At 45.6% G+C, this 72,089-nt stretch overlaps 1 protein-coding gene across 1 annotated transcript; it reads right to left on the reverse strand.

Annotated features, from left to right (window-relative positions):
- Positions 1 to 34,719: 34,719 nt before the first annotated feature.
- LOC147965607 (uncharacterized) lies at positions 34,720 to 39,386 on the reverse strand. Its single transcript, XM_087528275.1, has 2 exons — positions 38,831 to 39,386; positions 34,720 to 35,628 (listed from the first exon to the last, which is right to left on the reverse strand). The coding sequence occupies exons 1-2, from the start codon at positions 39,275 to 39,277 to the stop codon at positions 35,014 to 35,016; spliced, it is 1,062 nt and encodes a 353-aa protein (XP_087384401.1). The 5' UTR covers positions 39,278 to 39,386; the 3' UTR covers positions 34,720 to 35,013.
- Positions 39,387 to 72,089: the final 32,703 nt, after the last annotated feature.

Raw genomic sequence — 72,089 nt, forward strand, 5'->3', positions numbered from 1 at the left:
CTATCCATCCATGTCTTTGTTTGCAATTATGGAGCACCCTATCATGACTCAATCTTGCTCTACTTTTACTATAAAATGTTCCTGGTAGATTGTTTACATGTTAAGAAATTTTGCCGAGGTTGTTGTAGTTTATCCATGCATGCTATGAGAGTGTTCTTGCCATGGTTAGCTTATTCATCATGTCTACTTGTTGGGTCTATGCTTAGTTTGTCATGCAATGCCTTGTGGTGAGTGCATAGAGCTCGCAAACATGCCTACGTAAATCTGTTTTGCCATGTTCCAGTTTTCTGCTAAGTGTGAATCTGTTAACGAAACTTGCTATGTTTACATGGTTGCCATTGTATCTTCTGATCCCTTTTGGCTTATGGTCAGTAAGGGACTTTTGTTGTATGCTTTGAGTAGCTTCATGCCATGCCTTGCTTTGCCATAATATGTTCTTGTAGCTTGTTGTTATCTTGTTCTAAACATTGCTTCCTGATGTTAATTCCTGCCATGTTGTTATTTTCACTAAGTCTGTGAACCTGATATCTTTTGCACTTTTGCCATGCTTGTTTGAACCTGCTATTGTGTGATTTAGCCGTAGCTCGGTGTTCATATTTTGTCAAGCATCTTGAGTGGATCACTGCCATGTGCTTTGTTGTTATGTTAGAGTGCAGTAGCTTGTTGTTCTTGATGCATTTAGATGGCCTCGTGCTGTTAATCGCAGCTTTGTGCCATTATTGTTTTGCTTGCCGTTTGCAAACCGTGCATCCGATTCCGGTGATCTTTATATTGATTTCGACCGAAATCAACTCATCTTTCCAGCGGCACTCTTGGTTTTCCAAGTTGAGGCCTGTTTCAATCTTTCCCTCCCAAAGCACGCATATGCATTGCATTTCACATCCCGCATATCATGCCATGTTTTGCATCATGTTGCTTGTGCATTGCACCGTGGTTGATTGTGGTTCCCTTTGTTTGTGATTTTGCTTTGGGTAGAGCCGCGAGACGAGTACGTGATCGAGGAACCCGTTGAGTACGTTTACGAGGATCAAGCTAACGTCAACTCGGAGAACTTTGCAGGCAATATGACCATACCCTCAAAATCACTTCTATCTTTGCTTGCTAGATGCTCACGCTATTGCTATGCCTATGCTACGATACCTACCACATGCTATATCATGCCTCCCATATTGCCATGTCAAACCTCTAACCCACCTTGTCCTAGCAAACCGTTGTTTGGCTATGTTACCGCTTTGCTCAGCCCCTCTTATAGCGTTGCTAGATTGGAGTTTGTTCCTTGTTGGAACATGTTTATTGTTGGGATATCACTATTATACCTTGTCTATTTTAATGCATCTGTATACTTGGTAAAGGGTGGAAGGCTCGGTGTCGGTGTCAAAACCGGCGGATCTCGGGTAGGGGGTCCCAAACTGTGCGTCTAGGCCGGATGGTAACAGGAGGCAAGGGACACGAAGTTTTACCTAGGTTCGGGACCTCTTGATGGAGGTAAAACCCTACATCCTGCTTGATTAATATTAATGATATGGGTGTTACAAGAGTAGATCTACCACGAGATCAGAGAGGCTAAACCCTAGAAGCTAGCCTACGGTATGATTGTATGTTGTGATTGTTGTCCTACGGACTAAAACCCTTCGGTTTATATAGACACCGGAGAGGGTTAGGGTTACACAAGGTCGGTTACAAAGGAGGAGATATCCATATACGTATTGCCTAGCTTGCCTTCTACGCCAAGTAGAGCCCCATCCGGACACGAGACGACGTCTTCAATCTTGTATCTTCATAGTCTATCAGTCCGGCCAATGGAGATAGTCCGGCTGTCCGGAGACCCCCTAATCTAGGACTCCCTTAGTAGCCCCCGAACCAGGCTTCAATGACGATGAGTCCGGCGCGCGGTTGTCTTCGGCATTGCAAGGCGGGTTCCTTCTCCAAATTCCGTGTACCTGTCGAAATAATGTCCGGTTCCTTGTGATGGTTCGTACTTCTTGGCTTCTACGCCCAATAATGGCCACTTTCCACGTGTCGAGCGAATGCGAAGAGCCAGGGTGTTCAGCTGCACAACCTTACGCCTGCCTCCCTGCTGCACATCGCGGGATTCGTAGCCCTTTGCGAGTTATTTTTGGGCTGTGAGGCTCATTTCGCTCTGTGGAAGAAGTTGTTCTGCCTTGTGCCCCATTCTAAGAAGGGATCAATATATCAAGTGGGCGGAGCCGAAGTGTGGCGTATCGCTGGGACCGGATACCTATCCGGGACCCCGAAGAAAACGTCTGAAGACTGGTCTTCAGAATGGTTTTATATAGAAGATGTCCCCCTTCCGGACCCTATTCGGATCGGCCTTCCTGAGTTTGACAACGCCCCTTTGAAGAAGCGCCATAGCTGGCGTCCACGGAGCCCCCTAGAGGAAGACGACTGGGACATTCTTTATCTGATGAGCCGGATAAGCTCTTTAGCTCGATCCGGATTGACCATGATCGAGGTCATGGCTATATGCATTATGCGGGGGGTGCAGCCGCTCCAGTACAGAGGCCACCCCATGTGGGACTTCAACGGGGAGGATGACGCCACCCGCCACGGCCGCAAAGGGCCGGGATCGGCTGCTGATCTAATAAAGATCTTGTCCACTTTGTACAAGGGAGAAGAGGAGGAATTCCTCTGTATCAACCCGCAGGGCGGATTCTCCATGTACAATCCCCCGAGCTGGGTAAGCGGAGATTTTTTCTCGCCCATCCGTTTCGTATTCCCGTAGTTTAAGTATTCATTCTAGCGATTTCATCGTAGGAGCTGTGCCAGGCAGTAAAGGAGATAAACAGCCCTCCTCCATAGCCCGAGGACCCTAGATGGTCCCTTGACCCGGCCTCCCAGGAGGATCCGGACATATCCGTGGAGCTGATCGACGGGTTTTTTTTTACCAAGGGAGTAATGACAATACCTTGGTGGCCATTACGGCCGATTACCCTGGGCTAGTTCCAACCTCACAGGTGTCTGAGACCGAAATCCTAGCACTAAAAAAGGGATCCGTCCTTGTGCTCTCATTTTTTTCATTGCCGTATAACAGCCGTGTCTTGCAGGGGAGGTCCTCGGGGCAGAAGGCCGAGCCTATGGCAACTAGCCAACAAGGGGCCGCTAGGCCGGGCAGGCTGAAAAGATCCACAGTCCGGATTGAGGCACCGGCGCAGCGGTATAGCGCGCCGTCTTTATTGCAAGACATTATTTACAGAGGCATATTAACGCCCATGCCTTCTTTTCAGGAGAAAGAGCGCTCGCCGGACTATGCCCGGAGAGGCTACCAACCGCGCCTCCACAAGCCAGGCTCCAAGGCCGGACTCAGGGGTGGGAACGAGTACAAGGCGTGCACCGGGTGCTCCTCCGACAGAGGATATGGATAGACTGTCCGCCACCCCTTCCAAGGTGGAAAGTGCCATGAACCATAGGTGTCGCCGGACTGTTCTTCGTGACGCTTGTTTCTCCCAAGAGGCTTTAGATGCCTTCAACTCGGGAGATGCACACCTCTGTGCCACTCAAAATGGTCTAGCCAGAGCCACGGAGCAGTATGTAAAAGACATACAGGTGAGAAAATTTGATGATTATATATACCAGTAGCCCCTGGGACTTGAAACAGTTAGGATAATTGATTTAAGGATCATTTGTTATGTAGGTTCTTACAGAAAAGAATACTCAACTGTCCCAGGAGCTGGATGAGTGCAAAGCCCAACTTCAGGCCGTACTGCCCGCCGCAGGGGAGCCCAAGGAGACCCCCACTGGTAACATATCCATCAAATGATAAATATCATATTAGAGTGCGGCTTTATATGCAAATCTGACGATAAAATTGCAGATGACGCTGGAGTGAATCCGGATAAGCAGCAGCTCATACGCCAGCTGAAGGCTGGTGAGAGCGTGCTAACGAGGGTGAGGCAGGATAAGAATGATCTCCAAGATGCCAACACCAAGTTGGGCGTGGAACTAAAAGATGTTCATGCCCAACTGTCGAATTCTGTTAAGGAGAATCGGCGGCTTCGACGTGGCATATTTAGTAAGTGCTTGAACGAACTTTGAAAAAGAGTTCGGCGAGGAAGCTGGCTGACAGAGTTATGTCTGTAGGTATGCTAACAGGACGTCCTGCCGAGGAGATGCCTAGTTCAACGGGTGATCTTCTTCCCGAGCTCGCACAGTTGCACGAACGGGTTCGGCAGGTGATGCAAGGCATTGCCCATGCCTTGTGGCCGTCCGTCTCCATACCCGAAGGCCTTGGAGAGCTTGCAGAAAAGTTGAAGGGAGTATGGCGGCGTTTCCGATTATGGAAGATATCGGCCTGCCGTCAGGGTGCCAGGGAGGCTTGGGCAATTGTGAAGACACGGTACACGAAGGCTGACCCGAACCACATGGCCGAAGTCGGACCTGTGGGGCCTGACGGCAAGGAGATCCCTGTGAATTTAGTGTACTGCCAAGTAGAATTGGCCAAAAAGTATTCCCAACAGGACTGTAGACTAGACAGCCTATTGGAGGGCATTGAAGAGGAATTCAACCAGTCAAATTGACTATGTAATTGTAAAGTGACATATATGATGTCTTCTAGCCGGGTTGTAGATCGTTTGTCGTGGCGGACCTTTTCGCTTCAACCTCAGGACCCGACAGTCCGGAGTGTATCCGAATACCCTCTCGGTTATATAAGAACCGGGGCATGCGTGGAGACCAGGCGTAGGGGTCATTAGTGCTTTATCAGACAAGTGCCCAACTAGTTATGTTATATTACATGGGTAGTAAGAAACATCTTCCTGAGAGAATAGTTTCGTTAAGGGTTCCTTTCCCTGGGTAGGCATGCCCTAAAGTGCATGTCCAGCCTGCGACAAGAAGCGTAGTAAAAACTTCTGGTGGCAGATATGGTTAATAAATAAAAGTCATCTTTTGTTCACCGACCGAATATTCTCTTAAGAACGCTAGCTTTCGGCTTCACCCAGTCTGAGGTACATGTCCGGCTGACCCGGCGGTAACAATCGCAGAGGTGCTCCCCTTATGCCCTAGCCGAATTAACGGGAACGTAGGGCATAAATACAAGAGCCAGGCAACCCAGCTTGGCCAAAACTTAAGTCATATCAATGCATATAATGGTGAAAAAAGGTGCATGCGGAAGTATAACGCATGTGTTGGGCGTGATGCCCAGGTAAATAATTTAAGCTTTTGTGAAAGAAGCCCCCAGGTGTAGAGAGTGCGGCTAGCACCTCTGTAATGTACAAGTGAGGCACAAGGTGACCCGTGAAGGTCTAGAGGAATAAAAGAAAGGAAGGGAAACAAGACAGACGACGCATATGCAGGAAATGGACAAAGGGAGGGGACTAACATAAAGTCCGGTGCTAGGCGTAGAATCTTCGGAGCCTGGCTGCGTTCCATGGGTTCGGCTCAAGTCGACTAGTCGATGCATCCCACAGTCAGTACGCTCCGCCGGTCATAACTTGGTCGATGATGAAGGGACCTTCCCATTTGGGCTCTAACTTGTTCTTTTTCTTATCCGGTAGCCGGAGAACTAGTTCGCCAACGTTATAAGTTTTGGCTCGTACTTCTCTGCTTTGGTATCTGCGAGCCTGTTGCTGGTAAAATGCGGAACGGGCTTTGGCTACGTCGCGCTCTTCCTCCAAGGTGTCCAGACTGTCCTGCCGTTCGAGCTCGGCTTCTCTTTCTTCGTACATGTGCACTCGAGGTGAGTCATGAATTATGTCGCGGGGCAGGACCGCCTCTGCGCCGTACACCATAAAAATGGTGTGTATCCGGTACTACGATTCGGCGTGGTCCGCAGCCCCCAGAGTACAGAGTCGAGCTCCTCTACCCAGTGCGTGTCAGACTCTGTTAAGGAGCGCACTAGTCTGGGTTTAATGCCGCTCATTATAAGACCATTTGCTCGTTCGACTTGACCATTGGTTTGTGGGTGGTAGATTGAAGCATAATCAAGCTTGATGCCCATTTTGCTGCACCAGAGTTTTACCTCGTCGGTCGTGAAGTTCGTGCCGTTATCAGTGATGATGCTGTGGGGGACGCCGTAGCAATGTACAAACCCGGATATGAAATCTATCACCGGCCCAGATTCAACTGTTTTAACCGGTTTGGCCTCTATCCACTTGGTGAATTTATCGACCATGACCAATAAGTATTTTTTCTTGTGGGTTCCACCTTTAAGGGGTCCAACCATGTCAAGCCCCCAGACCGCAAAGGGCCATGTAATGGGGATTGTTCGGAGGGTGGTGGGTGGCATATGGCTTGATTTGCAAAGAGCTGGCAACCGGCGCAATGCTGGACTAAGTCCTGTGCGTCTCCTGGGCCGTTGGCCAATAGAATCATGTACGGAAGGCCTTGCTCACAAGAGCCCGGGCTGCGGCGTGATGACCGCCGAGTCTGGCGTGAATTTCTGCCAAAAGGTTCCGGCCCTCCTCTTCGGAGATGCACCGTTGAAGGACTCCGGTAGCGCTCTTTTTGTACAATTCTCCCTCGTGGACCCTGTAGGCCTTTGATCGCCGCACTATGCAGCATGCCTCATTTTGGTCCTCCGGGAGTTCCTGTCTAGTGAAGTAGGCCAGGAATGGTTCTGTCCACGGGGCAATAATGGCCATTATTTCGTGGGCTGATTGTGTTATTTCGGTGGCGGAGCCTCCGATTGTGTCAGGGAGTTCGGTATCGGGTATCTTGGCCGGGTCCGGACTGTTGTTACCGGTGTCGTCATCCCATGCTACGGATGGCTTGAAAATCCTTTCCAGAAACCAAAGTTGTCGTTTCTTAAAGTTTGGGGTTGCAATGCTTATGTGAAGAAGTTTCATCCTGATAAGCGCAAACCCAAATCGGAAAAGTGTGTCTTCATAGGATACCCAAAAGGTTACTGTTGGGTACACCTTCTATCACAGATCCAAAGGCAAGACATTCGTTGCTAAGAATGGATCCTTTGTAGAGAAGGAGGTTCTCTCAAAAGAAGTGAGTGGGAGGAAAGTAGAACTTGATAAGGTAATTGTACCTTCTCCCTTATTGGAAAATAGTTCATCACAGAAATCTGTTCCTGTGACTACTACACCAATTAGTGAGGAAGCTAATGATGATGATCATGTAACTTCAGATCAAGTTACTACCGAATCTCGTAGGTAAACCAGAGTGAGATCCGCACCAGAGTGGTACAGTAATCCTGTTCTGGAGGTCATACTACTTGACCATGACGAACCTACGAACTATGAAGAAGCGATGGTGAGCCCAGATTCCGCAAAATGGCTTGAGGCCATGAAATCTGAGATAGGATCCATGTAAGAGAACAAAGTATGGACTTTGGTTGACTTGCCCGATGATCGGCAAGCAATTGAGAACAAATGGATCTTCAAGAGGAAGACGGACGCTGATAGTAGTGTTACTATCTACAAAGCTAGAATTGTCGCAAAAGGTTTTCGACAAGTTGAAGGTGTTGACTACGATGAGAGTTTCTCACTCGTATCTATGCTTAAGTTTGTCCGAATCATGTTAGCAATTGCCGCATTTTATGAAATCTGGCAAATGGATAAACAAAACTGCATTCCTTAATCGATTTATTAAAGAAGAGTTGTATATGATACAACCAGAAGATTTTGTCAATCCTAAAGGTGCTAACAAAATATGCAAGCTCCAGCGATCCATCTATGGACTGGTGCAAGCATCTCGGAGTTGGAATATACGCTTTGATAAGTTGATCAAAGCATATAATTTTATACAGACTTGCGATGAAGTCTGTATTTACAAGAAAGTGAGTGGGAGCACTACAACATTTCTGATAAGTATATGTGAATAACATATTGTTGATCGGAAATAATGTAGAATTATTCTGCAAAGCATAAAGGAGTGTTTGAAAGGAATTTTCCAAAGAAAGACCTCGGTGAAGCTGCTGACATATTGAACATCAAGATCTATAGATAGATCAAGACGCTTGATAAGTTTTTTTTCAATGAGTACATACCTTGACAAGATTTTGAAGTAGTTCAAAATAGAATAGTCAAAGAAAGAGTTCTTGTCTGTGTTACAAGGTGTGAAATTGAGTAAGACTCAAAACTCGACCACGACAGAAGATAGAAAGAGAATGAAAGTCATTCCCTATGCCTCAGCCATAGGTTCTATAAAGTATGCCATGCTATGTACCAGATCTATTGTATACCCTACACTGATTTTGGCAAGGTAGTACAATAGTGATCTAGGAGTAGATCACTGGACAGCGGTCAAAATTATCCTTAGTGGAATAAGGATATGTTTCTCGATTATGGAAGTGAAAAAAGGTTCGTCGTAAAGGGTTACGCCGATGCAAGTTTTGACATTAATCTAGATGAATCTAAGTCTCAATCTAGATACATATTGAAAGTGGGAGCAATTAGCTAGAGTAGCTCCGTACAGAGCATTGTTGACATAAATATTTACAAAATACTTACGGATCTGAATATAACAGACCCGGTGACTAAAATTATCTCACAAGCAAAACATGATCACACCTTAGTACTCTTTGGGTGTTAATCACATAGCGATGTGAACTAGATTACTGACTCTAGTAAACCCATTGGGTGTTGGTCACATATCGATGTGGACTATGGGTGTTAAACACATGGTGATGTGAACTATTGCTATTAAATCACATGGCGATGTGAACTAGATTATTGACTCTAGTGCAAGTGGGAGACTGAAGGAAATATGCCCTAGAGGCAATAATAAAGTTATTATTTATTTCCTTATTTCATGATAAATGTTTATTATTCATGCTAGAATTGTATTAACCGGAAACATAATACATGTGTGAATACATAGAAAAAACAGAGTGTCACTAGTATGCCTCTACTTGACTAGCTCGTTAATCAAAGATGGTTATGTTTCCTAACCATGAACAAAGAGTTGTCATTTGATTAACAGGATCACATCATTAGTTGAATGATCTGATTGACATGACCCATTCCATTAGCTTAGCACCCGATCGTTTAGTATGTTGCTATTACTTTCTTCATGACTTATACATGTTCCTATGACTATGAGATTATGCAACTCCCGTTTTCCAGAGGAACACTTTGTGTGCTACCAAACGTCACAACGTAACTGGGTGATTATAAAGGAGCTCTACAGGTGTCTCCAAAGGTACATGTTGGGTTGGCATATTTCGAGATTAGGATTTGTCACTCCGATTGTCGGAGAGGTATCTTTGGGCCCTCTCGGTAATGCACATCACTTAAGCCTTGCAAGCATTGCAACTAATGAGTTAGTTGCGGGATGATGTATTATAGAACGAGTAAAGAGACTTGCCGGTAACGAGATTGAACTAGGTATGGGATACCGACGATCGAATCTCGGGCAAGTAACATACCGATGACAAAGGGAACAACATATGTTGTTATGCGGTCTGACCGATAAAAGATCTTCGTAGAATATCTAGGAGCCAATATGAGCATCCAGGTTCCGCTATTGGTTATTGACCGGAGACGTGTCTCGGTCATGTCTACATTGTTCTCGAACCCGTAGGGTCCGCACGCTAAGGTTACGATGACAGTTATATTATGAGTTTATACATTTTGATGTACCGAAGGTTGTTCGGAGTCCCGGATGTGATCACAGACATGACGAGGAGTCTCGAAATGGTCGAGACATAAAGATTGATATATTGGAAGCCTATGTTTGGATATCGGAAGTGTTCCGGGTGAAATCGGGATTTTACCGGAGTACCGGGAGGTTACCGGAACCCCCCGGGAGCTATATGGGCCTAAGTGGGCCTTAGTGGAAAAGAGAAGGGGCAGCCCAAGATGGGCCGCGCGCCCCTCCCCTCCCTTGGTCCGAATAGGACAAGGAGAGGGGGCCGGCCCCCTCTCTCTTTTCCCCCCTCCGTGAATCCTATTCCAACTAGGATTGGGGGGGGGGGATCCTACTCCCAGAGGGAGTAGGACTCCTCCTGGCGCGCCTCTCCTAGGCCGGCCGCACCCCCCCTTGAGCCTTTATACGGAGGCAGGGGCACCCCAGAGAGAGACAAGTTGATCCACGTGATCTTATTCTTAGCCGTGTGCGGCGTCCCCTGCCACCATAGTCCTCGATAATATTGTAGGGGTGCTTAGGCGAACCCCTGCGACAGTAGTACATCAAGATCGTCACCACACCGTCGTGCTGACGGAACTCTTCCCCGACACTTTGCTGGATCGAAGTCCGGGGATTGTCATCGAGCTGAACGTGTGCTAAAACTCGGAGGTGCCGTAGTTTCGGTGCTTGATCGGTCGGGCCGTGAAGACGTACGACTACATCAACCAAACGCTTCCGTTGTCGATCTACAAAGGGTATGTAGATCATACTCTCCCCTCTCGTTGCTATGCATCACCATGATCTTGCGTGAGCGTAGGAAATTTTTTAAAATTACTACGAAACCCAACAGTTATGTTATATTACATGGGTAGTAAGAAACATCTTCCAGAGAGAATAGTTCCATTAAGGGTTCCTTTCCCTGGGTAGGCATGCCCTAAAGTGCATGTCCGGACCGCGACAAGAAGCGTAGTAAAAACTTCTGGTGGCAGATATGTCCTGCCGTTCGAGCTCGGCTTCTCTTTCTTCGTACATGCACACTCGAGGTGAGTCATGAATTATGTCGCGGGGCAGGACCGCCTCTGTGCCGTACACCATAAAAATGGTGTGTATCCGGTACTATGATTCGGCGTGGTACGCAGCCCCCAGAGTACAGAGTCGAGCTCCTCTACTAGTGCGTGTCAGACTCTGTTAAGGAGCGCACTAGTCTGGGTTTAATGCCGCTCATTATAAGACCATTTGCTCGTTCGACTTGACCATTGGTTTGTGGGTGGTAGACTGAAGCATAATCAAGCTTGATGCCCATTTTGCTGCACTAGAGTTTTACCTCGTCGGTCGTGAAGTTCGTGCCGTTATCAGTGATGATGCTGTGGGGGACGCCGTAGCGATGTACAAACCCGGATATGAAATCTATCACTGGCCCGGATTCAGCTGTTTTAACCGGTTTGGCCTTTATCCACTTGGTGAATTTATCCACCATGACCAATAAGTATTTTTTCTTGTGGGTTCCACCTTTAAGGGGTCCAACCATGTCAAGCCCCCAGACGCAAAGGGCCATGTAATGGGGATTGTTCGGAGGATGGTGGGTGGCAATATGGCTTTGATTTGCAAAGAGCTGGCAACCGGCGCAACGCTGGACTAAGTCCTGTGCGACTACCGGGCCGTTGGCCAATAGAATCCTGTACGGAAGGCCTTTCTCACAAGAGCCCGGGCTGCGGCGTGATGACCGCCGAGTCCGGCGTGAATTTCTGCCAAAAGGTTCCGGCCCTCCTCTTCGGAGATGCACCGTTGAAGGACTCCGGTAGCGCTCTTTTTGTACAATTCTCCCTCGTGGACCCTGTAGGCCTTTGATCGCCGCACTATGCAGCGTGCCTCATTTTGGTCCTTCGGGAGTTCCTGTCTAGTGAAGTAGGCCAGGAATGGTTCTGTCCACGGGGCAATAATGGTCATTATTTCGTGGGCTGATTGTGTTATTTCGGTGGCGGAGCCTCCGATTGTGTCAGGGAGTTCGGTATCGGGTATCTTGGCCGGGTCCGGACTGTTGTTACCGGTGTCCTCTTCCCATGCTACGGATGGCTTGAAAATCCTTTCCTGAAAAATGTTGGGAGAGACCGCGTCGCGTTTGGCGCCAATGCGGGCGAGGATATCCGCCGCCTGATTGTTTTCCCGAGCCACATGGTGAAATTCGAGCCCTTCGAACCGAGCTGATATTTTTAGGATGACATTGCGATAAGCGGCCATTTTGGATCCTTGGCATCAAAGTCTCCATTTATTTGGGATATCGCGAGGTTTGAATCCCCGCGCGCCTCTAGGCGTTGAATCCCCATGGATAGTGCCATCCGGAGACCATGGAGAAGGGCCTCATATTCGGCTGCGTTGTTGGAGTCTGTATGCATTATCTGCAGTACATATTGAATGGTGTCTCCTGTTGGGGACGTCAAAATGACGCCAGCCCCCAGACCAGCCAACATTTTGGAGCCGTCGAAGTGCATGATCCAGTTTGAATATGTGCCGTACTCTTTAGGGAGTTCGGCTTCCGTCCATTTAGCGACGTAGTCAACCAAAACTTGCGATTTAATAGCTCGCCGTGGTTTGTAAGTTATGTCGAACGGGAGGAGCTCAATGGCCCATTTGGCAATCTGGCCCGTCGCGTCGCGGTTGTTTATAATATCGTTAAGTGGTACTTCCGAGGCTACCGTTATCGAACACTCTTGAAAGTATTTTCGCAGCTTCCGTGATGCCATAAATACCACGTACGCTATCTTTTGATAATGCGGGTACCGTGATTTTCATGGGGTAAGGACTATGGACATGTAGTAAACAGGCTTTTGAAGGGGAAATTTGTGTCCGTCCGCTTCTCGCTCGACGACAAGCACTGCGCTTACTACTTGATGAGTTGCCGCAATGTATAATAGCATTGGTTCGCCAGTGTTTGGCGCAGCCAGGACTGGGTTTGTTGCCAATATGGATTTTATTTCGTTTAGTCCGGCCATGGCGGCGTCCGTCCACTCGAAGTGTTCGGTGCGCCGTAGGAGGCGATAAAGGGGTAATGCCTTTTCTCCCAAGCGGGAGATAAAGCGGCTTAGAGCCGCCACGCATCCAGTTAATTTTTGTATTTGTTTGAGGTCAGTTGGGGTAGCCAACTGTGACAACGCTCGGATTTTGGCCGGATTAGCTTCAACACTTCTGCTGGAGACGATGAATCCCAGGAGCTTTCCTGCTGGTACGCCGAAAACGCATTTTTCCCGATTGAGCTTGATGTCATATGTTCGGAGATTGTCGAATGTGACCCTCAAGTCGTCTACTAGGGTTTCGACATGCTTGGTTTTAACGACCACGTCATCCACGTATGCCTCCATTGTTTTGTCGATCTGGTTTGCCAGGCATGTCTGAATCATGCGCTGATATGTTGCATCGGTGTTTTTTTAGCCCGAAGGGCATTGTGTTGAAGCAGAATGGGCCGTATGGTGTGATGAATGCCGTTGCGGCTTGGTCTGGCTCTGCCATTTTGATTTGATGGTAGCCGGAGTATGCGTCGAGGAAACACAATGAATTGTGTCCTGCGGTAGCATCGATGATTTGATCGATGCGGGGGAGGGGGAAGGGATCCTTTGGGCAGACCTTATTAAGGTCCTTAAAATCGACGCACAAGCACAAGGATTTGTCCTTCTTTGGCACCATCACCAGGTTTGCTAGCCAGTCCGAATGTTTTATGTCTCTGATGAATCCGGCCTCCAATAGCTTGGCTAGTTCCTCTCCCATGGCTTGTCTTTTAGGCTCGGAGAAACGTCGAAGAGCCTGCTTGACTGGCTTGAATCCTTTTAGGATATGTAGGATGTGTTCAGCCAGCCTGCGTGGGATTCCTGGCATGTCTGAAGGGTGCCAGGAAAAAATGTCCCAGTTCTCGCGTAGGAACTCTCGCAGTGCGGCGTCAACATCAGGGTTTAATTGTGCCCCGATGGAAGCTGTTTTTGTAGGGTCCGTTGGATGGACTTGGAATTTGACTATTTCGTCCGCCGGCTTAAAGGAGGTGGACTTGGATCTTTTATCGAGTATCACGTCGTCCCTGTTCACCGTGAAGCGCAGCGCAGTTAGTTTTTCGGCCGCTAGGGCTTCGGATAGTGCCTCAAGGGCCAGTGCAGCTGTCTTATTTTCGGCGCGGAGTGCTATGTCCGGATCACTAACAAGAGTGATGATTCTGTTGGGCCAGGGCATTTTGAGCTTCATGTACCCGTAATAGGGTATGGCTTGGAAGATTGTAAATGCCTCCCGCCCTAATAGAGCGTGGTATCCGCTGCTGAACGGGGCCACTTGGAATGTAATTTCTTCGGACCTGTAATTATCCCGCGTGCCGAATACCACGTCTAGTGTGATTTTTCCAGCGCAGCATGCTTCCCGACTGGGGATGATTCCTCTAAAGGTTGTGCTGCTTTGCTTAATGCGGCTCCAGTCTATTTCCATCTTTTGAAGAGTTTCCTCGTAGATGAGGTCTAATCCGCTGCCGCCGTCCATGAGTACCTTGGTGAGTCGAAATCCGTCCATGATTGGACTGAGGACCAGTGCGGCTGGTACTCGGGCTGTTCGGAATTTAGGTTCGTCACTGGCATTGAAGGTAATAGCCGTGTCGCTCCAAGGATTTGTTTCTGCTATGTGGCAGATTTCGGACGTGCTGCGGAGTGTTCGCTTCCGTCTTTTATTTGACGCGAAGGTCTCGAAGACCGTTAGGACCGTACTGTTGTCCTCGGGGTGGTTCTCTGTGGTTTTTGGGAGGGGTAGATCCTCACCACTTTTGGCTACCTGCTGGAGTATCCAGCATGCTCTAAGGCTGTGCATTGGTATCGCATCCGTTGTACTATGAATTTTGCAGGGTCCGTTGAGCCATCCCGCCAGTACGGTTCCTTGCCCCGTAGAGGGCTTTTGCTTTTTGGTAGTTAACCCAGGTGTATTATGATAATGCACCCTTTTATTTCGGACTGGGTTTGTATTCAGGGCCGGATTATCCCAAAATTTTATTTTGGTTTTCCAGGCGCTTTCCATCGCACAGTACTTTCGTACTATGGATACCAGGTCGGCAAAGCGTGTAATTTCGCGACGACTTATGGCGTTGAGGATTCCCTTGTCTGTGCAATTATTGCAGAAGAGTGAAATTGCGTCTTCCTCGCGGCAGTCCTTTATCCTGTTCTTGACCAGGAGGAATCTGGCCCAGTAATGGTGTACTGTTTCTGCTGGCTCTTGCCTAATTTGGGATAGATCGCGTATGTTTGGGTGGCTGGGTGGAATTGAATCCGAATCCTAACCCAATCTAAGGCTCAGTGGCCAAGGAGTTTCCGAACTCGAAAGTTTGGATTCTTGGATGTTTTCCGGTAAACCTGGCCCGCCGCCTGATTCTGGGTTCAGGCTTTGAGTGACATCCTCCCCTCCGCGGGTATCCGGCTTGGAGGGATCGGGAATCCGGACGTAGCTAGTCCTTAAGATAGATGAAGTTTTGCCGCGTTGTTCTTCCACCACTGCAACGTGATGGGTGACCTGGGGAGAGTTAATTTCTCTTAGATCGGGTTTAGGCCCAATCTGATCGTAGTCTGTAGCGACTCCCAGGGCTGAGATACGATCCAAGAGCTCGTTCAGGGAAGAGAGCTCCATTGGATCTAACTGCTCGACGAGTTCCAAGTTGATGTGAAGATTGCTTTCGATGACCCGAGAAGTCGTCGTCGGCGCAGCGGCTGAACAGGCGGTCATGAGGAAACCACCTAGCCAGAGAGTTTGGCGGATAGCCAAAGCTCCCTCAGCGATAGTGCCGTCTTTAAAGACGGGATGAGAAATCCTTCCTTGTGGCGACGACACAGCGCAACTCTCAATGAAAGTACCAATGTCGGTGTCAAAACCAGCGGATCTCGGGTAGGGGGTCCCGAACTGTGCGTCTAGGCCGGATGGTAACAGGAGGCAAGGGACACGAAGTTTTACCGAGGTTCGGGCCCTCTTGATGGAGGTAAAACCCTACGTCCTGCTTGATTAATATTGATGATATGGGTGTTACAAGAGTAGATCTACCACGATGTCAGAGAGGCTAAACCCTAGAAGCTAGCCTACGGTATGATTGTATGTTGTGATTGTTGTCCTACTTACTAAAACCCTTCGGTTTATATAGACACCGGAGAGGGTTAGGGTTACACAAGGTCGGTTACAAAGGAGGAGATATCCATATACGTATTGCCTAGCTTGCCTTCCACGCCAAGTAGAGCCCCATCCGGACACGAGACGACGTCTTCAATCTTGTATCTTCATAGTCTATCAGTCCGGCCAATGGAGATAGTCCGGCTGTCCGGAGACCCCCTAATCCAGGACTCCCTCACTCGGCCTTATGCCTGGTGTTTTGTTCCACTCTTGCCGCCCTAGTTTCCGTCATACCGGTGTTATGTTACTTGATTTTGCGTTCCTTACACGGTTCAGTTATAATGGGAACCCCTTGATAGTTCGCCTTGAATAAAACTCCTCCAGCAAGGCGCAACCTTGGTTTTACCATTTGCCACCTGGCCTCTTTTTCCCTTGGGTTCCGCAGACTCAAGGGTCATCTTTATTTTAAACCCCCCCCCCGCCCCCCGGGCCAGTGCTCCTCTGAGTGTTGGTCTGAACCGAGTAGACCGCGGGGCCACCTCGGGGCAACTTGAGGGTTGGTTTCACTCGTAGGATGTCTCATCCGAGTGTGCCCTGAGAACGAGATATGTGCAGCTCCTATCGGGATTTGTTGGCACATTCGGGCGATTTTGCTGGTTTAGTTTTACCTTTGTCGAGATGTCTTGTAACCGGGATTCCGAGTCTGATCGGGCCGTCCTGGGAGAAGGAATATCCTTCGTTGACCGTGAGAGCTTGTGATGGGCTAAGTTGGGACACCCCTGCAGGGATTTGAACTTTCGAAAGCCGTGCCCGCGGTTATGGGCAGATGGGAATTTGTTAATGTCCGGTTGTAGAAAACCCAAAACTTAACTTAATTAAAATAGATCAACAGCGTGTGTAGCCGTGATGGTCTCTTTTCGGCGGAGTCCGGGAAGAGAACACGGTCTCGTGTTATGCTTGAACGTAGGTTGTTCTAGGATCACTTCTTGATCATAGCTTCTCAAATGTCCTTTGCCTTCTCTTCTCGCTCTCATTTGCGTATGTTAGCCACCATATATGCTAGTGCTTGCTGCAGCTCCACCTCATACCTTTTACCCTACCTATAAGCTTAAATAGTCTTGATCACGAGGGTGTGAGATTGCTGAGTCCCCGTGACTCACATATTACTTCAAAACCAGATGCAGGGACCAATGATACCGTTCCAGGAGACGCAACTGAGCTCAAGTGGGAGTTCGATGAGGACTCAGGACAATACTATGTTTCCTTTCCAGATGATCAGTAGTGGAGCCCAGTTGGGGCAATCGGGGACATTATGTATTTGGGGTTGTCTTTATTTTGGTTCCATAGTCGGACCTTGATTGTATCTGGATGATTGTAATGATATATTTATGTTATTGTGTGACGTGGCGAGTGTAAGCCAACTATGTACCTCTTTCCTTATTCAGTACATGGAATGTGTAAACATTACCCCTCTTGCGACATTGCCTACAATGCGGTTATGCTTCTAAGTCGTGCTCCGTCACGTGGGAGATATAGCCGCATCGTGGGTGTTACAAGTTGGTACTCAGAGCCTTCCCCGACTTAGGAGCCCCCTGCTTGATCGAATCGTTGGCGTTGTTGAGTCTAGAAAAATGTTTTGAGTCTTTTAGGATTTATATATATCGGAGAGTAGGATTCTTTTTACTCCTCAGTCCCTTCGTCGCTCGGGTGAGGCATCCTGACGTAGAGTTTTGACTCTTCTCTTCTCAAATTTCACAAAAAAAATTAGGATCACGCGGGTATCTTGGAATCGTTTCGATGGTTTTGTGACGAGAACACTGTTCTTGGTGCCTCCTGACATTTAGGGGTTGTGGCAGTGTCCCGGGGAGTTGAGCTCCGAGGTGTTGTCGTCACAATTTTATCGTTGCAGTTCTGGAATACCTGAGTTTCGCCGACATCGAAAATATCTTTTATGCAGTTGTTGGTGAGATAACCTCGACGCCACCCAGTACTGGGGCGGGAGTTCGGGAGTATTGCCATAACTCGTATAACGGATGCTTTTCGAAGGTTGAGGTAAATGATTTCTGAAGGTTTCTTAGTTATGTGTTGAAGGATGGATACAGCTAGATGTAGGATTTGCTAGCTTTGGGTGAGATATTATGCTCCCCTGTATCCCCAACACCTGATTGCGTAACCGGGAAAATTTCGGGAGTTTCATAGGTGGGAATTCATGTAGCTCTAGTATTTCTTCCACAGATATTTGGTTTGTGATTGGGTAATCCTCACCAAGTATTTGTTCATGTTCGTACCTTGTTGTTTTATTCATCTACCTCTATCTAAGTGGCTTCTCAATTTATGGAAGTGTGACCATTTAATTTGGAATTAATTCATTCATTCTTGTTCGGATGCTAAGGCTATATGTTGCAATTTCGATCCATTTGATTCAGCTTGAATATATGTCTGTCAAGATGCTCTCTAGGATGGCTCCTCCAACGCGTCAGAATCCGGATCTGCCGCCACCACCTCCACCTCCGGAGGCATGGCAAGCTATGATGGCCGCTACCAATGCCAACACGCAGATGCTTATGCAAATCTTGCAAGAGCTTAACCAAGGAAATCAAGGCCATGGCAACAATCAGAATCAGTTTGCTACACTCAACCAGTTCCTCGCAAACCAGCCAAAGACCTTCAGTAACTGTGTCGAGGCCATAGACGCTGATGATTGGCTCGTGGATATCTGCAAGCATTTCGAGTGCAACAACGTCAGGCCTGAGGACTTTGTCAAGTTTGCCTCGTTCCAACTCAAAGACCAAGCTGCAGAGTGGTATCAGCAATACAAAGATTCCAGAGGAGGTCGTGTGATTACCTGGGATGAATTCCGCCAAGACTTCAAAGCTCACCACATTCCTCAGAGTGTTGTTGAGAGCAAGCGTGAGGAGTTCCGCAATCTGAAGCAAGGCAGCTTGTCTGTTTACCAGTATAACATCATGTTCCAGAAGCTCGCTCATTTCGCCAAGCAAGACGTCCCTGACGAGAAGAGCATGATTTATCAGTTCAAAGGTGGCCTCAGAGAAGATCTCCAACTAGCTCTTGTGCTTTTTGAGCCGAAGAAGTACAATGAGTTCTACAACATGGCACTGAAACAAGAGGCTGCTCAGCTCAAGCGCGATGCTTCCAAGAAGCGAGTCAGGGATGCAACTCCTTCTTCCTCAACTCAAGTGGTAGCTAAGCAGCAAAAGTATTGGTTGCCTCCTCCTCCTCCATTCCGTCAGCCTTATCAGCAGAAGAGCAAAGGTGGCAATGGATCTTCCCGCCCACCCAACCCAGGCTTTCAGAACAAGACTTCGTCTCATGCTCCAAGAACAAGTGCTCCGTATCACCGTCCACTTTCAGAGGTCACGTGCAACAAGTGTCAGCAGAAGGGTCACTATGCCAACAAATGCTTCAACCAGAGGCATCTTCCTCCTCCTCCTCCTGTGAGATCTGCTAGCACTGCAGTGGTCAAGCATAATCCCAAGCATGCCAAGGTCAACTTGATGAACGCAGCTCATGCAGAGGATTCGTCAGATGTGATCATGGGTAACCTTCCTGTTAACGATATTCCTGCAAGAGTTCTTTTTGATACTGGTGCATCGCATTCTTTATTGTCATTCCCTTTTGCATTGAAGAACAATGTTGACACAGAGGTTTTGCCCAAAGTCATGCAAGTTGTTTCTCCCGGAAAGCTTATGACTTCTAGTTTGGTTGCTCCCGATGTCTCTATCACGTTGGGCGACTATAAGTTTCTGTCCTCTCCAGTGGTCCTTGGTAACTCGGATATTGATCTTATTCTCGGAATGGACTGGCTTTCTAAGCACAAGGCTCAGCTTGATTGTGCTGCCAGGCAGATTCAATTAACACATTCGTCTGAGGATGTAATTGTCTTTGCCGCTCGTGATGATACCATTCGACTGTTTTCTCTCAACGAGAAGGGCGAGTTGGATGCCATCTCTCAGATTCCAGTCGTTTGTGAATATCAAGACGTCTTCCCAGAAGAGCTTCCAGGAATGCCTCCGCACCGGCCAGTTGAATTCGTCATCGATCTTGAGCCTGGCACGGAACCTGTTTGCAAACGTCCTTACAAGATTGGACCAGAAGAGTTGAAGGAGCTGAAGAAACAACTCGATATTCAAGAGCGTATGGGTCTCACCCGACCAAGTTCTTCTCCATGGGGTTGTGGTGTTCTTTTTGTTAAGAAGAAGGATGGAATGGACCGACTTTGTGTCGACTACCGTCCATTGAACAAGAAGACCATAATGAACAAGTACCCACTTCCCAACATCAATGAGCTTTTCGAACAACTCAAAGGTTGTCGGTGTCAAAACCGGCGGATCTCGGGTAGGGGGTCCCGAACTGTGCGTCTAAGGCGGATGGTAACAGGAGGCAGGGGACACAATGTTACCCAGGTTCGGGCCCTCTTGATGGAGGTAAAACCCTACGTCCTGCTTGATTAATATTGATGATATGGGTAGTACAAGAGTAGATCTACCACGAGATCAGAGAGGCTAAACCCTAGAAGCTAGCCTATGGTATGATTGTATGTTGTCCTACGGACTAAACCCTCTGGTTTATATAGACACCGGAGAGGTTAGGGTTACACAAGGTCAGTTACAAAGGAGGAGATACACATATCCGTATTGCCTAGCTTGCCTTCCACACCATGTAGAGTCCCATCCGGACACGAGACGAAGTCTTCAATCTTGCATCTTCATAGTCTAACAGTCCGGCCAATGGATATAGTCCGGCTGTCCGGAGACCCCCTAATCCAGGACTCCCTCAGTAGCCCCTGAACCAGGCTTTCAATGACGATGAGTCCGGCGCGCAGTGTTGTCTTCGGCATTGCAAGGCGGGTTCCCCCTCCGAATACACCACGGAAGAATTTGAATACAAGGATAGTGTCCGACCCTGCAAAATAAGTTCCACATACCACCGTAGAGAGAATAGTATTTCCACAAATCTAATTTGCTGACTTATTTTGGCAACATGACATTATGTCACGGCCCGGTGATTATTTGAACCGTTTCCTTTAACTAGCCCCGCACATAACGCGAGGCAGTTTTTTGACATGTCTTGTCAAAGCAGAGATCGTGTCCCCTTATCACGGGATTCTCATCAATACGGGTGTGGGTAACCCAACCGTGCCATCGATTACGACGCTTGGGGGACGAGCAAGTTTTATCAGGCTAGTGGGGACGCATAGTTTCGTCCGCCCATATAAAGGGATAAGGATTTACTTTTTCATCCACGCCTTCTTCCTCCTTTGCTCATCCACCTTCGCACACTCGAGCTCTAGCGCCCAAGTTCGCATTCCCCACCTCGACCTTCTCCAACCATGTCCGGAGTGGGAGGCAGGTGGATGGTCTCCTCCGTCACGGAGGGACACGTCAAGAAGCTGAGGAGACCCAGATACTTGCCCGACGACATCGCGCACCAGCTCCCAGAGGAGGGGCAGCTCATCCCCACCCCCAGGCCCCATGAGAGGGTGGTGTTCCTTACCCATTTCCTCGCAGACTGGGATTTCCTCTCCACCCATTTGTCTGGGGCTCATGTTCTACTACGGCCTGGATTTCCACGATCTGGCCCCGAACTTCATCCTCAACATCTCGGCGTTTATCGTCGTGTGTGAGGCCTTCCTCCGCATCAAGCCCCACTTCGGCTTATGGCTGAAGACTTTCAATGTCAAGCCGAAGGTAGTGAGCGGCCATCAGGCGGAGTGCGGAGGCGCCATGGTGGGCAAGATGCCCGACGTCACATGGCTCGAGGGCTCCTTCGTGGAGACAATAAAGGGGTGGCAGTCCGGGTGGTTCTACATCACCGAGCCGCGTGACCCTACATGGGTAGCGGCCCCTGAGTTCCGATCTGGCTTCCCCACATGGCTCACCTCCTGGCAAGAGAAGGGCCTGTCCTGGGGTAGTTCGGGAGAGCTGACCGGACTTCAAACATGTATTCGAAACATGGTCAACAAGAAGCTCAAACTCGTCAACGTAGTCCAGGTCATGCTCATCCGCCGGATCCTCCCATGCCAACAACGGGCCTTCAACTTGTGGGAGTTTGACCCGGTGCAGCACCGAACTCTGAATAGGCTCTTCGACACAACTCACGAAGATGCCTCGAGGGTGCTGTTCAAGAGCGCCGAGGTCCCCCCCTCCCACTACTGAGGATCGCGGATTCAGCGCGAAGCGCCAAGCCAGTGCGGTAAGCTGCTTTACCTCTTACAGGATACTTGTTTTTCATAGCTTGACTCCATGCGGGATCTAAACTCCCGTACCTTTGACAGGATTGGCAGGAGACGGCCGGACAGATCGACTGTCCGGCTCCTTTGCCCGAAGGCCCAGCAAACGCTCTTCTGACGAAGATGCTGACCCCGGCTCCTTATACGGTGCCGGAGAAGACCAAGAAGGCCAAGGGAACCCGAAAGAGTTCCCGGTGCCAGGCCTCATCGGACTCACGGCCCGAGGACTCCACGGCGCAATCCTCCCCCGAAGACGAGGAGGCAGAAGAAGATGCTCGCCCTCCAGACGGGGGAGACAAGAAAAGGAAGGCCGCCCCAACTGGGGAGGCCGAAGGGTCCAAGAAGGGGAGAACTCTCCTTCCGGATAGCTCTACCACCGCCGCCGATGGCGAAGACGAGTGGCTGCCCAGGGCCAAGCCCCTGGGGAAGTTGTAAGTGTTCGGATACTAGAGTAACTCATAGCATTCCTTTGTTGCACTACTTCACCTAACGCCGAAATGTGATTATGCAGGCCGCCTCGAGCCCGTATCGATGTATCATCGGACAGCTCCCTGGGCTCGTCGGATATGGATAGCGATCCAGTTCCGACCGCCACCTCCCCTCATCCTGTGGACAACGCCGAGGTGCTGTCTCATGAGGCACCAGGTCGAGGGGAGACGGTCCCGGAGGTGCCTCAAAGCGGCTTCCCGGACTCCGGGAGCAGAGGGGACAAGGCCCCTGAGGGCTCCGAGTTTGTCCCTCAGCCGAACACCGCGCCGGAACCTCCAGTGGTTCTGGACTCGGGCAGGCGGCCTCCTTCTAAGAGGGGCAAGACGCCTGCACCGGTGACCACTGTCCATCCAAAGGCGCCGGACAATCTGCTGGAAGTGCTTCGCAACGCTTCCATCGACGAGGAGCACCGCACTATTATGAGTGCGGTGATCCAGAAGGTTCAGTCCGCTAAGAGCGGATTGACTGAAGCCTGTGCCAGCCTTCTAACAGGCTTTGAGTTAAGTATTTAAAATATAGGAAAAATATTACCGCATAGACAGTAGCCCCTGATGCTCTGTTCGGTGTTCACAAAGAAAAGCCGAACAGAGGATCCAACAATATCGCAGGAGTCTAATATGAGTATGTCAATATGCATATGCAGGCTTCGCTGCTGGCGTCCGCCGCACTGACTGCGGAGGTCGCCGTACTGAAGTAGGACCTTAAAGGGTCCCAGGACGAGCTCGGCCTTACCAAGAGGCAGCTCGAGGAGAACAAAGGTAAGTAGTACCTAGTCTATGGATATGTATGAAAAGAATGCGATTGCAAAATGACAGGATCATCATGAATTTGCCAGGGGCCGCGACCGAAGTGGCAACCCTAAAGCAAGCGTTGTCTGAGGCCGAAGATAAAGCGGCCAAGGAGCGCACCGAGCGAGAGAAGCAAGAGGCTCGGGTGGGCGAGGTGCAGCAAGAGCTCCAGGCTCTCGTGACGAAGCACGAGGCGTTGGAGCTTGACTCGAAGACGCGAGAGTCTGAGCTTGCCGCGGCCCTTGAGAGCGCAAAAAGTGCCAAGGCCGAAGCCCAAAAGGCCCTCCAGGAGATCGACGCAATGAAGAAGATAGCGGTGGGTAAGGCATTCTATATGCAAAGAAAGCATGCAAAAGTAAATTACCGATTACTTACCCGAATTCGGAGCTCTCCAGGAGCATTCGCAGATTTGCCCCGCAGCGTGTCTGATGCCGCGAAGTTTTACTGGGCCGAGGATGGAAGCTCGACGGAGAAGTTTTTTTGGGCCCAGTATACTGGGACTGAACACCCAGTGTCTGGGACGATTTGATTTTTCTTTGTTAGGAACCGAGTCCAGAATTGTCTGGCTGATTCTTCTGGCTGCTGAATTATGTGACTCAAGTCATCGGCATCTGGTGGTCGCACATAAGTGCCCTAAAAGTTGTCGAGGAATGCGGCCTCCAGATCTTCCCAATAGCTGATGGACTCTGCTGGCAAGCTGTTAAGCCAATGTCGCGCCGGTCCTTTGAGCTTTAGTGGGAGGTATTTGATGGCGTGTAAGTCATCACTGCGGGCCATGTGGATGTGGAGGAGGAAATCCTCGATCCATACCGCAGGATCTGTTGTGCCGTGGTATGATTCAATATTTACAGGTTTGAAACCTTCTGGGATTTGATGATCCATTACTTCGTCTGTGAAGCATAAGGGGTGTACGGCGCCTCTGTATTGGGCTATATCCCGACGCAGCTCAAATGGGTCTTTCCCGCTGTGTTCGGCCCGGCCGGATTTACTTCTACTGTATCTGGCGTGACGTTTATCGTCTCGCATAGTGGTGCGCCCTCGTGATCCGTAGATTGATCTTGCATGTTTTGCTTTGTCCTCTAATACGTCTCACAGGTTTGGCGTGTTTCCCCATGCTTTTTTATTTGAATGGCGTCGGGGTGCGGGCTGAGCTTTTGGCTGTAATGCCTCTCTATCACGGCCACGAGGTGGCCAATCAGCCGCATCATACGCTTCTTTCTCCAGTCGAGGTAGCAGCCTCCATTTTGGGTAACTCTTGGAGGGGCGCTCGAGTTTATAATCCTCGGCCGCGAGGACTTCAGTCCATCTTTCAGCTAGCAGATCTTGATCAGCTTGAAGCTGCTGCTGCTTTTTCTTAAGGCTATTTGTCGTGGCCATAAGCCGGCGCTTGAAGCGCTCTTGTTCGACGGGATCCTCTGGCACGGCGAATTTGTCATCGCCGAGGCTTGCCTCGTCTTCGGAGGGGGCATGTAATTATCATCCTCCGCCTCTCCATCTGCCGCTCTCTCAGGAGGGCTAGCTTCTCCATCCTCCTGCTCTAAATCTTGCTAGAGGGGGTTGTTGTTTTCTTCAGCACTATCTGGAGTGTTATTACCTCCTGTGCTGGTATCACCACTTTTGCTTTGGCGGGACTTAGAGCGGCGCCGCTGACGTCGGCGCTTGGGTTGCTTCTTGGAGGGGTCATCCTCCATTGTCTCGTTGCCATTGCCTTCTTTGGGTGTATCCACCATGTATATATCGTATGATGAGGTGGCTGTCCAGTGCCCTGTGGGCAGTGATTCCTCTTCGTCTCCCGCATCGTCGTCCATACCGTCGATATCTTCGGAGTTGAAGTCGAGCATGTCGGTTAAGTCGTCGACAGTGGCTACTAAGTGGGTGGTGGGTGGGCCGCGAATTTCTTCGTCGTCCGCATCCCAGTCCTGCCGGACGTAGTTCGGCCAGGACTCTCTTGACAAGGAGAGAGACCTTAATGAGTTCAGTATGTCGCCGAAGGGCGAGTGCTGAAAGATATCCGCGGAGGTAAACTCCATGATCGGCGCCCAATCAGATTCAATAGGAACGGGCGCAGGCGGTTCAGAGTCCGTGGCCGGAGAAGAATTCGGCAGTTTAACAACACGGCTCTCGGGCAAGGTAAGGTCGATGTTTGGCTCGATCGCCGCTGAGGGTAACGCCTCCATGGCGGGGTCCATCCCCCGTCCATGGTTGGCGCAACTGGCTCCGAATTGAGGGTCGGAGCGGCTGCCGGTGCGATCTCTAGAACGCTGTCTGATGGTAGAGCTAAATCGTACTCATCGTGACCGCATAATGCACAAGGCAGAGGCTCGAATCCATCGAAGATCAAGTCTCCGCGGATATCGGCCGTGTAGTTTAGGCTTCCAAACCTGACCTGATGGCCAGGGGCGTAACTTTCAATCTGCTCCAGATGGCCAAGCGAATTGGCCCGCAGTGCAAAGCCGCCGAACACGAAGATCTGTCCGAGGAGAAAAGTCTTACCCTGGACTGCATCGCCATCGATGATAGTAGGAGCCATCAAGCCTAACGGCGACGACACAGAGAAACTCTCAATGAAAGCACCAATGTCGGTGTCAAAACCGACGAATCTCGGGTAGGGGGTCCCGAACTATGCGTCTAAGGCGGATGGTAACAGGAGGCAGGGGACACAATGTTTTACCCAGGTTCGGGCCCTCTTGATGGAGGTAAAACCCTACGTCCTGCTTGATTAATATTGATGATATGGGTAGTACAAGAGTAGATCTACCATGAGATCAGAGAGGCTAAACCCTAGAAGCTAGCCTATGGTATGATTGTATGTTGTCCTACGGACTAAAACCCTCCGATTTATATAGACACCGGAGAGGTTAGGGTTACACAAGGTCGGTTACAAAGGAGGAGATACACATATCCGTGTTGCCTAGCTTGCCTTCCACGCCAAGTAGAGTCCCATCCGGACACGAGACGAAATCTTCAATCTTGCATCTTCATAGTCTAACAGTCCGGCCAATGGATATAGTCCGGCTGTCTGGAGACCCCCTAATCCAGGACTCCCTCAAAGGTGCTCAAGTATTCTCCAAGCTTGACCTTCGTATGGGCTCTCATCAGATTCGCATTCGTGAAGAAGATATACCCAAGACAGCATTCAGAACAAGCTATGGTTCATATGAATACACTGTCATGTCTTTCGGCCTTGTCAATGCTCCTCCAACATTCTCTCGCATGATGAACTTCATCTTCAACGCCTACACAAATGACTTCGTCTTGGTCTATCTCGATGACATTCTGGTCTTTTCCAAGAACAAGGAGGATCATGCCAAGCACTTGAGATTGGTGCTGGATAAACTCAGAGAACATCAGTTCTATGCGAAGTTTTCAAAGTGCGAGTTTTGGCTCGATGAGGTTCTCTACCTTGGGCATATCATCTCCGTCAAGGGCATAGCTGTTAATCCTGAGAAGGTGTCTGCAATTCTGAATTGGGAACCGCCTCGAAATGTGAAGCAACTCCGCAGCTTCCTTGGTCTCGCAAGCTATTGTCGAAGGTTCGTTGAGAATTTCTCTAAGATCGTGAAGCCTCTTTCCAACCTTCTCCAGAAGCATGTGAAGTATGTCTGGTCGCCTGAATGTGACATCGCTTTCAACACCCTCAAAGAGAAGTTAGTCACTGCTCCAGTTCTGACTCCTCCTGATGAATCCAAACCATTTGAGGTTTTCTGTGATGCTTCCCTTCAAGGTCTCGGTGCAGTGTTGATGCAAGAGAAGAAAGTTGTGGCCTATACGTCTCGCCAGTTGAAGCCCAACGAAAAGAACTGCCCCACTCATGACCTCGAGTTGGCGGCAGTTGTCCATGCTCTTTTAACATGGAGACATCTCTTGTTGGGAAGAAAAGTGGACATCTTCACTGATCATAAGAGTCTCAAGTACATCTTCACTCAGCCCAACCTCAACCTCAGGCAGACTCGTTGGGTCGAGATGATTCAAGAGTATAATCCGAGTATTGAATATACTCCAGGCAAGGCCAATGTTATTGCTGACGCATTGAGCAGGAAGGCTTACTGCAACAGTTTGATTCTCAAGCCCTACCAACCAGAGCTTTGTGAAGCTTTCCGCAAACTTAATCTCCAAGTTGTTCCTCAAGGATTCCTTGCCAACCTCCAAGTCTCTCCCACTTTGGAAGATCAGATTCGTGAGGCTCAACTTCTTGATGCTATGGTGAAGAAGGTGAAGATTGGGATTGCCAAGAGACAACCCAAGTACAAGTGCTATCGCCTTGATGACAAGGATACTCTATTCTTCGAGGATCGCATTGTTGTTCCTAAGGGTGACCTTCACAAAGTCATTATGAACGAAGCTCACAATTCACTCCTCTCTATTCACCCTGGAAGTACAAAGATGTACCATGACCTCAAGCAGTCGTATTGGTGGACTCGAATGAAGCGCGAGATTGCTCAGTTCATGAACGAATGTGATGTCTGCAGGAGAGTGAAAGCAGAACACCAACGACCACCTGGTCTCCTCCAACCTCTTGCCATTCCAGAATGGAAGTTTGACCATATTGAGATGGACTTCATGACTGGATTTCCCAAGTCCAAGAGTGGCAATGATGCTATCTTCGTTGTCATTGACAAGCTCACTAAAGTGGCTCATTTTCTTCCTATCAAAGAATCTAACACAGCAGCTCAGTTGGCAGCGCTACATACCTCCAGGATTGTCTCTCTGCACGGCATTCCGCAGTTGATATCTTCAGATCGTGGAAGCATCTTCACCTCCAAGTTCTGGGATTCTTTTCAGAAGGCCATGGGCACCAACATTCGCTTCAGCACAACTTTTCATCCTCAAACTAGTGGCCAAGTCAAGAGAGTCAATCAAATTCTTGAAGATATGCCCAGGGCATGTGTCATTTCTTTCGGTATGAAGTGGGAAGATTGTCTTCCATGTGCCGAGTTCTCCTACAACAACAGCTTCCAAGCGAGTTCGGGCAAGGCCCCATTCGAGATTCTCTATGGCAGGAAGTGTTGTACTCCTCTCAACTGGTCAGAGCCTGGTGAACGCCAACTTCTGGGCAATGACTTGATCATAGAGGCTGAAGAAATGTGCAAAGTCATTCGTGAAAATCTCAAAGCCGTGCAATCGCGCCAGAAGAGTTACTATGATAGCAAGCATCGTGACTTGGCTTTCGAGATCGGAGACCATGTCTACCTCCGCGTCTCTCCAATGAAAGGTACTCGTCGCTTCGGTATCAAAGGGAAGCTTGCCCCTAGATACATGGGTCCTTTCAAGATCATTGGCAAAAGAGGCGATCTCGCCTATCAACTTGAGCTTCCATCCAACTTTGCAAACGTGCACGACGTGTTTCACGTGTCTCAGCTCCGCAAGTGTTTCAAGACTCCTGACCGCACCATCAACTTCGAAGAGATTGATCTCCAAGAAGACATGTCTTATCATGAGCATCCCGTTGATATTCTTGAAGAAACTGAGCGCAAGACTCGCAACAAGTCTATCAAATTCCTGAAAGTGAAGTGGTCACATCATTCCGACCGTGAAGCCACCTGGGAACGCGAGGACCACCTCCGTTCTGAATATCCGGAGTTTTTCCAGTCTTAGATCTCGGGACGAGATCCTTTCGTAGTGGTGGAGTGTTGTAACGCCCCATATGTAACCTGCCATATTTGTATTCCAACTCTTGCCATTTCCGGCAATAAGTTATGTTATTTCCTCGTTGTTGGGTTTTGTCTCCGTGTTGCTTTTGTCTTTTTCATGCATCTCATATCATGTCATCATGTGCATCACATTTGCATACATGTTCGTTTCATGCATCCGAGCATTTTCCCCGTTGTCCGTTTTGCATTCCGGCGCTTATATGTCCTCCAGCGTCCCCTTTTGCCTCTTTTCGTGTGCGGGTGTTAAACGTTCTCGGATTGGACCGGGACTTGCCAAGCGGCCTTGGTTTACTACCGGTAGACCGCCTGTCAAGTTTCGTGCCATTTGGACTTCATTTGATACTCCAACGGTTAACCGAGGAACCGTAAAGGCCTCGTGTGTGTTGCAGCCCAACACCTCTCCAAAGTGGCCCAAAGCCCAACCAAAACCCCCTCCATCGTCTCGGTCATTCAATCATGATCGCGTGGCCGAAAACCGTGCTCAATTTGGAGCCTCCTAGCTCCTCCTATGTATAAAAAGGCATCTCCCCCAAAAATCTCGGGTCATTTCCACCCTAAACCTAGCCCCGTTCCCCTCCGCGCGCCGGACACGTCCGGTCCGCGCCAGACATCATCGCCGCCGCCACTCCCACACCGACACGTGGCGACCGCGCCCACTTCGTCGCGGCTCCGCCGCCCGCGCCTCCGCGTCGGTCGTCGCCTCCCGCGCCGCCTCGCCGTCTCCTTCGCTGCCGGCCGCCGCTGCCATCGTCGCGCCGCCGCAAGCTCCTGCCGCGCCTGCCCCCGCCGGCCTCGTCTCCGGCCAGATCCGGGCAGGTCCGGCCCGGATCCGTCGATCTCCGGCCTCCCCGTCCCTCCTTCGTCGTCCCTGCCGACTCCGGCCACTCCTCCGGCGAAGCTCCGGCCATGCCTCGGTTCGCGTGCCCCGGACGAACCCTGGATCCCGAAGGTCGATTTTACTACTAAGTCCCCAGTTTTGCATATTTTTAGACAACTTCATCGCATCATAACTTTGCATCCGTGGCTCTGTTTTGGGCGTGTAGCGTATCAAATTGTTTGTCTCGATGTGTACTTCATTTCATTCCATTGCACCATGTTCATTTGAGTTCATATTGATGCCCTAAATTTTGTTGCAAGAGTGCTATGTAATGTTAGCTTCAAATTCTTAACAAATATTGGACATTTGTCATTTTTTGCCATGTTTAATGTGTGCCTCCTATGATCTTGAGCCCTACATGTGTTTTGAAGTATGCCATGCCATCTTTACAGGGGTGTATGCCATGTATTTTTGTGATCTTTGTGGTAACTAGCACAAGCATGCAAAGTAGCTCTCGTAATGTTGCTGATTTCGGGGACTTAGAAATCTTCTAAGTCTTTTCCCTGATAATATTTTTATGCCTTGTATTCTTGTTGCTATAGAGTGATCCATGCCTCTTTTGAGCATGTTCAGTAAGGATGATTTTGAGATATTGTTATGCTCTATCCATCCATGTCTTTGTTTGCAATTATGGAGCACCCTAACATGACTCTATCTTGCTCTATTTTTGCTATAAAATGTTCCTCGCAGATTGTTTACATGTTATGCAATTTTGCCGAGGTTGTTGTAGTTTATCCATGCATGCTATGAGAGTGTTCTTGCCATGGTTAGCTTATTCATCATGTATACTTGCTAGGTGTATGCTTATTTTGTCATGCAATGCCTTGTGGTGAGTGCATCGAGCTCGCAAACATGCATACGTAAATCTGTTTTGCCATGTTCCAGTTTTCTGCTAAGTTTGAATCTGTTAACGAAACTTGTTATGTTTGCATGGTTGCCATTGTATCTTTTGATCCCTTTTGGCTTATGGTCAGTAAGGGACTTTTGTTGTATGCTTTGAGTAGCTTCATGCCATGCCTTGCTTTGCCATGATATGTTCCTGTAGCTTGTTGTTATCTTGTTCTAAACATTGCTTCCTGATGTTAATTCCTGCCATGTTGTTATTTTCACTAAGTCTGTGAACCTGATATCTTTTGCACTTTTGCCATGCTTGTTTGAACCTACTATTGTGTGATTTAGCCGTAGCTCAGTGTTCATATTTTGTCAAGCATCTTGAGTGGATCACTGCCATGTGCTTTGTTGTTATGTTAGAGTGCAGTAGCTTGTTGTTCTTGATGCATTTAGATGGCCTCGTGTTGTTAATCGCAGCTTTGTGCCATTATTGTTTTGTTTGCCATTTGCAAACCGTGCATCCGATTCCGATGATCTTTATATCGATTTCGACCGAAATCAACTCATCTTTCCAGCGGCACCCTTGGTTTTCCAAGTTGAGGCTTGGTTCAATCTTTTCCTTCCGAAGCACGCATATGCATTGCATTTCACATCCTGCATATCATGCCATGTTTTGCATCATGTTGCTTGCGCATTGCACCATGGTTGATTGTCGTTCCCTTTGTTTGTGATTTTGCTTTGGGTAGAGCCGGGAGATGAGTACATGATCGAGGAACCCGTTGAGTACGTTTACCAGGATCAAGCTAACGTCAACTCGGAGAACTTTGCAGGCAAGATGACCATACCCTCGAAATCACTTTTATCTTTGCTTGCTAGATGCTCACTCTATTGCTATGCCTATGCTACGATACCTACCACATGCTATATCATGCCTCCCATATTGCCATGTCAAACCTCTAACCCACCTTGTCCTAGCAAACCGTTGTTTGGCTATGTTACCGCTTTGCTCAGCCCCTCTTATAGCGTTGCTAGTTGCAGGTGAAGATTGGAGTTTGTTCCTTGTTGGAACATGTTTATTGTTGGGATATCACTATTATACATTGTCTATTTTAATGCATCTATATACTTAGTAAAGGGTGGAAGGCTCGGCCTTATGCCTGGTGTTTTGCTCCACTCTTGCCGCCCTAGTTTCCGTCATACCGGTGTTATGTTCCTTGATTTTGCGTTCCTTACATGGTTGGGTTATAATGGGAACCCCTTGATAGTTCGCCTTGAATAAAACTCCTTCAGCAAGGACCAACCTTGGTTTTACCATTTGCCACCTAGCCTCTTTTTCCCTTGGGTTCTGCGGACTCAAGGGTCATCTTTATTTTAACCCCCCCCCCCTGGGCCAGTGCTCCTCTGAGTGTTGGTCCGAACCGAGTATACTGCGGCGCCACCTCGGGGCAACTTGAGGGTTAGTTTTACTCGTAGGATGTCTCATCCGAGTGTGCCCTGAGAACGAGATATGTGCAGCTCCTATCAGGATTTGTCGGCACATTCGGGCGGTTTTGCTGGTTTAGTTTTACCTTTGTCGAGATGTCTTGTAACCGGGATTCCGAGTCTGATCGGGCCGTCTTAGGAGAAGGAATATTCTTCGTTGACCGTGAGAGCTTGTGATGGGCTAAGTTGGGACACCCCTGCAGGGATTTGAACTTTTGAAAGCCGGGCCTACGGTTATGGGCGGATGGGAATTTGTTAATGTCCGGTTGTAGAAAACCCAAAACTTAACTTAATTAAAATGGATCAACAGCATGTGTATCCATGATGGTCTCTTTTCGGCGGAGTCCGGGAAGAGAACATGGTCTCATGTTATGCTTGAACGTAGGTTGTTCTAGGATCACTTCTTGATCATAGCTTCTCGAACGTGCTTTGCCTTCTCTTCTCGCTCTCATTTGCGTATGTTAGCCACCATATATGCTAGTGCTTGCTGCAGCTCCACCTCATACCTTTTACCCTACCTATAAGCTTAAATAGTCTTGATCGTGAGGGTGTGAGATTGCTGAGTCCCCGTGACTCACAGATTACTTCAAAACCAGATGCAGGGACTGATGATACCATTTCAGGAGACACGACTGAGCTCAAGTGGGAGTTCGATGAGGACTCAGGACGATACTACGTTTCCTTTCCAGACGATCAGTAGTGGAGCCCAGTTGGGGCGATCGGGGACATTATGTATTTGGGGTTGTTTTTATTTTGGTTCCGTAGTCGGACCTTGATTGTATCTGGATGATTGTAATGATATATTTGTGTTATCGTGTGACATGGCGAGTGTAAGCCAACTATGTACCATTTTCTTATTCAGTACATGGGATGTGTAAAGATTACCCCTCTTGCGACATTGCCTACAATGCGGATATGCCTCTAAGTCGTGCTCCGACATGTGGGAGATATAGCCGCATCGTGGGTGTTACATGTACGCACCATAGACCCGTTACCAATTCTCCAAATAAAATCATTTTTCACTAGTTGAAGGCCATATTCAATACCTTTCCAAGCAGGCGAAGAATTACCCGAAAATACCGTGTCTAGAAGATTCCCATTCGAATAATATTTTGCACGAAGCAGGGCCAGCACATAAACTATCCGGAGTTTTAATTAATCGCCAAGCTTGTTTAGCTAACAAGGCTTGATTAAAAGCCCGCATATCTCTGAACCGCATACCACCCTTAGACTTTGGAAGACGCATCTTATCCCAACTAAGCCAAGCCATGTTCCTCTTTCCTTTCCTAGTTCCCCATCAATCTTCCTCATCATACGTGTCAGATCATCACAGACGGAAAAAGGCAATTTGAAAACGCTCGTAACATAAATGGGAATCACGTGTGCAACAGAGATAATTAAAATCTCCTTATTACCTAAAGAAATGAATTACTCACTCCAGTCGACCATTCTCTTTCTAAGACTTGCTTGAGTTATTCCAACTCTCCCTTTATGCATCCTTCCTTCTGGCACAAGAACTCCCAAGTATTTTGGCTCGAAAACCTCTTTTGTGATACCCAGAATACCTCCAATCCTAGTTGTCACCGACTCTGAGCAGTTTCAGAAAATAGGACGAAACACTTCGAAGTGGGACCGTAGTTGCTACATACGTGTTCAACAAACCTTTGACAATCGTGGCCTGCTGCTCAGAGGCTTGGAAAAACAATAAAGAATCATCTGCAAATAATAGATGAGATATCACATGTGAACGTCTACATATCTTCACACCCTCCAAACTCTCCTCCGTAATTGCTTTATTAACAAGAGCAGACAGAGCATCAACCACAAAGAGAAACAAAAACGGAGATAATGGATCACCTTGACAAAGCCTTCGTGATGGCGAGAAAGAATTCAGGAGCTTCCCATTAAACTTCACTGGATATCTCTTTAAGCACACACACGACATCATCCAAAACCCACTTGTGCGAGAAACCCCACTTGGGTAGAGCCTTCTCCAGAAACTCTCAATCCACTCGGTCATATGCCTTACAAAGATCAAGCTTATAAGCATAACATGCCTTAGAAAGATCAAGCTTATAAGCATAACATGCCTTAGAAAGATCAGAGGATGTTGTTAACAATCATTCACACACACATAAGCCCATATAGGTTCTAGGAGGATATATGTCTCTGGAGCTAAGCTTTCGCCATATTTTTTATATAAAGCAACCGTCACAGTTATACAAACGTACAAGCACCGGCACAAATATTCATATAGTGATGTGTGGTTTTAATCGTTATGCTCCACATTTCAAAATATAAATAAATTTGGCTCAAGTATTTTCCTGGCATACCATACCATATTAATTTTATAGTAAAAGCACATGGTCAAATATACCATATTAATTTTATAGTAAAAGCACATGGTCAACCAAAAAAGAAAATCAAGCTAGAAGTCCCACATAAAACAAAATTCTTAGTTAATAGATCCAGAAAATGATAGATTTTTCAAATCACCTTTTTACATTATGAACAACCGACAAATCTGAATTTTGCCTTCATAGACCAATTTAACATCAAATAAGAACAACCTCAAGCGTGTGCTCTAAATTTTTTTTTGGTGTGTACTAATCTAATGTCACGTACATACAACACACATGTTTATAATTGTGGTACTCTTTTTGGAAATGGAACGTTCAAATTATGCATCCGCAAATTAAAGCTGATCAAATATATATAGTTCAATCAAATGGGATTAGAACCATCAAATTGTAATTCAATCTGTGTACACTTTCTTTTTGCGGGAAATTTGTATACACTTTCGAGTTTCGACACATTTAAGATAATGCGAGGGCCACTTGGCTAGTTAAAAAATAATAATATTTCGCAAAAAAATATTGGATTCGCTACGAGAAATTCGTTCGAAGTAGAGTATACTAGTTTTTGTGGATATCGATGGCTAACATTGGCTTATTTGAGTCCCCGGAACAAATATGCATGCAGTAAATATTTCTTGTCTTGCCGTATCTACTTCGGAACAGTGGCCGTGATGAGGAAACCATCGCCGTCGGGCATGACGACGACGAGCCCTTCGTCTCCGCCCGACACGATCCTGTACGACACATGCACGGGCTTGACGTCCCTGATGGTCAGCTCCTCGAGCCCCAGCTCGCCCCACTCCGCAGCTTCCAGCGCGTGGCCGGCGCCGCCCTTCTTCAGGCCGTCCGCCGTGACCGACGTCTCGACGGTCGTCGCCCCGCGGGCGGGGTCTCCGGGGGCGACGACGAGCGTGAAGCGCGACGGCCTGTCCGCGCCGAGCTCCTCGCTCGCCCGGTCGATGCAGGCCGCCGCGAGCGCGCGGGGGTCGCCGGCCGCGGCCCTGAAGAGCACGGTCTGGGCGTGGACGCCGTCGGCGGCGACGGAGTGGACGGGGAAGGACCGGATGCGCTTGCAGCAGATCTCCGGGCGCTGGAAGTAGGCCATGTACTGCATCATGGGCGTGGGGGCGACCTTGCCCTGCTCCTTCATCTCGGCGTGCGTGCGCGCCCACGCCCGGAGGAACCTCGCCAGCGACAGCGGGTCGGACAGCAGCGCCGTGCAGCTGACGCCGATGGCGTACCCCCCGCCCTGGAACCGGTTCAGCTGCAGCGCATGCACACGAGGTCGATCAGGCCACCAGAATACATGCACTTTTTTTCGATAATAATAATTGAATAAACGAGAATAAAAGTGAATATTACGACGGCTTATTAGTACTCCTTCCATTCTAAAATACAGTGTGCCTGCGCTTCTTAGAGTTCAACTTTGACCATAAATTCAATCAACGAGACCAACTGCGGCAAGAAAAAAATATATATAATTGAAAACTTATTTCAAATATGAATTCACTGATATAATTTTTTGCTTCCGTCACAATCGGTCTTGATAGTTAAATTTACGGTTAAAGTTGAAGTACAAGGATAGAGGAAGCACTATATTATGAAATGAAAGGAGTAGTTGGACTGTAGAGTGTGGAATAGAGGCCCACTGTGTCGCTCGTGGGCGAGTGGGCACGCCCGCTCAACGGTGCACTGCATTGAATGAATCGCATTCAACACGTCAGGCTGTTATTAGGTTTGGCCATTGAATGGGTTGCATTCCCCAGACGTCACTCACATGATGCATGGCGCCCGCCGCGGCCGATGGATGTCTCTGTTGTTGGTACCGGCATATTTAACTTGGTCGTCGACGTTTATCGGCCATATAAATGCGTGGTTACTTGGTCTAAGACTCGGCCATGAAAGAGTAAGCTGGTTTTGGCTAGGGGAAGAAGGAGGTCATGTAGCAGACGTCATGTGCAACAAACAGCAAGCCGGTTTTTAACAAACTTGTCAACTACTGAGACCACTTTATTTTCTTGCCCGAAAAGAACCAAGCGTGCAACCGCATCTAACTGACAAAACATTTCTAGCAAGAGGATCGAGGTATACTACCCAACGGTGATGATGGTCGCTACTCGCTAGAGATGAACTTTTTAATTCGTTCACAAAAGAAAAGAAAGAAGATGAACATTTTTGGTAGTTAGGTTAGGCCGGAATACACACACATATGTACGTATATATTGATTTGACTGGTTAGCCCAGCAGCCAGTCAGACACCGCTATAAATGCCGAACACGAACCTCAGATGTGTACTTACTAGGGTTCCCAGATGTAGGGTGGGTAAATAAATGGGTGTCATTTCTGTCTGGCAGGGGGGAATTCACCGAAAAGGGGTCGCAGAGGCCGAGCTCCACTGAGCTCTATATACATTTCTCAGCAAAATACCTTTTTCATAACTCAAAAAAATCTGAAAAAATGCTTTCATATAGACATATACTTAAAGTATACATGTACAATTTTTCATAAACATATGTATTCATATGTGATGTATATAAAAAAGACAAATACACAGATTGAAATAGGCTTTTTCTTTGTTGTATTTGTGTCAGATTTTTGTCTTTTTTGTGTAGCATTCAAATGATCAAATTAGTTACTGAAAATTTATACAAACTTAAAGAACATGCATATGTATTTGTACAAAAAAATTGGCATTTTTTTTAAACTTTTAAATATATTTTGATTTTTTTTGGTAAAACGGGCTCCGTGAAGCCCGGTCTCTGCGACGCCTCACTCGGAATTCACCGACTGTACTGGTGTCATATCGCTATTTATACTGGTGTTTAATCAGGTGCGCCATGAACTGGGCAAGGATTCCCAAAGAGTTCTTGGCTGGTCTAGGTTAAAGAAACTCGGGCGCTCTTAGAGCAACTTTAATGGGGCGACCCATTTTGTCTGTTTGGGTCTTCCGGATATAAAAGCTGGCCCAACAGGGCGACTCAAACGGACACAGTGTCCGCCCGCTGTCCGTTTTAAGTCTGCTCGGACCTATTTTCATTTCAAATGTGGGATACATTTGGGACGGAGACGGACACAAAACGGACGCTTTCTGTGGCCTCCTTGTCCGCCTCCGTCCGCTGCATGCGAACACTGGCCCATCTGTCATTGAGGGCCACCCACCCATCCCACCCCCGTCTCTCTCCTCCTTTTCTCTGCAGATGCGGGCATGGCGCCGGCTGCTTCGGCCTCCATCGCGAGCGAGGCGTCGCTTCTTCCTCCCGTTGCCAAGCACAAGCAGTTGTTGGCGCAGCGCGGCCAAGCGCTCGTCGTCGCTGTCCTACAACCACGCGCACCATCGGCAGATGGCCGCGCGCGTACGCCGTTGGTCAATACTGCATGCTGGTGCTGCTGCCCGCGGCACGCGTGCTAGCTAGCTAGCCGCCGCTGCCCATCGTGCGTGCTAGCTAGCTAGCCGCCGCTGCCCAGCGTGCGTGCTGGTGCTGCTGCCAGCCGCCGTTGGTCGCGCGCGTGCTAGCTAGCCAGCTGCCGCTGGTCGACGCGCCGCGGCGTCACCTCGCTCCGCCCGTCGTCGACGCGCCGCGGCGTCGCCTCGCCCCGGCCTTGCCTCACCGCTCTCAACTGCGCCCGGCCGTGCCCGTCCTCGCCTCGCCGTACCCGGCAGTGCTCGTTCTTGACTCCTGCGGCCTTGCCTCGCCGCGCTCGTTCCCGACTTGGCGCGGCCTCGCCTCGCCGCGCCCGGCCGCCCGGGATGGGGCGGGAGCTCGTTGGATGACCGGGCGAGAGCTGCGGGGTGGTAGCAGCAGGGGTGGGCCAGCTGCGGCAGCAGCGGCGAGCTGGCGCGGCAGGCGAGGTGATGCCGGAGCTCGCCTTTCAAGTGTTCGACGAAATGACGACAATGACATGTCTAAAATGCATCCGGCGCCCGTTGGACACACCGACCGACCCAAATAAAAAGACGGATGCGGACACACGGACAGGCGACCCAAACGGATAAAAAAAAGACAAAATCTGTGTCCGTTTGAGTCGTCCAATTGGAGTTGCTCTTACGTACACGCCGGTATACGAGTTACCGGACTGTCAGTGACTTGTAGTATCTTTCTTTTGTTCCTGATCCTTCAGTTGCACTATCTCAAAGGGAAGCTCCGGCTGCGAGCCTTTATGTTTGTGATGTTTACGTTAGCAATCAACCTGTAATCCAGGCACCACCCGGTCCTGGATCGTACCCAACTTGTTTCTGTGTGGCCTAATTTTTTTTTGCTAATACCTTTCATCATAAATATTTTTGCTGATTCTCAGAACTAAAGGTTTTTGTAAATCCAAATGACGTGTGCAAATCTAGCAAGATGCTTGTGTCTATTTTTGTAAAACATATATTAGAACAATATAATGGTTAGACGTCGATCTTACAGTTCAGAAAAATAGCCGAAATTTTAGACATTGTCAGAAGCTGGTGCGCGTGCATATACCTGCATGAAGAGGAGCGAGCACATGTCAGGATCCTCCGCGCTCACGTCGACCCACGGCGCCAGCGCGGCCTCCTTACGCGCCCGCTCCTTGTCCGCCAGGAAGTCCTCCATGGTCACCTCCACCGTCGCCTGCTGGAACCTCACTCCGGCGTCGTTCAGCTTCACCTCCCACGACCCGTCGGCGTGCCGCCGGAGCCTGCCCGCCATCTCCGGGAAGAAGCACAGCACCTCGCCCAGGGACTCCTTTACCAATATACCTTCCTCCAGCGGCGCGTCGTCGCCGCGGTAGTAGAAGACCGCACGGAGGCGCCGCTGCAGCGCGGTCGCCGGGAGCGGCGGCGCGGCCACGGCTATGACGCGCGTCCTGTCGGGCTCGACGACGCGAGTCGGCAAGCCCGTCTGCACGGACTCGATGTGCACCTGTGGCGACGCCGGCGTGGCTGCCATTCTTGGAGCTCGGTCGGCTGCGTGCGCCTCGACGGCGGTGGCCTGGTGGGTTTCACGGCTCGTCCAAGGATATGCTTGCTGTACTACTTGGTGGATGTCTGGAACAGAGGAGGTCCCCTATTTATATCATATATGATGGTGTAAATACGACTGGATTGTTCCAATATTAAATGCTGCGGGCGCCGATGGCAATGTGTATCAGCAATGCCTGTATCAGCAATGCCAGGGCAAGAACTTCCACGGTGCGTTTGGATTTAGCCAAGTCCACCTCGTCAACGCTTTTTTGAGTCAAAAAATATCTGTTTATGTTACCCTAGCTCATTATTTGGTCAGTTTTAGCAACAACAAAAACTAGAGGCGGAGAGATCTTCTATATCACGAGCTAAGCGTAACTCGAATGGTTAGATTCTCGATGGTGAAATCAGCCCATCAGGGTTCACGTCTTAGGCTTGGCACTGATGCTCACATTTTTCTAGATTTATTTCAGTCTTTTCAACGAAGTTCGTTCAGTGGAGAGGAGACGTTGCTATCGACTACGAGGCGTCTGTAGTGGCTTCATCAATCTTAAGATGTAGCTTAGTTATTTATAGTCCCTTGCTATTTGCTCGGTTAAAAGATAAATGATCTATTGCATGACATTGTCATACATTCATTAATGAATAGATTAGCAAAGGTGTAGAATCCTTCGTTATTATCCTTGTGCTGAAGCTACGATACCCGTCATGATCATGTATGTTATGTGGATTTTGATCCTTTGTGATGCACTGATTCATTTAATTTATCCGTACCTCGTGAACACGATGAACTTGTTCTTGCAAGTTACGGGATTTGCTCATAGATGAGCAAAACTCTAAGCTTGGGGAAATTGATGAGTCAAATTTCCTACTACTTTTTACTTCGAGATTTGTGTCATAGACTTAGGTTTTGTCGGAACTTTTTCGCGCTTGTGCACATCTTCAGGATCCTATTTGTGAGGAGTTTTGAGGCATTAGAAGGAAAGTAAAAGAATATGGGGTAAAAATCAAGTCAATATACGTGATAGGAACCAACCATATGAAGCCACAAGCAACCACGAGGAAAACCTACTGCATAGCGGATCTAGAGGAGAAAACATCTGGTATGAGCGGTCATAACCACCGTCGCCTTCTCCTCCTGATTGACTATGTGACCCCCATGTCTTCGGATTGGGGATACGAGATACAGAGAAGCCAGAAACTCCATCAGATCAAAGAACCCTAGCCTCCGAAAGGGATCCGGAGGGGGTCCGGCAAGAAGGGTCTGACCCAGCATAACCTCATTGAAGGAGAGTCCGGCATCAACAATCGTCATCACCATCCCTTCTCCATATCTTTGTAATACTGAACCCTACTACATACTCGATGTATTACTTTGATCTATCATTCATGATTACCACAATTATCCATATGATGTTGTCTGTCGTTATGTCTGAGTTATCCCTAGTTCTCGGGGATATGAAGGTGCCCTAGTATGTATATAGGTGTTGAATGCAGATAGGATATTAAATCCCCATTTGTATGTTGAGTTAATAACCTTCATGAATGTTACGTAAGGGGCCCCACTCAACATTCTCGACTTATGGTCATGGAGTGTATTACTGTTGTTGTAAAGGTAGGGATATGGAGGTAAAGAGGTGAGAGTAATATCCTCTCATCTTCCCCTTTGCAATTGATAGGGGAATAACAAAGAACCGACCATTGGTTGTGTCCATGGGGTGACTCTTAATTATCATTTCCATAACATGGATGTGGGGAGGAACGATAGTGGTGTCTGTGATAAAAAGAGTACACATGTAGCTCATATATTGTACCAGGCTCTGCCCATTATAAACATCAACGAGAGGCTTGATTATCTGAACCTAGAACTATGCAGTAGCATATGTTACGTTAGACACATACTAGTGAGAAATCCACATTCTCAAGTGCTTTTATTTTAGCCCAACTGTTGATTTCATTATTTCCATACCCTTAGTTACCCATTTACCTTTCTCAAGTGCTTTTATTTTCAATCACATTTTTTGTGGGGATTTTCAGTCACATTTTATCCTTACAACTACAAACTTTTCTCAAGTACTTTTACAGTCACATTTTATCCTTACAACTACAAACTTCTGCAACCCTATGTTCTAGGCCTTAACTAACTTGCACGAATGCTTTATAGACATCTATACTCTTACTTAAAAAACTATAACTAAACCATGTGCACTTGTGGCTATGAAGCTTTTTTCTGGTGCCCTTGCCGGGTAGCTCGGCGCTTTTGGTTTTTACTTTAAGTTGTAATTTATTATTGTGTACTAAGTTATTTGTAGGTCTAGGCAACCATGGCCGAGTTTGCACATGTGTACCAACTCGCCGCAACTAGGGCCACCTATCAAGTACAACTTAATATCTCTAGGGCAGAGACCCAGTGGTGAACTTATGAAATCAACCCAAGTTTACTCAATTTGCTGCAGATTAAACAATTTACAGGGGATGGTAAAGAAGAAACATACCAACATGTGCAGTTTTTTATGAGATATGCGGGACATTTAAACTTAATTAATACTTTCACCTATAATAAAATGAAACTAAAATTACTAGGTCATACTCTAACCACAAAAACGAAAGCATGACTACTTATTCACCCTGTAGATACATTTGCCACCTAGGAGAAATTATCTGGCACGGTCCATGCTCGCTTTTATCCGGAAAGGAAAACTTATGAAGCAAGACACATGATTGGAAACTTCCTACGAAAACCAGGTGAAAGTTTGGTTAAAGCTTAGAGAAAATTCCTTATTCGACACTATCTTAAAATCTGCTTCCTTATTTGATACTGGAAAAGTTTTTCTTCTTTATTTGACACAAGTTCTAAATTTTATTTCCCATATGACATTTTCGTCCATTTTAAGCCTAAATGATACCTGAAAAGACTCTTTTGCCCCTCATGTGGTATGTGTGTGGGGGGCAATAGCGCACACACGCAGCATCAGTGCGAAAGCAGAAGCACACACGCATCAACACATACACATGCACCAACACACACGCACGCGCACACACACGCACGCGCGCGTGCACACACACACACGCACACACACACACACACGCAGCAACACACACGCACGCAGCACACACCCACATACACACACACGCAGCAGCACACACGCAGGCAACACATAGGCACGCAACAACACACACGCACACGTACACACGCAGTAGCAAACACACACGCAGCAGCACACATGCACACACACATGCAGCAGCAGCACACATGTGCGCCTGCACCCACACACGCAACAGCACACGCACGCGCGCACGCATACCACATGAGGGGCAAAATCGTCTTTTCAGGTGTCATTTAGACTCAAAATGAACGGAAGTGTCGTATAGGGAATAAAATTTAGGACTAGTGTCAAATAAGGAAGAAAAACTTTTCCAGTGTCAAATAAGGAACCAGATTTTAAGGCAGTGTCAAATAAGGAATTTTCTCTAAAGCTTATCTAACGTAGTGTTATCTTCTTGATCAATGCCCTCACTGTAATTACCCACCGTGGATGATACTGCATTTCTATTATGGAAGCTTGGATAGCCAGTATAAAGGAACAATATACCTTGCATCTGGAGGGCCATTTATGGGTTTACTCAAGCTTAGGGGTTGTTAGATAGAATTTGATTAACCAAGAATCTTGGGATTTAGGTTTTTGTAGACACTCTTGGGATTTAGATAAAGCAAGTAAAGGAGGAGTAGATCCGATTATGGTTGTGTTAAAATTTACTCTGAATCCGGTCAGATAAAAGACTTGAGTGGAGATTTTTCATGTGGACTCTGACATTGTTTTGTAGATTATAAAGATTTTTCTAAGCACTTACGGGTCCCCAAAGAAAATTGGGGTCACTACACCAGGAAAGCCAAGGAGGCAAGGTTGGTGTCGTTCATAAATAAAAATTGCAATGTTTCAGATGCGCCCAAAATTCAGCATTCTCAGAGAAAGACACAATGGGAAGGAAATAATATCATGCAAAAGCACAAGAAGAAGGTAAATGTGAGTCAATGTGGAATTAAATCTCATATAAAAATTATCAAGGAGCTTGTTGTACCTAAAGCGGTAGTCGATAATGATATATTATTGGATAAAGACACAACCACCTATATTAATGGGTGCACAGAAGGCAAGGTCTCAAGTAAACCTATCTTATCATGTTCCTTCAGAGGCACATCTTGCTTTGGCTTGCGTGACTTGAGATCTCCTGTCACTATTATTCCTTATAGCCTTTATGCTAAGATTATGATGATATAAGGTAGAACATCTTGTACTTGATACTCCATCACGTCAATATAATCAAAGCAAGACATAGGGTTTCACCTCTTCGATAGGGCCTGAACCTAGGTAAACATCGTCTCCCTTCGTACCATGTTACCATTGTTCCTAGACCTACACCTCGGGACTCCCTACCCGAGATCCGCCGGTTTTAGCACCGATACTACTCCATTGAAAATGTATCACTAATGAATTGGACTGATGCATGTTTGGTTGAGCATGGATATATATGCAATGTAATTGAATATCACAAGCCACATGATACTAGTACACAAAACATGAAAATTGCTAATTAGTCCTTGAATCATGAAATAGAAATACTTACTCCTTGATGCATGCATGTAGGGGGAACGAACAAGAACATACAAAAACGTACAGAAGCATCAAGAATGATTGAATTGATATGCTTGAAGACAAAATAAAGCAAGAAAGAGGGTGCAGTTGAAGAAGAATAGACCAGGCATCTGAGCTCATGAGACGACGAGGAAGGAGGAGCCCAATGATACATCTCAAATGTATCTATAACTTTTATTGTTCCATGATATTATTTTATCACTTTGTGTATTTTTATAGCATTTTATATTACTTTTTTTGGACTAACCTATTAATCTAGTGCATAGTGCCACTTGTTGTTCTCTGCATGTTTGCTTTACAGAAAATCCATATCTACGGAGGTCAATATGTCGTGTGAATTTAATATGATTTTTTCAAAGCATGAAGGTTTCAGGAAGCATTGGGAGGCAACAAGAAGATGCAAGGGGGCCCACACGGCCACCTGACACCGCCAGGCCCTAGGGCACACCCCCTAGCTATGTGGGGCCCACACTTACCGCCATTCGTCCATTCCACCGCCACAAATTCCTATAAATAGAGACACCCTCCAAGATATTTTTATTCAATTTTCTCTACCGCCGCAAGCTTCTATTCAAGGGAGATCCAATCTAGAGGCATGTTCCGATACTTTGTCGGAGGGGGAATCCATGGCGGAGGCTTCTTCACCTTGTTGCATGCATGACCATGTGTGAGTAGTTCCCTTAGGACCTTAGGGTCCATATTAGTATCTAGATGGCTCTCTCATTTAGATCTTCAACCATGTTCTCGTGAGCTACCTCACGGGGTCAATTCGACGTAATTCATGCATGCGTTTGTTGGGATATGAAAAATTGTCACTTTATGATTAGATTGTTCACTTAATATAACTGAATCTTTCGAGGTTTTCTTGTTGTATAATTAAATAGCTTTGCATGCTCTCCTATCTATCTATTGCTACAGCCAAGTTTGATGGGTTTTTCTTCAAGAGGAGTGGTGCTTTGTAGTGGGTTCAATCTTGCAGTGCGCTAACCCAGTGACAATAAGGGCCCACACACTAATTGTATGGTTGCCACTGAGGATAAAACAGTGGTGTCTCGGCATATTTATTAATGTTTTGTTGTCTACATTATGTCATCATGCTTATTGCAATGCACTATTTCTTGTAAACTTAATACTTTGGGATGCATATTCTAGATAGTGGTCTTTGAGTGGAGCATTAGTAGTAGATGAAGTTGGATTAACGGTCTACTTATCACGGACGTAATGCCTATATGAGATTATTCCATGAATGACCGTATTCATAAATATGAATATTCAAATTTAATTGCCGACCAACTATAATTTGTTCACCACACCACTTGCTTGTTTGCTAGAGATGCCACTAGTGAATCTATGCCCCCTTGGTTTATTCTCCTTTATTGAAAACAAATATATTCTTTGTTGCTCTATTGATTTTTATTTTACTTTGCTACCAACTATCTTTATCAGTTGCACTTAATCTTTTAACTAGCAAGACAAGGGGCTTGACAACCCTATTTCCATGTTGGGGACAAGTGTGTTTTGTGCTTTATGTGTAGGTACCGTTCACTTTTTTTGCTAGGTGACTCCTACTGGTTCGATTAACCTTGGTTCTCTAACCGGGGGAAATACTTACTGCTCGGTTACATCACCCTTACACTTGGGGGAACCCAACCACTCTTAAGAGTAATCGAGCACACAACAACATGCACAACACAAGAAGCAGGAGAAGAGGAAACTGTCACTGGTGCAAGCAGCAAGATGAAGAGGAGGAGGGTTCTTGCGTTGGAGGAGTTTCAAGGGCCATTCTAGCTAGCAAACCAACTTCCTTGTGACTAATATTTGGGAGGAAGAAAGGGGTTGGCCGCCGGCTACTTTGGTACAAGGAAGAGAGATTACATGTTGGAGCAGTCTAGTGGTCGTCGGCCAGACGTCACATTGGTGTTTCTTTATTACTTACTTAGTTGCTAAGTAAGCATACATGATGAATTAGCCTGCAATAGATGGAGATGATGGGCTCCTATGTAGTATGTCATCTATCTGTGTGATTAATTAATTAATTGATTATGGCACTCTAGTAGTAGCAAAAGAACACAAAGGAAGGGGGAAAGTGCAGCAGCATCGATGGATAGAGGAAGAAAGCATTAGAGTAGAGCAATGTGAAGAGGATGGAGGAGCATCAACACTGCTAAGCAAAGGGAGTCAACCTAGGAAGAAAAGCAAAGCTAGAGGAGATGAAAGATGAGCAACTGTAAAGTTGTGATAGAATTGGTGCATTTTATGATAATTCCGTTGTTGAAGTGATAGAGGAGACGAAAAACTGGCATCCCTGCATCAGCAACACATGTCTATGAACAGCTCGATCCAACACGGTCAGGTACACTTGGCAGATCATAAGGTAAAATTAAGTTCAAGCTCAATTCGAGTGAAAAACAGTAAGTCCCCTTGACTATTTTGGTTCTTCATGAACATGAGTTTGCCTCTAAATTTGAATTTTGTCTATAAATACTTGTGGCCACCCATTAATGATGACACAGTCATCCATAGAAGATGTGTATGTAGATGTGATTTGATAGTGGGATGCAGGATAATCCTGACCAAACCTACTTCATCTATCAGGTTAGGCATGCCACGTTTCGGCAGTTTCTGTTACAGGAAAAGATCAATAAGAAAGCAACATTTATATATACTATAAGACAAGTGTGTTGAAAACATAATATTGAATAGAAATCTTACCAAGAGTTTGTTCTTAATGTTAGACTCCGTCGAAGTGTGCAGGAGTGGAACATATGGATGATAGGAATATTGAAAGGTATATTCGTTTAGAAACCACTCAATACGCTTAATAAACTTAATTGCATGGCCATTGTATTCCCATTTATTTTTGTGCCATTTGTAGTATCAATCCTCTTCACAATTTGTTTGTGTGTGGTATCCAGTTTGAAATAAGCTATGACATGTATATAAGAAAAGTTAGTTACAAGTTAAGTTGCAAGTTCAGGGCAAGAAGTAATGAATGTTGAATCGGTACAAGTAGTAAGTAATTATAATACTATACATAGATGGATGTAAAGGAAAATTTTATACAGAAGTACGGTAAAAAGGTACATACATGGATGAATAGCTTGAGCATTAGGTAGCTTGACAGATATGGAGCGATCAGCGTCGCCAACTAAAGTGAGATGCATTTCCTTATCATCTCAGAGGTGGTACAGTTTCAAGAATTCTTTTTCAAGACTTGCTAGTGAAAATAGGTTTTTTTCTTGTTTGTTGCTGACATCCACAACAAAAGTGAACCCTTCTTCTGTCTCAAGCAAAGCTTTAACTTAAGTTAATTAGGCATATTTTTGTGATATTGTTCTTTTTTAAGAAATCATTTCTTAGAAATCAGGGGATGACCTAAGAAACATGAAATCAAATAAAGAAGAGTTCTCATAGAGGAATATTAAGTCAATATTCTTATAGAAAGTGCACTGTATCTTACTGAGATTATTGTCTTTAAATAGTGCATTTGAGATAAGGATATGTAGCACTAATTTTGAAATGCAAGAAGTGTAATTATGCGACTTGTATGCACAACAGAATTGATGTTGTTGGGGAACGTAGTAATTTCAAAAAAATTCCTACACACGCGCAAGATCATGGTGATGCATAGCAATGAGAGGGGAGAGTGTTGTCTACGTACCCTCGTAGACCATTCGCGGAAGCGTTATATCAACGCAGTTGATGTAGTCGTACGTCTTCACGTCCGACCGATCCAAGTACCAAAAGCACGGCACCTCCGAGTTCTGCACACGTTCGGCTCGGTGACGTCCTCGCCTTCTCGATCCAGCAAGAGGGTGAAGTAGTAGATGAGTTCCGGCAGCACGACGACGTGGTGACGGTGTTGGTGAAGAACAATCTTCGCAGGGTTTCGCCTAAGCACTACGAAAACTATGACGGAGGATAAACTAGAGGGGACGGGGTTGCCGGCACACGGCTTGGTGTTTCTTGATGTGTCTTTGGTGCTAGCCCTACCCCTCTATTTATATGTTGAGCCCTGGGGTCGAAACTTGGAGTAAAAGCCTCCTCAAAGTCGGTTTCACCCGAAAGGCAAGAGTCCTTCTCGGACCCCAGGGCTAGACGCCAGGGTTCCCAGCGTCTACCCCCTAGACGCCAGGGTTCCTGGCGTCTAGCCTCTGGTCTCCGCAAAACTTCCTTTTGCACTTTCCAAAAGCCTCGTGGGCTTTCCCCTTTGGCCCAGATAAAGTGTTCTCGTGCCCAAACATTTCGGGAAACATCCGGAACCCCTTCCGGTGAATTCTGGAACCCTTCCGAAGATCAAACACTACTATCCCATATATCAAACTTTATCTCCGGGCCATTCCGGAGTTCCTCGTCATGTCTGTGATCTCATCTCGGACTCCGGACAACATTCGGTCATCAACATACATAACTCATATAGTACTATATCGTCAACAAACGTTAAGCGTGCGGACCCTACGGGTTCAAGAACTATGTAGACATGACCGAGACACCTCTCTGGTCAATAACCAATAGCGGGACCTGGATGCCCATATTGGCTCCTACATATTCTACGAAGATCTTTATCGGTCAGACCGCATAACAACATACGTTGTTCCCTTTGTCATCGGTATGTTACTTGCCCGAGATTCGATCGTCGGTATCTCAATACCTAGTTCAATCTCGTTACCGGCAAGTCTCTTTACTCGTTCCGTAACACATCATCCCGCAACTAACTCATTAGTTGCAATGCTTATAGTGATGTGCATTACCAAGTGGGCCCAGAGATACCTCTCTGACAATCGGAGTGACAAATCCTAATCTCGAAATACGCCAACCCAACAAGTACCTTCGGAGACACCTGTAGAGCACCTTTATAATCACCCAGTTACGTTGTGACCTTTGGTAGCACACAAAGTGTTCCTCCAGTAAACGGGAGTTGCATAATCTCATAGTCATAGGAACATGTATAAGTCATGAAGAAAGCAATAGCAACAAACTAAACGATCAAGTGATATGCTAACGGAATGGGTCAAGTCAATCACATCATTCTCCTAATGATGTGATCCCGTTAATCAAATGACAACTCATGTCTATGGTTAGGAAACATAACCATCTTTGATCAACGAGCTAGTCAAGTAAAGGCATACTAGTGACACTCTGTTTGTCTATGTACTCACACATGTACTATGTTTCCGGTTAATACAATTCTAGCATGAATAATAAACATTTATCATGATATAAGGAAATAAATAATAACTTTATTATTGCCTCTAGGGCATATTTCCTTCAGTCTCCCACTTGCACTAGAGTCAATACTCTAGTTCACATCTCCATGTGATTTAACACCAATAGTTCACATCACCATGTGATTAACACCTATAGTTCACATCGACATGTGACCAACACCCAAAGGGTTTACTAGAGTCAATAATCTAGTTCACATCGCTATGTGATTAACACCCAAAGAGTACTAAGGTGTGATCATGTTTTGCTTGTGAGAGAAGTTTAGTCAACGGGTCTGCCACATTCAGATCCGTAAGTATTTTGAAAATTTCTATGTCAACAATGCTCTGCACGGAGCTACTCTAGCTAACTGCTCCCACTTTAAATATGTATCCAGATTGAGATTTTGAGTCATCTGGATCAGTGTCAAAACTTGCATCGACGTAACCCTTTACGGCGAACCTTTTGTCACCTCCATAATCGAGAAACATATCCTTATTCCACTAAGGATAATTTTGACCAATGTCCAGTGATCTACTCCTAGATTACTATTGTACTCCCTTGCCAAACTCAGGGCAGGGTATACAATAGGTCTGGTACACAGCATGTCATACTTTATAGAACCTATGGCTGAGGCATAGGGAATGACTTTCATTCTCTCTCTATCTTCTGCCGTGGTCGGGCTTTGAGTCTTACTCAATTTCACACCTTGTAACACAGGCAAGAACTCTTTCTTTGGCTGTTCCATTATGAACTACTTCAAAAACTTGTTAAGGTATGTACTCATTGAAAACTTATTAAGCGTCTTGATCTATCTCTATAGATCTTGATGCTCAATATGTAAGCAGCTTCACCGAGGTCTTTCTTTGAAAAACTCCTTTCAAACACTCCTTTATGCTTTGTAGAATAATTCTACATTATTTTCGATCAACAATATGTCATACACATATACTTATCAGAAATGATGTAGTGCTCCCACTCACTTTCTTGTAAATACAGGCTTCACCGCAAGTCTGTATAAAACTATATGCTTTGATCAACTTATCAAAGCGTATATTCCAACTCCGAGATGCTTGCACCAGTCCATAGATGGATTGCTAGAGCTTGCATATTTTGTTAGTACCTTTAGGATTGACAAAACCTTCTAGTTGCATCATATACAACTCTTCTTTAATAAATCCATTACAGAATGCAGTTTTGTTTATCCATTTGCCAGATTTCATAAAATGCGGCAATTGCTAACATGATTCGGACAGACTTAAGCATAGATACGAGTGAGAAACTCTCATCGTAGTCAACACATTGAACTTGTCGAAAACCTTTTGCGACAATTCTAGCTTTGTAGATAGTAACACTACTATCAGCGTCCATCTTCCTCTTGAAGATCCATTTAATCTCAATGGCTCGCCGATCATTGGGCAAGTCAATCAAACTCCATACTTTGTTCTAATACATGGATCTCATCTCAGATTTCATGGCCTCAAGCCATTTCGCGGAATCTAGGCTCATCATCGCTTCCTCATAGTTCGTAGGCTCGTCATGGTCAAGTAACATGACCTCCAGAACAGGATTACCGTACCACTCTGGTGCGGATCTCACTCTCGTTTACCTACGAGGTTCAGTAGTAACTTGATCTGAAGTTACATGATCATCATCATTAGCTTCCTCACTAATTGGTGTAGTAGTCACAAGAACAGATTTCTGTGATGAACTACTTTCCAATAAGGGAGCAGGTATAGTTACCTCATCAAGTTCTATTTTCCTCCCAGTCACTTCTTTCGAGAGAAACTCCTTCTCTAGAAAGGATCCATTCAAAGCAACGAATATCTTGCCTTCGGATCTGTGATAGAATGTGTACCCAACATTTTCTTTTGGGTATCCTATGAAGACGCACTTCTCCGATTTAGGTTTGAGTTTATCAGGTTGAAACTTTTTCATATAAGCATTGCAACCTCAAACTTTAAGAAACGATAGCTTAGGTTTCTTGCCAAACCATAGTTCATATGGTGTCGTCTCAACGGATTTAGATGGTGCCCTATTTAACGTGAATGCATTTGTATCTAATGTATAACCCCAAAACGATAGTGGTAGATCGGTAAGAGACATCATAGATCGCACCATATCTAATAAAGTACGATTATGACGTTCGGACACACCATTACACTGTGGTGTTCCAAGTGGCGTGAGTAGTGAAACTATTTCACATTGTTTTTAACTGAAGGCCAAACTCGTAATTCAAATATTTTACTTCTGCGATCATATCATGGAAACTTTTATTTTTGTTACGATGATTCTCCACTTCACTCTGAAATTCTTTGAACTTTTCAAATGTTTCAGACTTGTGTTTCATCAAGTAGATATACTCATATCTGCTCAAATCATCTGTGAAGATCAGAAAATAATGATACCTGCCACGAGCCTCAATATTCATCGGACCACATACATCAATATGTATGATTTCCAACAAATCTGTTGCTCGCTCCATTGTTCCGGAGAACGGAGTCTTAGTCATCTTGCCCATGAGGCATGGTTCGCAAGCATCAACTGATTCATAATCAAGTGATTCCAAAAGCCCATCATCATGGATTTTCTTCATGCGCTTTACACCAATATGACCTAAATGGCAGTGCCACAAATAAGTTGCACCATCATTATTAACTTTGCATCTTTTGGTTTCAATATTATGAATATGTGTATCACTACGATCGAGATCCAACAGACCATTTTCATTGGGTGTGTAACCATATAAGGTTTTATTCATGTAAACAGAACAACAATTTATTCTGTTACTTAAATGAATAACCGTATTGCAATAAACATGATCAAATCATATTCATGCTCAACGCAAACACCAAATAACACTTATTTAGGTTCAACACTAATCCCAAAAGTATAGGGAGTGTGCGGTGATGATCATATCAATCTTGGAACCACTTCCAACACACATCGTCACTTCACCCTTAACTAGTCTATGTTCATTCTGCAACTCCCGTTTCGAGTTACCATACTTAGCAACTGAACCAGTATCAAATACCGAGGGGTTGCTACGAACACTAGTAAAATACACATCAATAATCTGTATATCAAATATACCTTTGTTCACTTTTCCATCCTTCTTATCCGCCAAATACTTGGGGCAGTTCCGCTTCCAGTGACCAGTCCCTTTGCAGTAGAAGCACTTAGTCTCAGGCTTAGGACCAGACTTGGGCTTCTTCACTTGAGCAGCAACTTGCTTGCCGTTCTACTTGAAGTTCCCCTTCTTCCCTTTTCCCTTTTCTTGAAACTAGTGGTCTTGTCTACCATCAACACTTGATATTTTTCTTGATTTCTACCTTCGTCGATTTCAGCATTACGAAGAGCTTGGGAATCGTTTCCGTTGTCCCTTGCATATCATAGTTCATCACGAAGTTCTACTAACTTGGTGATGGTGACTAGAGAATTCTGTCAATCACTATTTTATCTGGAAGATTAACTCCCACTTGATTCAAGTGATTGTAGTACCCAGACAATCTGAGCACATGCTCACTGCTTGAGCTATTCTCCTCCATCTTTTAGCTATAGAACTTGTTGGAGACTTCATATCTCTCAACTCGGGTATTTGCTTGAAATATTAACTTCAACTCCTGGAATATCTCATATGGTCCATGACGTTCAAAACGTCTTTGAAATCCCGATTCTAAGCCGTTCAAGCATGGTGCACTAAACTATCAAGTAGTCATCATATTGAGCTAGCCAAATGTTCATAACATCTGCATCTGCTCCTGCAATAGGTTTTTCACCTAGCGGTGCATCAAAGACATAATTCTTCTATACAGCAATGAGGATAAACCTCAGATCACGGATCCAATCCGCATCATTGCTACTAACATCTTTTGTAACATCCCAAATTTGCAATTTGGAATGTTATACACTAGATCATCATGCATATCATATTTTCATGCATTTTGGTTGATCCTAGAAACTTCACGCAACTCAAGGACCTTCGGAGAGAGTTGGAGATTTCGTTATTTTCATATTTGAGAGTTTTCTCGAATTTGAAAAGAGGATCATTTGATTTATTTATTTCATCTTCAATAATTTTTCCGATATCAAAAATATAAGAGAGGGAATAATATGACTTTCCCAAGATTGAGGAAAAATGAAGATTTAATAAATAGATCAAATTTTGTTTGCCGGAGTTTGTTTGTTTTCTTTGGATAGGGAAAAATGCGAGTTTTCGAAAATTGCATTCTAGGCCTGGAGTAAAGTTCATTTTGTTCGACTCATTTTTAGGAGTCGGAGAAAATTTACTTTAGATTTTTCGGAGTTCGTTTAGATAGTTTTTCTTTTGTTTTTCTGCGCGCGAAACCGATTTAAAAAAAAGGAGCAGCTCCCGCGCGCCAGGCCAGCCGGGCCAAGGCCCAGCCAGCCGCCACCGCCCCCAGCCCCTCGCGCGAAGCCGAGTCCCAGCGGGACTCTAGGCCGCCGCCCCCCCCCCCTTTTGCCCCTTGGCCAAGTCACACCCCTCCCCCTCCTAGTATATATACCCCTCTACCCCCCCCTCTCCTCACATCAAAACCCCAAGCCCCTCTCCTCCTAAGCCGCAGCAAGCAGCAGCGCGCAGCCCCAAGCCACCGTCGCCTAGCCGCCACCACCGCCGCCCTAGCGCCGCCGCCGCCATAGCCGCGCCGCCCCGCGCCTTTGCATCCCGCCGCCGCCGGAGCCCCTCGCCGGAGCCTCGTCGAGGTAGCCGCGCCGCCTCTTCTTTTCCTCGGTTCGGTTTTTCTTCTAGAAACCGTTCCGGTTTTCTTTTCCGTTTTTCTTCCGGCTTTGTTTTGGTTTTCTTCCGAAACCCTAGATCGGTTTTCCGTTTCTTTTTCGGTTTCCCTAGATCGGTTTTCTTTCTTCTTTCGGACCGTTCGTCCTAACGAACGTGATCACCAATTATTCTCGGTTAACGAACGTCCGTTCGTTTAACCGTTCTTCGTTTTCTTTTCGTCGGATTTATTCCGCGATCGTGATCTCAGATCCGATCCTCGTTTTAGTCTTTCTTCCCACTCGTTTATCGGAATCAGGTGATTCAAGCGCCTGGAGTTTCGTCTCGAAACCGCCGTTCTGTCTAATCAACTTGAACAAGCCTTTGCTACAGTAAAATTTGACCTAGTTTCAACTTGCTAGAACCGAGTTGTTTTCTTCCGCCGTTTGTTTTTCCGTCGTCTGTTCGGTTCTTTCTTTCTTTGCAACTGAAGTTCTTAAGTTGAACTTTCTGGTTCATTCTCTTGTTCGAGTTTTTCCTGTGCATTAGATGAGTACTTATTGTATGCTTGTTGTTTGTCTGCGATAGATCACCCGGATTGCGCCGCTTGTTACTTCGATTCCCTAGGTCTCGCGGATCATCAGCAAGGCAAGTAAGACTTTGATCATACCTTTTCTACGACCCATGTTTTATTGCATTAGATCAATCCTCTCACATTGCATGATTAGGATCTAATTAAATTATGGGATGGGAAGTAGATGAGGTAGTACCTATTACCTGTATTATTATGAAACCTTTGGGAGTTACTTCTACGTTTGCTTATTATGCCATGCTATGCTAGTAGACGTGGATTGGGTGAGTGATATCCATGACAGATGTGAGTTGATAATTTTAATGGTTTATCTAAGGTGGCAACTTAAACACACATCTGGGTGGATTGAGGCACCTGATGTCTATCAGGACTTGCCTGTTTTATTTTGGACCGCCACCCAGGCTCAAAGGGATCATAAGATCTTTCATGCTAGAAACTTTCGTGTGCAGCCACAAGCCATTATGGGCTCTGGCATAGTTGACTAAGTTGTGCGAACTCTTACAGTGGTAGACTAGCAGATATAGGGGATGTAGGTGTACCGGTCTACCCGATCGTAAGGTGCTAGCGCTTCTGAAAGGCTATGTCTCGGTCATCCGTCTTCTCAAACACCATGTAGTGCGAGAAATCCAACGGAGGCGATCGAGTCTTGTGGGGAAAAGTGCGCAAACCTCTGCAGAGTGTACAAACTAATCATGATTAGCCGTGTCCCCGGTTATGGACAACTTGAGTATCTAGTACTTGAATATCATGTGAATCTCAACATGTTACTTCTAATTAATGTTGTTGGGTTTTAACTGTTCACTTAATTGGGATCGGAATGCTGTCAACCATTCTCGATGTTTAACAACTACCATGATAGTTAAATAAATTTATTCCTTTGCAGTAGGGAAAAACTAGCTTTACGCAAAACTGTAACCATAGAGCTTTCCACCAGCCATATATGCATATAGTATAGCTGTTTCATTCCATTACTCTCTATGTGTTACATTGCCAGCATATTCCATGTGCTGACCCGTTTTCGGGCTGCAACTTCTCATGTTGCAGACTTTTCAGACGACGAGTAAGGTGCTTTTAGGTCGTGGTTCTATACTCAGTGATGCCGTTGGAGTTGATGGACCCATTTATCTTCCGAGTCTTCCGCTGTTATCGTTATTAGATGGCCTTAAGCCATATTTATTGTAATAAGTTCTCTTTGAGACAACGATGTAATAAGTGTGTGATTGCCACTCTGCTATAAATCCTTCGATGTACTGTGTGGTGTCAGCATTACTGATCCAGGGATGACACCCGAGCACAGTAGACTTGATCCATTCGGGTCGGGTCGCCACATCTTTCAACTTAGTTTTCTCTAGGAACATATCAAAAATAAAACAGGGGAGCTAAACGCAAGCTATTGATCTACAACATAGATATGCTGATACTACCAGGACTAAGTTCATGATAAATTAAAGTTCAATTAATCATATTACTTAAGAACTCTCACTTAGATAGACATCCCTCTAATCCTCTAAGTGATCACGTGATCCAAATCAACTAAACCATGTCCGATCATTACGTGAGATGGAGTAGTTTCAATGGTGAATATCACTATGTTGATCATATCTACTATATGATTCACGCTCGACCTTTCAGTCTCTGTGTTCCGAGGCCATATCTGTTATATGCTAGGCTCGTCAAGTTTAACCTAAGAATTCCGCGTGTGCAACTGTTTTGCACCCGTTGTATTTGAACGTAGAGCCTATCACACCCGATCATCATGTGGTGTCTCAGCACGAAGAACTTTCGCAACGGTGCATATTCAGGGAGAACATTTATACTTTGATAATTTAGTGAGGGATCATCTTATAATGCTACCGTCAATCAAAGCAAGATAAGATGCATAAAATATAAACATCACATGCAATCAATATAAGTGATATGATATGGCCATCATCATCTTGTACTTGTGATCTCCATCTTCGAAGTACCGTCATGATCACCATGGTCACCCGCGCGACACCTTGATCTCCATCGTAGCATCGTTGTCGTCTCGCCAATCTTATACTTCCACGACTATCGCTACCGCTTAGTGATAAAGTAAAGCATTACATCGCGATTGCATTGCATACAATAAAGCGACAACCATATGGCTCCTGCCAGTTGCCGATAACTTGGTTACAAAACATGATAATCTCATACAATAAAATTCAGCATCATGTCTTGACCATATCACATCATAACATGCCCTGCAAAAACAAGTTAGACGTCCTCTACTTTGTTGTTGCAAGTTTTACATGGCTGCTACGGGCTTAGCAAGAACCGTTCTTACCTACGCATCAAAACCACAACGATAGTTTGTCAAGTTGGTGCTGTTTTAATCTTCGCAAGGACCGGGCGTAGCCACACTTGGTTCAACCAAAGTTGGAAAACTGACACCCGCCAGCCACCTGTGTGCAAAGTACGTCGGTAGAACCAGTCTCGCGTAAGCGTACGCGTAATGTCGGTCTGGGCCGCTTCATCCAACAATACCGCCGAACCAAAGTATGACATGCTAGTAAGCAGTATGACTTATATCGCCCACAACTCACTTGTGTTCTACTCGTGCACAACATCAACGCATAAAACCTAGGCTCTGATACCACTGTTGTGGAACGTAGTAATTTCAAAAAAATTCCTACGCACACGCAAGATCATGGTGATGCATAGCAACGAGAGGGGAGAGTGTTGTCTACGTACCCTCGTAGACCGTTCGCAGAAGCGTTATATCAACGCGGTTGATGTAGTCGTATGTCTTCACGTCCGACCGATCCAAGTACCGAAAGCACGACACCTCCGAGTTCTGCACACATTCGGCTCGGTGACGTCCTCGCCTTCTCGATCCAGCAAGAGGGGCGAAGTAGTAGATGAGTTCCGGCAGCACGACGGCGTGGTGACGGTGTTGGTGAAGAACAATCTCCGCAGGGCTTCGCCTAAGCACTACGAAAACTATGACGGAGGATAAACTAGAGGGGACAGGGTTGCCGGCACATGCCTTGGTGTTTCTTGATGTGTCTTTGGTGCTAGCCCTACCCCTCTATTTATATGTTGAGCCATGGGGTCGAAACTTGGAGTAAAAGCCTCCTCAAAGTCGGTTTCACCCGAAAGGCAAGAGTCCTTCTCGGACTCCAGGGCTAGACGCCAGGGTTCCCGGCGTCTACCCCCTAGACGCCAGGGTTCCTGGCGTCTAGCCTCTGGTCTCCGCAAAACTTCCTTTTGCACTTTTCAAAAGCCTCGTGGGCTTTCCCCTTTGGCCCAGATAAAGTGTTCTCGTGCCCAAACATTTCGGGAAACATCCAGAACCCCTTCCGGTGAATTCTGGAACCCTTCCGGAGATCAAACACTACTATCCCATATATCAAACTTTATCTCCGGACCATTCCGGAGTTCCTCGTCATGTCTGTGATCTCATCTCGGACTCCAAACAACATCCGGTCATCAACATACATAACTCATATAGTACTATATCGCCAACGAACGTTAAGCATGCGGACCCTACGGGTTCGAGAACTATGTAGACATGACCGAGACACCTCTCTGGTCAATAACCAATAGCGGGACCTGGATGCCCATATTGGCTCCTACATATTCTACGAAGATCTTTATCGGTCAGACCGCATAACAACATACGTTGTTCCCTTTGTCATCGGTATGTTACTTGCCCGAGATTCGATCATCGGTATCTCAATACCTAGTTCAATCTCGTTACCGGCAAGTCTCTTTACTCGTTCCGTAACACATCATCCCGCAACTAACTCATTAGTTGCAATGCTTGCAAGGCTTATAGTGATGTGCATTACCGAGTGGGCCCAGAGATACCTCTCCGACAATCGGAGTGACAAATCCTAATCTCGAAATACGCCAACCCAACAAGTACCTTCGGAGACACCTGTAGAGCACCTTTATAATCACCCAGTTACGTTGTGACCTTTGGTAGCACACAAAGTGTTCCTCCGGTAAACGGGAGTTGCATAATCTCATAGTCATAGGAACATGTATAAGTCATGAAGAAAGCAATAGCAACAAACTAAACGATCAAGTGCTATGCTAACGGAATGGGTCAAGTCAATCACATCATTCTCCTAATGATGTGATCCCGTTAATCAAATGACAACTCATGTCTATGGTTAGGAAACATAACCATTCAACGAGCTAGTCAAGTAGAGGCATACTAGTGACACTCTGTTTGTCTATGTATTCACACATGTATTATGTTTCCGGTTAATAAAATTCTAGCATGAATAATAAACATTTATCATGATATAAGGAAATAAATAATAACTTTATTATTGCCTCTAGGGCATATTTCCTTCAGATGTATCGTTAGGTACTGATGCAGCGGTAAGAAAAATGTCAGTACGATCGAGTTGACGGTTGGAATTTGTATGAAATCAGTAAATATTAAAAGATAATGTGTTTTGGACTAATCAGGAAAATTATGCAACCGTGAGCAAGACCAAGCTGAATTGGAGATAAGTTGGATGTACATCTTGTTCAGTCAACAAGAACTATGCCGATGCGACTTGATTGAATGCTTCATATGAATTGAGTTGGACATAAGTTGGATAAACATCTTGTTCAGCTACACACTTACGGATAATGTATAATGAACTAACAGTTAAATCACAAATCTCATGAACAAGATTTGAATAATTACATGAAACTTGTCGTTCTTTCTTTGTAGTGTGCTGGAATAAAGAGGGAGAAGCACTTGTTCCTCACAATGTTGTCACTGCTTCACAAGCCTCTGAGGTCGTAAGAGATTGGGCACTATAAAAGTACCAACAACCAATTTAGTGGAGGATAAGATTCGACCCCGATTTGGAGGAGATTAGGAGGGAGAAGTGGTAATTTACCTCCATTTTCATGAACTGATGGAGGTCCATTGAGGTTTTCTTGCGTAGGACGAGTTGCGAGGGTAATGCAGACGACCACCGGGAGTAGTTGTAGTCAGTGTCGACACTTGGGTCGTCGACTTCTGGCAACCGGTGGGAGCAAGGTCCAATGCGAGGCAAACGAAAGCAGATCTACAAGATCACAATAGACAAGAAGAAAATGAGGGGGGAGAGTAGGGACATAGAAGTTGAGACGCATGTGGACTGCGTAGCGGAAAATAAATGTTCGGGAACTCGGGGTGATGACCTATTCAATGCGCGCGGATAAAATATTACAAATTTAAGCACGAGAAGAAAACTGACAAAGAAGGAGGTGTCCAGCTAAGTTTCAGAAAACTGAACTGACGCAAGTTCTAAGGGAGAGAACTGAATTGATGGGTAAGTTTCGTACAATCTAACTTGACAGAACGAGAACTAAAACCATAGGAGTGAACATGAAATCAAATGGTTCAAAATACTTTGTGGTTGGAGGAACAAAATCATAATAGTATCTGATAAGGAAAAAATCATAAGAAAGCCATCGGACCGTTCCCACAAATTGAGTTTTGGTCGTATAAGGATTGAATTGGCTAATGGAAAGGAGGAAAATAAAAAAGTTATGAAAAAGAGTGTAGCAATTATTCATGGGAAAAACGATGGGACGAAGTTGCAAAGTGTCAAAACAAGACAAACTAATGAGTTCAAATCAGTAAAGGAAATAAATTACACAGAAGGAAGCCGGATAGAGAAAGAAGACAATCAAAGGATTGAAAAGAAGAAGACAAATGGCGCGAAAGAGAAGAGTACTGACACCTTGAAGTGGAACAAACTGGAGCACAAAAGAAGAACGTAAACACTGCAAATGGACGGCTGGAACAGAACGAGGAGATGAGCCGTAAGCACAAGAACAGTTGGAAGATGTATTTGTACAAGATAAACATGTATATTGTGCATATTAAGAGGCTTCCGATTTTGCATCCATTTTTCAACCAATTTCCACCGGAAGAACATTTCAGATCATGACACAATGATTGCAGAAGAATGCACTCGCAAGCACCTTCCACGGACAGCCACCATATGATGTGTATATATTGGTAGCTTCTTCGATGAACAAAAAAGACATGACAACAGAAGAAAAAAACATAGGTTTTTGGCGTGTGGAAGTTTAATACAAAGGGTTGCACACACAATTACGAGTCATTCTCCAAAAACAAAAAGTCACAAGAATTGTCGTTTGCATGGATGAAATACAAGCCTCGGCGCGACAGCGCATCCTACAGGAACGAATGATGAAGAAGGTGGGACTGAATGTTGAATTTCATATGAGAAATTAGCGTCACACTACTAGAAAAAGGCCTGCTAGTGGCGCACCTGTTTTGGCTACTAATGGCACACTACAGATGCGCCACTAGCATCACGTCATTAGAATTTTTTACAGGTGCGCCATTAGTATCTGGTATACTAATGGCGCACCACGCAGCGCGCCATTAGTATATCCCACGGTGCGCCATTAGTATGCCTCCAAGGGGGGCATATTTACCCATGTGCTCTGGCTTACTAATGACGCACTAGTTGATGATGCGCCACTAGTGTGCTTTTTGCAGTGCGCCACTAAAGTGCTGAGTGGTGCGCCACTAGTATGAATATTAAGGATTTTTTTCTTTTCTGATATTTGCACAGGTTACAAAATATATTACTGGATAGAATATAGACAGCACCACACAGCAACAGCAGATTCATCGAATACAATAGAAGATTAGTCTCCGAATACAATTCATCATATTAGTCTCCGAATTCAAAAGACCGAACAAAGATAGAACATTACAAGTCTCGAGACCGCAAGTAGCGAGTTTGTCTTCACATTACAAGTCGATATCGATTATCTAAACTACCATCACATAGAAGAGAGCTGTGGTCATCACGATGAGCATCATCGTGATGAAACTGGTCTTCATCCCGTTCCTCCTACGCTCCCTCCTCTCTCCCGCTAGATAGCGCGCGTATCTAGATTTCGCCTCCGCCCTAGTGGTGTACCCTTTGTAACTGTTACCGCTGAAACAGGAGACATCTGAAACTATACAAGTATGCAAGCCTACACTAGTATTACCACATTATATATATTGTTGTGAACAATCAGCCCAAAGCACATCCAAAGCACAATATGCAGGACAGATAGGCCATCAATATTTCCTCCATGCAAATACAATGGTAGCATCCAGAGGGCAACAACCTTGTACTACTACTTGACACAATCAGCACATCCATATCAAAATTAGTTCTAGCATATATAAGCAGCACCACATAGCAAATTCATAGGAAAACATCATACATTAGCAGCAGTTCATAGCAAAACTAGATGAATGTTTGGCCTCTTGATAAAAAACCATACATCAGCAGCATCACATACATCATACAGGATACAGCAGCAGTTCATCAGCAGCAGTTCATAAAATCATCCATGAGCAGCACCACATAGCAAATCTGAGAACAAAATCGAAGGAGCTGCTCACCTTGTCGGCCGAGCTAATGGCCACGGACTGAGGAGGGGAGGGGGGACGAACGGGTCTCCTTCACGCCGTACTGGGTCGCGGCCGGAGTGGGCCACTAACCGCCAGAGTGGGGCGCTGACGGGACCGGCACAAGCTCCTGTTGACCACCGTCGAGAGGCAGCTCCGACGAGGCAGCCGCCGCCGGGAGCGATAGAGAGATTTGGGGGCGGCGGCGGTCTGGTGGGGGTCGGGGGCGTCGGGGGCGGTGGGGCGACGGGCAGCGAGGCGCCGGGGCGTTGGGGGCGGTGGTGGTCGGGTGCGGCGGGGGCAGCGAGCACGGCCGGGGACGGCGAGCACGGGGGCGCGTGGGCGGTGGTGGTCGGGTGCGGCAGGGGCAGCGAGCACGGCCGGGGACGGCGAGCACAGGGGCGCGTGGGCGGCTGCGGCGCAGTGGGTCGGGGCAGCGGCGGCGGCATAGTGGGTCGGGGCAGTGGGTGGGGGGCTGAGAGAGATGTGATCGATTGGGGGAAGAAAGGGGATTGGGGATTTTAGTGGCGGAGGCTTAGCAATGGCGCACCCCCTAGTGGTGCGCCATTAGATTTTTTTGGATAGCAATGGCGCACCCCCTAGAGGTGCGCCATTAGTAATCTTTTTTTTGATAGCAATGACGCACCCCCTAGCGGTGCGCCATTAGTAAAAAAAATTGGATAGCAATGGCGCACCCCTAGCGGTGCGCCATTAGTATTGCTTTTTTTAGGATTTTTTGTTGCCTAGTGGAGGGCCAGCAGCGGCGTCTTTAACCCTAGGTATTGCTCGGGGGGAGGGGTGGGTGGTGCGCTCGGCCGATTCCGTTCGCGGGAACCGAGCGAGGAGACAGGGGAGGGTGCGGGGGGTCATATGCGGTGGTGGAGCGGGGGAGGGTGCGGGGGTTCGTCGGCGGCGGTGAAGCGGGGGAGGGTGCGGGGGGTCGTCGATGGCGGTGGAGCGGGGGAGGGTGCAGACGAGGAGTGATCGGAAAGTACTACACCACTTTTTGAGGAGCTTTCTTCCTCTTCTTGTATTGAGTGACGCCGCAGACCGGACATATGGTAGACTCCGTGTGCTCGTCTCGATAAATGATGCAATTGTTCATGCACACATGGTATTCCACGTGCGGTAAATCTAGAGGACACACGATTTTTTTCGCCTCCTCGAAACTGGTCGGGCACTTGTTTCCCTTGGGAAGACGTTCGTGCCAGAATGACATGTTCTCGTCAAAGCATGCGTCGGTCATTTTGTGTTTTACCTTCATCTTCAGAGCCATGAGCGTTACTTTCAGGCGGGTATCCTCGGGCCTGCATCCTTCATACAATGGAGTAACCGCGTCTATCTCCAGTTGATCCAGCTTGGCTTTCTCTCGTGCAGCAGTTCTTCCGTTATCCGTCTGCTTGAGAAGCAGCTCTTGAATATGAGGGTCCTGCACCCAGCCCATCGACGGTCCATCATCGTCTGCTCCGGCATCTTCATCTTCATGATCATGCCCTTCGTCTTGATCTTCCTCATCATCATGTCTGACATCTTCTACATGATGACTGTGTACAGCATCACCGTCGTGATCATGTCCTGGAGATTCTTCGTCTCCTTGCCCGCCCTCGCCGCGGTGGTTGTCTTGCTGCCCTTCCTCATTTCTTACCCGACCCTCATGAACGACTTTATAGTCATCTTCATCACCTTGCCACCGATAGCATCCATGAAACCATGCAAGAGCAGGTGGTCCCGCACCTGCCCGGAATCCGGGTTCGCAATAAAGCTCTTCAGCTTGCATCTTTGACACGGACATCTTATCTCCGTCTCGTTCTTTTGAAGCATCTCGGCCTTCGCGGAGCTCAAAAACCTATTCACGATGCCTTCGGTCATCGTGCGGACCATGGTCGCCTGCGGGGTAAAGCAAAACGATATTTTAGAATCAAGAAAAAATTTGGCATGACTTTCCCTAAAAATAGGAACAAAAAGAATGCATAGTGCCAAAATTCGCCGAAACGAAAATGAATCAGCATTCCGGCAAAATATTAGCAACTATCGCATTTCAAATACCGGTATCTGCAAACACAAACATATATGCAACACCACAAACATATGCAACACCACAAACATATATAGATCTAACTAGGCCATAAAAAGTGCATGTGCACGTTGTTGGAGGGAGAAAAAAATAGACTTACAACATAAAGAAAGCTTTCCCCTTACTTACCTATCAAAAAAAGGTAATTTAACCACTTAATTTGGATGAATCTATGGTGCAAATGAGGTGAGGAGGAGGAGGAGGCAGCCGAGACAAGCTTGGAGGAGGTGGTGGAGAGAATGAAGTGGGGAAAGTGAGTATGTAGGTGGCTGTCCAAAATATCTAGCTGGTCCCAGGTTACTAATGGCGCACCACCTACAAATGCGTCATTAGTAACCCTGGTTACTAATGACGCATCAGCTGATGGTGCGTCATTAATAGTTTTGCAAAAAAAATGATAGTAGTGGCGCACGGGGTGAGTGGTGCGCCATTACAAACTAGTAATGGCACACTGTGCCCCGGAGCGCCATTAGTATTTTGGAAAAAAAAAGTAGTGACGCACCATGGGTGTGGTGCGCCATTAGTGTCTGTCACACTAATGGCGCACCAACACATGATGCGCCATTGCTATATAGTAGTGGCGCACCACATGTCTGGTGCGTCATTAGTGTCCATATTATCTATAGCTCTTTTCCTAGTAGTGTCATATGTAAAAAATGCATAAATACTTAGCAACATCATTTGTGGGATCCAGAAAACATTTACAAAGCTTCTTCTTTTTGACAATGGTGGAAGGATAACTTCTTCAACGATGAGCTTTGCGTTTAGGTGGTAGCGTTTGTTGTGTCTTTTGATATGTTGTTGACAAGTGTGGGCTTGGGCTCTATGTGATTCAATGTTCGAGTGGGTGTTTAGCCGGGTTTTCGTCCGATTTTTCAATAATTTACTGGACAACTTTCTTCTTCCTAATTGATGGATGAAGCAAAGGTTTTTCCTCCTTTCAAAAATATATCTTTTTACAGAAAAATACACTTGAATTCTAAAAATACTACTATATAAAATTCCAACCACACAAAGACGAGTTGACTGGCGCGGCTTGGGCGTGTGGCAGGTAAACGAACAAGTGCATCAGTGAGTGCCACAGGGACAAGGTAGGAGGGTTAGCAGGTGCCGCTAGCTCGGCCGTACAAATACGCAAAATGAAAAAGGTAAACGAGTTGCTTCGTTCAATGGCAGTGAACCAAGTTTTGGCCATGAAGTAGTATGAACGCCGAGACCAAGCGTTCACGAGGCCGATAAGCCGGACTTTCGTGCTCATGGTCTCGTTCAGGGGACCCTATTTTAGTTGAGGGACAGGTGCGAACTTATTCCTTTTGTCAATGCCAACTAAATGTAGTTGTATCAGCTCCCATAGAGACACTTATCGGTCCATTTGAGAAATTATTGATACACTTGTCTCCCGCAAAAAGAAGGAAAAAAGATACTCCTTATGCATGTTTTATTCATGTTTTATTCTGTGTTCTTGAACCTTATTCATGTTTTGACTAGGTCATTATATCGTCTCCTGGCTCTCGTTGTGCTCCCACTTTGCACACGCTGACCACAAGAACCAGGCCTGACAAGAACAGTACTTGTGGACGAATGCTCTTACTCATAAGAGAATGGAGGCCAAATGCCTCTGTCCAGTAGTTGAGAAGGAGAGAATTGCTTAAAGAATTAGAGCAACTCTAGACGATCCCTGAAAAAAGAGTATCAGGCCAAGTAAAGCTTACCGGAGTAATTTTACTTCACTAACTTTGGTCAGACCTAAGTGATCCCCTGAATTTAACGGAATAGAATTTAGTTTTGGCTCATATATTTCATCGAACACCTGTTATGCGCCCTGCAATGATAGTGATCACACCGGCAAGGCTAGTCAGCACGTCGGACACGCCCGACGTCGCCAGGTTTCCCATGATATATGAAATCATCAATGTCCGGATATTTTACATTTGCTTCACGCCACGCCACGTAGGTGTTGTTCATGTGCTTCATCGTGAACACACTCAACTACGACTTCATGGGCGTCGTCGGTTACCTGATGTATGGCGATTCCCATATCACCCTCAACCTCCCGTAGGCGAGCGTGGCCATCAAGGTGGCCTTATACACGACACTGGTGAACCCGCTCACCAAGTATGCCTTGGTGGTCGCCCCCTAAATCGAGGCCGCCGAGGGCACGCTCGGCGTTGTCAAGAGAACAATGTGCTCTTTTTCACCTATGTCGTGGGCCTCACGGGCATTCCCCTTAGCTGTACGGCGACTATATTGCTGCCATGCCTGTGCTACCTCAAGATACGGTCATAGATCGGCGGTGCCAAAGGTCCGATCAACACGGTGCTCTTACTATGATGCCGAGCACAGGCCATACACCAGCGAGGTCGTCGGCGAGATTTTCGACGAGTGGAGGACCACGGTGGCGTGTAACGGCGGTAGTTCGAGGCTGAGCCATGGCTGCGTAGACACAACTGGAGGCGCCGGGCGTCTTCGAAGCGAAAAAGAATTTTACTGGGCCGCCTCCACGATGAGTAAATATAGGGGTCGGGTAGGCGGAGGGGTAAAATTTTTCCTCCTCTAACCGGTTTAGGAGATCGGCTAGGTGCCGGTTAGAGGGTTAAAACTAAAATTTTACTTCTCTATAGACTTTTAGGTGATCGGCTAGAGTTGCTCTTACACAAAACTATGGTCATGGGAATGACCACATGGGCCATCATCAACTAATTTGACTACCAACACAAACCTACATGGCGCCGAGAAGAAGATTACCGCCAAGTTCACTTGCAAGATTTATCGTCATCACTCTTTCTCAAGCCAGCAATTCCAACTTCACTTCACCGCATACGACCAACACAACACTATCAACTGCAGCAGTCGAGCGACCAACCTTTGTTTGGATAATTAGGATGATAGTGATGTCCTTAGCCCATCCGGGTTCAAGATCAGTGAGAGGAGACGTTCCCGTCGACTACGAAGGCATCTGTGGCGACTTCGTCAATCTCAAGATGATATGTCGGTTTAGTCTCTCCGATGTGCTCATAGGGATATAATGTGTGTGCGTGCGTTTATAAGGGTCAGTGTATGTATGTATGTATAAGTGTCTGCATCTGTATTGTGTTAAAAAAACTCATATGTCAAAAAGCCCGGCACACTTGCCCGAAAAATCCCATTTTTATGACATACTTCAGTACGGAAGTATGCAAGAAGAGTGTCGAACATGCCACCACCTTTGCCACCATCAGTGGCAGAGGCAGGTGGCCAGTGTATGAACAATAAGAGTTTTTTTATCCCTCCCCCCCCCCCCCCCCCCCCCCCCCAATATAAATTTCTGGGCAATCCTGCCTCCGCCATTACCCACCATCACCACCAGGTTAACCAAATGTAGTACCTCTAACTCCATCACAACATGGTGAGCATTTATGGATAGATTACTACCAAACTCTTGCGGCGGTCTACTTCATGTGCCATCTCATCGTTGACAAACAAGACTTGGGCCTCATTCCGGACTACTTCAGCACCGCACTTCGTGAACATCTCACACAGAGGCGCGACGAACATCCATACTTCGCAGATTCAGATATGCAAGGATCCCTTTCCTAGCACAAAAGGAGGAGTGCTTGAAGCCCAGCTCCACCAAACTGAAGAGTTGGAGTTCTACATAATTATGGCGAATATGGCACCGCGAACTGATCGTAAGGGGTTTTAGTTGATCTATTCATAAGCTTAGATGCAGGCGTCACTCGTCGCTGGCCGTCCACTGTAGTGTCAAATTGGCGCTATAATTGGGTCAGGCCAGTAGCGATCCCGCCTGTCCACTTCTCGAGAGAAAAGCAGGCGTTGTTTGCTTGTGACTCTAATTAAGCACAAGAAAAAAAATGCATTCATTTTCTCAAAGCCAGCAACCCTTGGCTCTAAGTAAAAAAACTCACTATTTTTTACAGATTTAAAAAATGTATTGTTGCAAAAGGAATTTTTTTTCACAAACTATTAAAAATGCTCAATAATTTAAAAGCCACACACATTGTTTTAGAAAAAAATCCAAGATGTGTTCCCTAATTTGAAAATTTAAAACCATTTGAAATGTGTTCGCATATTTAAAAATGTTCACGGTTTTAAAAAACGCTCACTTGCTTAACGAAAATCATGATTTCTAAAATATGGTCAGGAATTTCAAAATGTTCAAGGATGTAAAAAATATTTGTTTTGAGAAAATCTTCATAAATTTAAGAAATAAAAAGGAATACCAAAGGAAAACAAGAAATAGAAAAAAAATGCTAGATGAAAAAAATCACCAGAAAACCCTGAAGAAATTAAAAAGGAAAAAATTAAATGAAGAAAAAAATTACAAAATGGAACCCAAAAGGAAATATTCACAAAAAAAGGTTGAGAAAAAAGGAAAACTGGCCGAGAAAAATATGCCTCGATCAAGAGAAAACGAATATCGCGTAACTATGCTTCCCACCCGAAATTGGAACAATTAATGTATAATAGGATATTCCAATGGAAAAAACCGCATGACATATGTGCCTTTCTAGACTTTTTTTTTGTGTTTCTTTCTGATGGTTTTCTTTTGATATTATATTTCCTATATATATTTTATATTTTCAAAAAAAATATCACGACTTTTATTAATTTGGAACATTTTTTCAATCCCCAAATGTTTTTGAAATTTTAAAACATTTTTACTTTGTGTGAACATTTTTTCAATGCACACATTTTTCGATCCCAATAGCTGCACATTGCACTATGTGCTGAACAGAAGAGGATCACAAACCAGATCCAAGAGCATGGTAATCGTTTGTCTTCTTCTTTCTATTTTACTTTTTGGTTCTATAGGATTTTGTCATGTTTAATTTCCTTTCTATATTCTATTTCTATTTTATAATTTGTGAATATTTTTTGAAATAAAGGAATGTCAAAAAAGTCTGAACATAAAGTACGTTGTACTAGCAACAAGAATTTGTACTGCAAAATTTGAGATCCAAATTGGAAACGCAACATTAGAAGCAAAAAAGACAAATTCACCGATGATATAGAAAATGGACTGAATTCAAAGCCCAGGTTGCATTAGGTACTATTCACAGCATGATTTCTCCTTTTTGTTTCTAACTATGTACGTTAAATTTGCATCTAAAATTTTATACCACGGTAGATATGTGTCATACTTACACCGTCATAAAATTTCATAATTTTTCAATGTTTATAATGTGAGATATGGAAATAGGTGCACCGGTAGCACCAAATCACCGTTGCAGACGTGGGGCGCCGTATTTTAATCCCTCGTTTCTTTTCTGATCTCCAAATGCGGACGCGGGGCACCGTAATTTAATCCCTCTTTTTCAAATGTTTAAGATTTCACACAATGTTAACCGCTTTCCAAAAAAATAGCCGCGAATTTCTATTTCCATTCCACATTTAAAAAAATAGTCGGCAATTCGATATGTTTCCGCATTTGAAATAATTCAAGAATTTCAGAAAAAATTGGATTAAAAAAATTTCCGACCTCCAAAACATATTCAAAATTTGATATTTGTTGTTTTGAAAAATGGACATGAAATTTAAAATAATCATCTTTTAAGAAATATTCAGAAATTTTAATATTATTCCCAAATCATGAAATATATTGAAAATTTTAAAAATATTTTTGGATTTCACAAATTATTCATTATTAAGAAAAAAATCTAATATTTCAAAATGATTTCTAAATTAAGATTTTTTTGTGAATTTGGAAATTGTTCCCAAAATGTTAAGGAATTTGTATAACTTTCTCAAATATCATTTTAATATTAAATGAAAAACAAAAAGGAAAAAATAAACAAAAGAAAATAACACATTTGACTTCTGGATAAATTTGGTGGGAAGGAAACCCCAGGACGGCCGACCCATAGAAGCCTACAATTTGACATTTTTGAGCAAGAGCTACACTTTGAGGCCTCCTTTGGTTTAGAGGAATTTCATAGGAATTCTAGAGGATAGGATTTTTATAGGATTTTTTCCTTTAGAGCCCTTTGGTTCATAGGAATGGATTCTTATTCCTACATAGGATTAGTTCCTATCCTCCATATTTCATAGGAAAATAAAAAAGAGCCTAGACTCAATGGAAACATTTCTTTGGTGTCAACCAAATGACATCTTGTTTCCTATTCCTCCTCATAGGATTTGAGATACATGTCATCTCATTTCCTACAAAATTCCTATTTTTATGATAATCCTATCCTATGAACCAAAAGAGGCCTGAGATGGGTGTGAGTTTGCACATTAATCCCCGTGTTCCACGGGGAAAAGGATTCTCGATTCCCATTGAAGCATGGCGCAAGTAAACAAACAGACCCCCACCGCTCACTTTCGGCCGATCCAGTGTGGATCACCAGGCACTTAGTTTTTTATTTCCATTTTCGATTTTTTTGGTTCCCTCTTGTTTTAAAATAATTAAAAATGCTTGTGCATTACAAAAAATGTTCACAAATTTCTAGAATACTCAGGAATTTATATTTATATTTTATGAAATTAAAAAATGATCATAACGTTAAAAATGTGAGTAAATTTGAAATAAGCAAATCATGAATTCAATTTTTCTTCTTGAATCTCAAAAATGATTGTAAATTCAAAAAGAATTCACGAAATCAAACATTGTTAATGAATATTAAAAATGTTTGTGAATTCGAAATATATTGGAGTTTTGTTTGTGTATTCAGTATTTTTTGTGCACATATGAAAAATGCTTGTGAATTCAAAAAATTACGATGGGGTACAAAATATGCGAATTTCAAGAAGTGTCGAGAAATTTAAAAAATCATAAATTTTAGAGAATATATTCAAGAATTTGGAAAATGTTTGGGAATACAAAAAATATTTTAAATAAATTTTATATTCTCATGAAAAGTGATTTTTCAAAATGATCAAAAATTGGATTTTATTAACTTAGTGCACAGGTAGCACAAGATGGCTGGGTGTACTAGATATTTTCCCCCGCAAATGGGCTTTCCCAAATGCGCTCGTAAGGAGGAGCGATGCACAAACCAAATCACTTTTGGGCTGGCCCATTGGCAGGCGTTTTAGCAGTGCTCAAAAACTGTAGCAACCACGGAGTGTTATTTCTCAAAAAAACAGGGAGTATTAAAAAAGTAGCACCCCGTGGTTACTGTAACATTGCATAATTACTGCAGCGGGTGATTAAAAAATTGCTATCATTTTCTGAATTTGTGAAAAAATATCCAAAAATGACTTGTTTAAAATTATGGAACAAATTCAAAAACTTTGAACATCTTTTGAAATTTTTATTTTTTGAACTCTTTTTGAAATTCCAATTAAATTTTGAAACCAATTTTTTGTTTTGAATTTTTGAAACATTTTCTTCATTTGAGAACAATTTTAAAAAGCATGGCATTTTTGAAAATTTAGATATATGTTTGAACATGCCTACATTTTTAAAAATTGAACTTTTTCTGATAAGCGGGCATTTAAAAAGAATACTCCCTATGATCCATAATAGGAGAGTAACAAATTTTGGAAACATGAAATTTTATAAATGTAGAACAATATTTGAATTTTCCTGATATTTTAATAAAAATGAAAAAACAAAAGCAAAAAGGAGAAGAAAAAAGAAAATAACATAAGATGAAAAAGGGAAATAAAAAACCAAAAAACTACTCCATCCGATCCATACTAGTTGTCTCTTAAACTGATGTATCTAGCCCTGAAATATGCCTAGATTCATTAGTTTCGACGATAATTCATCTGGATAGGAGGGAGTAGTAGTAAAGAAAACAAAACTGGTTGAGGTACCTTCTGGAAGGTTCCCAAAACCGACCAAAAAACCTCCCAGAACCGGGTCTTGTGCGTGTTGGACGGTCCGTATCAGCCGTTTGCGCCTATGCGAAGAAATGTTATTTTGTCGGATAATGCGGCAAATAAGGTTTTCCCTCCACCCTTTCTAGGAGGCCTCGTGGGGAATAGGAGGTCTCGGATAAGGAGATGAAGATATAAAGCCCGGAAAACTTCCCAAGAGGCCTTTCTGGTACAATTCGGTGTGCTTATTGGCTTCTTTATCAAGAAGATTGAATTTAAAAACATAATTAAAAGGCCAGTGAGAGATATATCTCGCTTATATCGAGATGGGAGGAGATCTCGCGTCAGGCGAGCACAGGCGGCCCGGC

This window comes from Triticum urartu, chromosome 6A, assembly GCF_056163025.1.
Source record: "Triticum urartu cultivar PI428250 chromosome 6A, HENAU_Tu73, whole genome shotgun sequence".
Classification (NCBI taxonomy): Eukaryota; Viridiplantae; Streptophyta; class Magnoliopsida; order Poales; family Poaceae; genus Triticum; species Triticum urartu.

Coding starts and splice junctions, on each gene's coding strand:
- LOC147965607 (XM_087528275.1), bottom strand. CDS start 39,277: ATGGCAGCCACGCCGGCGTCGCCACAGGTGCACATCGAGTCCGTGCAG. Junction 35,629..38,830: donor GCTCGCTCCTCTTCATGCAG/GTATATGCACGC, acceptor CATGCGCTGCAG/CTGAACCGGTTCCAGGGCGG.